The sequence below is a fragment of the Ylistrum balloti genome, unplaced genomic scaffold, assembly GCF_031769215.1.
Source record: "Ylistrum balloti isolate Yb309-2 unplaced genomic scaffold, AGI_CSIRO_Ybal_v1 Utg370988, whole genome shotgun sequence".
NCBI lineage: Eukaryota > Metazoa > Mollusca > Bivalvia > Pectinida > Pectinidae > Ylistrum > Ylistrum balloti.
The window spans coordinates 434,732-506,820 of record NW_026782553.1 but is presented as its reverse complement, the minus strand read 5'-3'; the positions used below and the strand labels follow the sequence as shown (position 1 = coordinate 506,820).

The window sequence follows — 72,089 nt, the reverse complement described above, 5'->3', positions numbered from 1 at the left end:
GAGATGGAGATCTTACTTCTGGTATAGAAGGCGTCAGTACTTGACATAAATATGATCTCAGCCACTTTTTTCTTCAATTAACCACTTATGTCACAATGTAATCATGTAATACTGCACAGTATGAAATATTAACATCAATCTAAAGTGTGGTTAGCTTGATTCAACATGTATAGAGTGACTACATTAAAAATTTCTCCTTTTGATTTAAAGGGTACCATTGTCAAGTTGTTCAAATTTCATAAGTTTCCTTTTCAAGACCAGAAGGAAGGAAATAAATTAAAGGTTAAAATTACCTTTCTGGTTGCCTTTTGGTACTTCCTGCCAAAAGAACTATAATAGCTTTCATGGCTTTTCTTTGAGAATTATATAATAAATGTACAAATACATGTATGAGCAGTAGGCTAACCAACCTTTTTCACAACACAGGAACTTTGTGTTGGAAACAGATCACTATCTGAGAATCTTGCAGCTATTAGGGAAACAAACAAAGTCATGCTCTTTTTAAATCAATATTTCTGTCTGGGATTTGTTTTTCTCTCACAAATATTAACAAACAGAATGATGTGAAAATGTTAAAGTTGTCAAATCATCGGTCAGAAAAGAGCACCGTGTAACGTGAACATCATGTCAAAACCGTCTAGGATAATGATAAATGTTCTCATATTTTGATATCAACATGGCAAAAAATTTCAGTCCCTAGATCAAACCAGTAGCCTTACTGGTGTATTTATGTCTTATCATTTCAAATACCTGCCAAGGGAGAAAAGGTTAACCATATATTACTTCAAATGTCATATGACCTGTCAGTGCATTTAGCCATGTATATTTCTCATCAGTTACAATAAAACTAAATGATAAATGTCTGATCAGATGTGTTACAGAGGTTTGGAACAAAAACAAATCTTAATTTGACCTTCAATATATGTCCTATATTTTAATGACCTTTCTCTATACATTCAGGAAGTAACAACAATTTATGTATAGTTACTGGTCAAATGTCATTCTGGTGTGTCATTTATTTGATTAAGCTACGGTTACAATATTCCAACTCTAGACATTTATATTCTTCAGAGGAATTTGTTTTTCCAAAGCAACTATTTTTTATCATTTAACAATACTTATAATATTTACAAGCCATTAGGGTAAGATATTGTTTATGTGTCCCTAGAGTTTAACCCCTATGGTTTAGAATTGGGGTTAAAGTATTTTGTTTGTTTGTTTTGGATTTTTCCCCAATACTTTATGTCAGTAAGCTACTACAATATAACTCATTGTCTTTGCAGATTCTTCAAAAGCTGCTCAAATGACTAAAAAATGTGTTCCATGCATTCCTTTGAAGGCAATTTTGTCTCAAATCTTAACTTTGTAGCATGCATTGCTAACCTTCAAAATTAAGTGAAAAGGGTTTTTGGGCTTCAACTGTGGAAGTCACTAGCAAGAGTCAGGAAAGGATGGGCATACATTGATAATTGGATAGGTAAAGTTTAGCTTTAAAAAAAGGTGTATTATACAGAGCATGGTCAGAGACCAGAGAATTTGTTGTTCAGATCTGTATGAGTGACTGAGACCATAATCTTGTCAAATGGGCCTGCTCTGTTTTAACTATTCAAATTGCAAGCATACATGAAAACAGTTCTAGTTATCAGTTTTTCTTGAGGAGTACAAAATGGATCTTTTTCATATACAGATTCTCCTTGGTCCTTACTTTTTTGCCCTGTTGATTTTAGGACATATCAGGTTAACAAAATGGCTTAGAGTTTGTTATGCTATTTTTTAGTAAGTACTGGATATCCTAATCCCTAGTTTTGCCATGTTGATTTTGAGACTGGTCAGATTTAAAAAAAAAAAACAAACAAATTGAATGGCAAAAGGCAGCCATCTACAAATTTGACAATGAAAATTTGTTTTTGCAATTTCTCAGGAAGTATTAAATGGATCTTTCTCAAATTTCATAAACAAGTTTCTCTTAATCCCTAGTTGTGACCTTTCTAATTTTGAGGTTAATTAGAAAAACAAACAAAAATTGCTGAGAGGCAGCCATCTTGCATAAATTTGACACTGACAGTTTGTTATAGCTACTTCTGCAACAATTGATGATGTGATCACATGATTTGTAAAGAAGTTTCAATGGTTAAACTTTCTTTAAATGCATATTTCAATTACACATATATATGTATAGGCCTTTTCAAGCTGGGAGAGGTTTTAAAATTTCATAGAGAAAAGAGGGGAAAACGAAATAAAACAAAAAACTAAACTCTGAACAACAAATAAACAATTGTGTGAGCCAAGGTTCCAATGGGACCGCTTGCTTAACAATTTGTCGGTATATCTAAACACTGCACAGTACTAGTAACATGATACATATCTGTTGATGGCACTGAAATTTATCACATTGTTTCAAAATACTTTTGGTTTTGTATATTGATACAAATGTTACCAGAACTGTGGTTTGGTATTCAAAATAATAAGGAATATTGATTAAAATAAAAAAGACGTTGAGAGTGAAACAAAATGAAGCAACAAATCGTCAGTAAAAAGCACGTGCACTGTCAAGTGTTCAAGAATATTAATGTTTGGCCTATCCTACAAAATGGTAATAAAAAAACTAGTTCTGTATGTATATCTCATTTGTGAATGTAAAACAAAATGTATTCAAAATGATCCAAATTTCTTTAGAAAGCCTAGATATACTATACTTACCTTAGCTCCTTATGCGCAGACGTCTGCACTTCAGATTGTACACAGCCACCTGTAAGAAGTCTGAAGCTGTCCGAACAGCGTTAAGAGAGATAACTCGAACTTCCGCGGTAATAAATCCGGAAAACAGACTCGTGTTATTGGTTTTGTTAGTAGACTTACCCAAAATGGCGACTGTGGTAGGGAAGGTAAACATTTTTTATGTTCATAATATTAGGTTATGTATGGTGTCTTATTTAGTATAGAATTGTTTCTTAAAAGTAATTTAGATTAAATTCAATTATCGATCCATCGACACACAATTTAATACTGTTACAGTATATATTTGTATGACTGTAACAGTTAAGCATGACAATTACATTACACATGTACAGGCAATGGATTGTAAACAAAACCAATTATGCATCTACAGTCGACAATACATCATTTAGCCACACACTAATGTATGGCGTATCACTTGTCCAGTGGACGTTAGATTTGTACTTTGGTTGTTTGTAGCCCTGTGACAAGTACGTGTGTACGGATGGGAGATCTCTCTGTAACTCTATAAATCACCAGGCATTTGTTTTGAATGGACACATTGTTTCAGCTGTTGTTTAGGCTTACAGAATATAGAAAACACACACACACACACACACACACACACACACACACACACACACACACACACACACACACACACACACACACACACACACACACACACACACACACATATAATATATATATATTTATATTTATCTATATCCGTTTAGTTTCTTGATTTCAATTTCATCATTATATCCACATTATGTTCTAATAAATCCCCATTGACCGAAGTCTGCTATAGGTGACTGTCATGATAAACAATATACATACATTGTAGATGGGTACATTCGATATACGGTAATATATACAAGTACAGGTAAACATTTACACCTTTTTGAACTAGCAGTGTACAAAGTCAAGATTACAAGAAAGTGTACAAGACTCAGTGCACTTAATGAGTAAATACCCTGGTGCAGTATTTGATCAAGTGGTCTAAGTCTTGTTCACTACAGTACAATTAGTGTAACAGTTCGTTAGCACTCAACTCATTCTTGAATTTTTAAGTGTTACCTCATAATTTACAATCTTGAAATAACTAATTAGAATGTTAATTGTAACCTTTGGATTCTGAAGATAATTTCACTATGGGGTTATTATTGGTAGTTAATGACAGTGCCAGCTTATACATGTACACATTGTGAAATCTCTTATGCATCCATACTTGAATTGTGCATGAATTAACTTAAAGTTTTTTTTTTAGTTTTTTTTTACAAAGAGTTTTTGACAGTGTCTCTCACCTAAGTTAAATCACAACTTAAATGTTATTCAGTAAAGGGAATCAACATTTTCAAACCTTGATTTGGTAACATTTGTTGTCAAACAAAATTGATATTGCATAGTTTGGTATTATTTGCTATTAAGATTTTAAATACATTGTACAGGTACATTTATTTCTTGACAAAATCTAATAGGTCTTCATCTCATTATCTTGTGAAGAGTCGCTTATATCAAATATATGGGTACATTCAATCTTATTGTCCATATAATATTGCCTGTGGAAAATGAGATTTCTCTACAACCACACTGCTTTGATTCTAGAGAAAATATTTTATTAAACTGACAGAACTTTTGAAATTTAAAATTGAATTTCATAATTTTTTCTGTCAAACTAAACAAGTATGGAAATTTGTTCTAATTAAATTAGATTTAGTTTTATCTTCTAGAAATGCCTTGTTTTTATGTTGATGGAATTCAATATAACATAATATGATTGGTAAGAATATTATATATAATCATACAAATCTGAATTTAACCTTTTTGGTTGTTGTCTTTTCAGATTGATTTGATATGACATATAATTAGGAAGACTTGTCAATAGACAGACCAAGATGGGGACACCAAAACGTGGTTTTGATACATCCAGGGACTTTGTCACCCAGTACACTTCAGATGAGAATGGTAGTATTATTTCTATCATCTGTGACCGGAGAAGAGATTTAAAATATTTCATTATTTTTTATAAGGAGTTTGATTTGAACTGAAAATAGATTGCATTATATATGGTACTGTGAAAATCTCATATCTTCATGGGGCTTAAATTTTGTGGTTTTCCACAAATATCCATTTTCATTGGCACTTGTTTCATGGATAAATCAGGCTACAATATTGATTATAAATGATGAAGTGATTGTACTATGAATAAACCACATACCTGTTCAAAATAAACTTCCTAAAAATAAAGTTTTTATTTTTCGATTTAAACAACTTCAACATGAGAGGATAAGAGTTATGTAGTAAATTTATTTTGCTTTCGAGCAAATAGATTATTATTGGTATTGTTTCTTTTTCCAGATCGTATTGTAATGAGAATCAACAATGGTGTGCGTAGCAACAAGTACAAGGATGTTGACTATGACAAACTCAGACTTCTGGCTGCAGAGAAAAAATTCTCGGCTCACAAGTCATTACTCAAAGTGAAAAAAATTGAACAAATGTCTAAACAAACCAAGGAAAATAATTTAATGAAACAACATAAACTTGTGTGGCAAAAGGAGTTTATCCGATTAAGCAGTCTTAGAAAGCGACTACAAGGGGAGATTGAGAGACATCGACGAGAGCATGTAACAGAGGCAGGACCATGTAACAGTATGTATCAGGACTTTGAGGACTATGAATCACACCTGGATCAGGAATTTGGAAAGTTTAAAACACAGACAGCAGAACCTGTATGGGAATTACGGTAAGATTTTCACAACAGGGAACATTGCTTTAAGCTTAAATAATCTGTTAGAATTACATCTCAGGATTCTGGGGACTAAATTGAAGCCAGAATCATTGAGAAATTACCAAGACAAAGAGTACTCATGTTCAATATTGTCAAAATTTTAAAAATTATGGTTGAAATATTTGTATACCATGTGGAATATATTTGATCATTTGGTGAAGATACTAAGTAAACAATTGCTGAAGTATCAACAATAGGTTAGAATGAAGATCAAGACAATGAAAGTGTCGATTTATTGTCTTGTGATATTAGTGTTTTAAAATTTAAGAACTGTATGATATTACTATTATACTTTAATCTATAACACAATAGGGAAGACCTGCAGTTTTGGCTGCACGAAAACATGTCGGACCTCAAAATGGGGTCTCCTGACATTGTACAGAAACACAAGGAAATAAAGGAGACCATCAGATCAGTCCAGGGACAGCAGAAACAAGTCATGGAAAAGCTTCAGTATGAACAACAAAGTCTGGAGCGTGAGTTAGGACTAGGTAGGTATTTGAGAAAGAATAGGTCGGTATCCAACTCAGATATGGAAAATCTCCAGTGTGTGACCAGTCTAAACAGTACAGATATATCTAGATGTAGGTGACCAGTCTAAACTGAACAGATATATCTAGCTGTGTGTGACTAGTCTAAACTGTACAGATATATCTAGCTGTGTGTGACCAGTCTAAACTGTACAGATATATCTAGCTGTGTGTGACCAGTCTAAACTGTACAGATATATCTAGCTGTGTGTGACCAGTCTAAACTGTACAGATATATCTAGCTGTGTGTGACCAGTCTAAACTGTACAGATATATATAGCTTTGTGTGACCAGTCTAAACTGTACAGATATATCTAGCTGTGTGTGACCAGTCTAAACTGTACAGATATATCGAGCTGCATGTGTCCAGTCTAAACTGTACAGATATATCTAGCTGCATGTGTCCAGTCTAAACTGTACAGATATATCTAGCTGCATGTGTCCAGTCTAAACTGTACAGATATATCTAGCTGCATGTGTCCAGTCTAAACTGTACAGATTTTTATATAAAAAAGTTGAGTATTTGATGGTGACTCTGTCGATTGATTTCTTTGTTTTACAGGTGAACTTGGTGAGATGATCCATGAGGAACAGGATACAAGCATTCATATAGAACAGGGAATACCAGAAGCAGCATTTGACCTTGAATGTAGAGATGATGATCTGAAGGTCAATGTTCTACAAGAGTTTATCCACATGGATGAGGTGTTTAGAGAGAAATTACACTACCTGGAGGATCAACATTCTCTGATACTTAGGTTTGTTATCAGAAATAAGTTGATATCATATATTCATGCTGTAAGCTTGTTAAGATTTTTCAATAGCAATATGTGAAGCAAGTTCATGAGGTGAATGTATAGAAATATCCTGCTTAACATGGTAAGTGTAAACAAATATCCCGCTTAACTTGGTAAGTGTTTAGAAATATCATGCTTGACATGGGTACAGTATTCAAATAAACTGCTTAACATGGTTAGTGCATACAACATCCCACTAAACATTGTTAGTGTTTAGAAATATCCAGGTTATCAAGGTTAATGTATCAAAATATCCTGAACGAGGTTAGTGTATATAGATGTCCTGAAGGAGGTTAGTGTATATAAATATCCTGAACGAGGTTAGTGTATATAAATATCCTGAACGAGGTTAGTGTATATAAATATCCTGAACGAGGTTAGTGTATAGAAATATCCTGAACGAGGTTAGTGTATAGAAATATCCTGAACGAGGTTAGTGTATATAAATATCCTAGTTAAAATGCTTTAGATCTTACATTAATCAAATACTGTTTACACCAATGCTTGCAAAATAATCTTTCTTCAGTGATTAAGAGAATTTTACAGTTATGTCCATTCTTTGTGAAATTGCTGTAACTCATTATAAAGACTTCATTTTACCTGTCCAGAGACTCAGCAGAATAGAAAATCCTTAGACTCATATTAGATATCATTTTAGATCCTCTAACAAGCAGGTGGTAGATTACTGTAAAATTATGTATTTCACTGGTAAACCTACCAATTTTAGCCTATTTTTTGACTGAAAAGTTTTTTGCTGCAATAATTTCTGCTAATTGTATTTTCTGTGTGATATGTATAGCAATTACTTTGTATAGACAAAATTCACATATTGATTGTGCTAACTTGTTAAAAACATGAAAATGTGCTTGTGTCAAATTAAGCACCTTTACAGTACAATGATCATTTTAATATTTCAGTTCCGGAAAACATGGTGGATGGTCGGAGGAGGATCATTTTTTGTTCTGTATTGTTTATGAACAGTACTCCCATGAAATGGCAAACAGACGTAAACTTATTATTGATCGGTTACGAAGGCATCTACCAAAAATGTCCCGTGCACAACTGGTACTGATTTTTCTCCTTACCAACACATGCCAGACCATTATACTTGTCTCGATATCGATAGTGTAACTAAATCAGTTTTTATTAATAATCAATAAAAAAATAAGTTTATTTCAGGGTTCAAAATTGTCCCCATCAATTGTAAGGCATGAAAAATATAGATATACTGGCATATATTGTAGATTTGGTAAGATATAATATTTTTTACATTTTTGAAATTAAGTTAACTTAATTGAAGCTATAAGACAAATGATTTATCTCAACCTGCATGTGTTGTGTTCAATTTCATGTGTTGCATAGGTTATGCATGAAGAGTGGTGTGAAAGCAACAAGTATTTCCGTAAACGGAAACAAGTGCTGTTGGCAGCCTGGCAGAAGGCCAGAGACGAACTTCTATACAAGGCAAAGTCTGTGTTTATGGAGGCCGATATTGCAGCTGAACTAGAGGAAGTCAAGATTGAGTACCTTCGTAAACAAAAACAAGTGAAGCAGGCACTGTTCGAAAAGGTCAGAGGTCATTCTATCTGATTTATATTCCTTATTGTGATGAAGAATTTTTTTTACCTCCAACTGGATATATAGAGAGATACTTGCTACTGTGTCAAAAGTTTAGAACTTTAGGAGATCCTTTTTCAGTTTAAAGTAATACAAATGTGGACAGGAAATTAGACCTTACATTGTTTGAAACACTGATATAAATAGACAAATATAATTTCAAAAGTTGTAGAATGATGCATGTTTGGCACTGTGGTTCAATGAATGATCAAAGAATTGCAAAGGAGAAATCACCAAATTCATTCAGTTTAGTGTCACACTCTAATCTTCTACTGGTTCTGCTATAAGAATTTCTTTTCTTTTTTGCTTGAAAAAGCAGATTTCTAGAGGTTTTTCCTTTTTCTTTTTCCAAGGCTTTTGGCTCTGTCTTGATTAATTTATTTGAGGAAGGGGAACTTGATAGCTTTGAGCATACAAACTTGGTTTTTCGTGGACTTCACTGTCAACTTGTCTACAAATTATTGTAAGTTGTGTTTACAACATATCAATGAATTTCAATAACTTGGAGATCATTTGTATGTACTGGTTTATAATTCACAGATACATCAGTGGCGCTGTCAGAAAATGGAGGCCCTGACGATCCAACAGAATATGCTGGAGCGGCAGCAAGAGGAACTGAAGATTTACAACAAGATGGAGGCAGAGCGGGAGAGAAAGCGTAGAGCTATAGAAAAGGAAAAAGTAAGGGTTTTAATCAAACAAAAGGAAAAAGTAGAGGTTTTAATCAAACAAAAGGAAAAAGTAGGGGTTTTAACCAAACAAAAGGAAAAAGTAGAGGCTTTAATTAAACAAAAGGAAAAAGTAAGGGTTTTAATCAAACAAATGGAAAAAGTAGGGGCTTTAATCAAACAAATGGAAAAAGGAATAATGTGTTTCTATGGTTAAATTCGGTGTCAAGGAAGATGTATTCTCTTAAATTTTTTTATTCAAAGATGTTCAAATTCTTGTTTTGTAAGTTAAACACTCGGCTGGAATTTTGTAGTGTTTTTGAATACTATGACTTGGGCACCTTATACAAAACTATGCAAGCTTTTAGATAAGTGTGTTCCACATCCATGTTTCTATCTCAACAATAATGCTAGATATTTTTTATTGAATTTAAAAATTAATACGACTGTTAAATTCCTCTTGATATTTTGCCAATATAATAAGGTGTCAAAAGTCATTCCTTTCTACGAACAGGTCACTTCTGACCTATGCCGCTGAAATATCCTGCGGTAACTTACCTGTTGTTGCCAAATTGGCACCCAGATTTTAGACTTCCAGGATGTTTAAATAAAGACTGTGCACTTTGAATTTTACAATGATGGCTCAGAATTCCTGAAAGTAATTCACTTTGAACTTGTAATATTTCTGTAATTGCAAATGTTAGTAGTCGAAAAAAAAGAAAAGTTGATTCACAGTATACAAAATGTACGAAACATAAGGAAGAAAAAGGACTCTTTGCTAAACACAAAATCATTTGGGTCTATATCAGTGAATAAGTTATGATTTTGGAATGTACTATTATGTAGCGACATTACAAAGAGGTCTCCTGAATCATGATGTTGGCTGAAAATGTTTGCTCTAATACATGTACACTAACTGTCATTTGTTAATTTGAAATAGGAATTTGAGAAAAAAACTGTTTCAAAAATTTATTAACTTTATTTATAAAAAGATGTATCTATTACTTCAGATAACGGCATATCATGATGAGCAGATGCAGTTTCGTAAAAAGCAAGAGGAGAGGGACAGAGAGAGGTTGGAAGAGATACAAAGAATCATGGCCGAACAAGCTAAATTTGATCTTGAAAGGTATAAGGTCCCTTTACTGGGATGAAATTCTGAAACAACTCGTTGTTTGAAAAAACAACAAGACTAAATACACTCTTTATTTTGTTCTCATTCCTTAATTTATACCCATTTCTTGATTTATACCCATTCCTGAATTTGTACTCATTAATTTATTTATACTTTTAATTTATTAATACTTATTCCTTAATTTGTACTCCTTCCTTAATTTTTACTCATTCCCTAATCTATACTCGTTCCTTAATTTTGTTATATTTTTGATATTGAAGGATCCATTTTAGAGAAGAACAAATTCAGAGAAAGATTGAGGATAGGAAGAGGATGGAAGAGGATAAAGAAGAGGAAGAAAAACAGAGAGAGGAGCGATTAGAAGCATTACGGCTACAGGTAATTTTAACCAGAGTATGAAAAAAAATAAAATGTTACATACAGGTGATTGACACAGCGCTGTATGTATGTACAGGTAACTCAATAGAATGTTATACAGGTGATTGAAACAGTGCTGTATGTATGTACAGGTAACTCAATAGAATGTTATGTACAGGTAACACAACAGAATGTTATGTACAGGTAACACAATAGAATGTTATGTACAGGTAACTCAACATAACATTATGTACAGGTAACACAACAGAATGTTATGTACAGGTAACTCAACAGAATGTTATGTACAGGTAACTCAACATAACGTTATGTACAGGTAACACAACAGAACGTTATATACAGATAACCTAAAAGAACGTTATATACAGATAACTCAACATAACGTTATGTACAGGTAACAGAACAGAATGTTATGTACAGGTAACTCAACAGAATGTTATGTACAGGTAACTCAACATAACATTATGTACAGGTAACACAACAGAACGTTATATACAGATAACCTAAAAGAACGTTATGTACAGATAACTCAACATAACGTTATGTACAGGTAACAGAACAGAATGTTATGTACAGGTAACTCAACAGAATGTTATGTACAGGTAACTCAACATAACATTATGTACAGGTAACACAACAGAACGTTATATACAGATAACCTAAAAGAACGTTATGTACAGGAAACTCAACAGAATGTTATGTACAGGTAACTCAACAGAACGTTATGTACAGGTAACTCAGCAGAATGTAGGTTTATAAGCACTTAAATGTATCATATTATCTCCAGTATATGCATAAAAACATACTATCCCCTATCCAATTTGAGCCCGAAAATGCTGTGATTATGAAAATCAACAAAACCCAAGATCTGTTATGTTCAAAACATTCCATCCCATGCTCTCAGCCAATCAAATGCTCCTTAGTTTTTAACCAATGATGACAGAAAAGCTCCGCCCACTTTCAAGTCAAGTTGTTGATAGGTTAAGTTTAGGATGTGGATTGATGTTTATGAAAAGGCTTAAGATGTGTGTCTGCATGGATTTTCTGTCTAAATTGTTGTTTATGTTGATTTCAAATGTACATATCCAAAATTTATCATACTTATCTTTGAATGGCAAAGTGATTTAAATAGATCAATAAACCAACAGACATTGTGTTTAAAACTACCCAGTAAATGTAGGAAACCAAACCATGTGATAAATGATTTGATCAAGTTTTGACATTTCAGTCAAAGTTGATCCCTGATTTTAGAATATCACCAATCGTTACTGTTATTGTACTAACTTTACTTGAGAAATGTGAATCGGAATATGTCACAAAGATCATCATCACTGTACTGTCCTCATCACATTTCAACGACATATTTTAACATGTCATTATTATAGATGTTGAGGCCAATCATCTGTCTCAACATGGAAGATGGCTTTGACAATCTGTAACAAAATCTTATTTGAGGCAAAGCAGCAGATATTGAGATGTTAGAGAATATCAGCCTGTGATTGAGATTGGTTGATATTTTATCATATATGGGTAATAGATTGTGTTTAGCCTACTTAATTGTGTCAAAATTGCATGAAAATTGTTTATCAACTATTATAATTTCTGAATTTTTCTATTCAAATAAATTATCTCCCTTGTTGGTTATACATCAGAATGATGATGTGGATACAATGTCATTTTAGTTAAATAATAGTAATTTTCACAATCTATTCCCTGATATACTAATGAACTGCCATGGCGTTATCATGGCAATCTTTCTGCCACTAGCCAAAATATGGCACCTCGACAGAGATCAATAGATCTTGAACACATACAGGGAACAAACTGTATGAGACATGAGACCTTTAATATGTTCCAGAGACATGATAAAAGTTAGGATATTGAATACTTGATTTTTTGCTGTTAACTCCTTTATTAATTACCCAGGTAAGAGTGGTAGCTGAGAGTGACCCAGAACGTTTAATGAAGAATACACAGGTGAGTTTCAATCTAAGATGTTGTAAATGTCTCAATCTGGAATGTATTAAAATATCAAGGCTTAGTCAAGTTCTACCATTCTGCCTGATTAATAATAAAATAACAATAACAGGCTGATCATAATTGTCTTATTTATCCTATGTACTATATTAGTCTGAATTCCACATAATATTTAGTCAGTGGTACAGATGGGTTATTCCCCTTTCATGGAATTCTTTATACCAATACATTGTGAAATCATGAATTTGTAGTGATATTTCCTATTTTGATGATTAAAATCAAATCAGTGTCAAAAGCATTGTGTGTAAAGGATTAAACAGAGTTGTGTATTATTGAAAATGAAATAGTAAGAGAATTATGTAATTTCAGAATGTTTATATTTGTGTGTTTAGGCATGGGATGCTCATGTTAATGAAGAAGTGGAGGATGATATTAACATCAACAGACCATTGTTTGAGGTCAACTCTTTTACTTCAAATCAGGTTAGTTCTCATTTTTCTCACCTGACTAAAGGGAAAGTGAGCTTATATGATGCATCTTTTAACATCATCAGAAATCTGTCGAGCTTTAACTTTAACTGTTAAATTACTTAACTAAATCACAAGAGAACATGCAAGGCCAAGATATTTGGCTGGTAGAACAGACTTTCAACTTTGTGTAAATAAATGATCTTAATCAAGTGTAAAAATATGTAACAACATGTTCTAAATGACCAAGTGGTCAGCAGGTCATGATATCTGACTTTTGATACTCTTAATCTATATATTTACACAGACTGTTAAATTAGTATAATTGTATTTATTTAGGTATCTATATTTATCCTTGAATTCAGGTATCCATGAATTATTTTGTTTGTTTGTTTGTTTGTTTTTTTTTTTAAAAAAAAACCACAAAATTTGAGCTTCATGAAAATGTGTAATTGATGAGGTTGTTTTCTTCCTGTTACCATACACTATAAGACATTTTTTATGGAAATGATTCTTGTTTGTTTATTGTTTAGTATAACTATTTGTTTCTGTCACCTTCATTACAAAAGCAAACTTACTTTTAACCTCTGCTGCACAGGTGACCTCTGATCCAAGGATAAAACTGGAAAACAGGCTCCGGGATGCTGGGTTACATAATTCTGACTATGCTCGACACATCATGTCAAATGTTAAACCTCTTAACCCACCACGGAGGGACATGGAGTCTACTGTCTTCAAAACCACTTAAGACACTTCATGAGTTAAGTGTCTTCAATCTTAAGTCAACAAGACACCTCAGGAGTCTACAGTCTTCAAAACCAGTTAATGCACCTCATGAGTTTAGTATCTTCAAACCAAAGCAAATAAAAAACACAAATTAAAACCAAATTTTTTGCGACCATCAATGGGTATGTTTATTTCACACTAAGTTGAAACACATCACATAATATTGTAAGACATACTATGTCTTTTTATGTTTAGTGTAAACTAGGTGGTTTTGTATTTTTTACTTTTGTTTGTTGCGATAACATTTTAATTTTTCTCCCGAGTACATTGCATTGAAAATTGATATTTTCAGAAGCGATAGATTGGGTCAGTTGGCTATTAAGTTTGAGAACCTTCTTGACTGTGTGAATTTATCACGTTGTAGATCTGCTAGACACTTATATGAGATCAAAAACATGAATTTGTTATGACACATGATTAATTGATTCTCCAAAACTGTCTCAAATTTAGAATAAACATTTTAGGTTTAAAAGTATGTCAAAAAGTGTTATAAAAATATTTTCATCTGGGGTTTGAACTAGCGACCTCTCACTCTCTAAACACTTTACTACTTGACCCAAATGAAGACTGTTAAGATAACATGTGATCTTGACTTCTACATGTATACCTCTCCATCAAAGTTCTGTTCCTGCAGTTGTTTGAACAAGCAACCTCTTGGTCTCTAGCCAAACAATTTACCACATGACTTAATGGAAGTTCCCTCTAGCTAAGACAAATCAAGTGACCTGTACTGTCACCTTTGAAGTCTGTATGGACTTGACAATTTGGTTTGTATCGAGTCATGTGGTTCCTTACGATACTGTGTTCAAATTGACCTACATATGTAGCTCACTTATGATACTGGTAATCTGATAATGCTTGATGGTCACTTTAGTATAATTTATCACTTAAGTTACAGGTGTTTGAAACAACAAGAACAAATAAACTGGCACTAATACTGTCATATGTAAATGTGTATTTAATGGAAGTAGTCTTTCTATCATCAGTTTTATATATATATGTAGCATTGTTTTATGTAACAATAACAGACTGTGATATATTGAAATGTCCCTGTGATGTCGGCCTCAGACTTGCAGAGTCTGGATTTGTCTTGCCCTAGTAAAAGTGACCAGTTCAATGGTCAGTTATTTATGTATATGACATGTAAACAATCCAGTTTTGATAATTATGATGTGTGAGCATACTTGTTTTATACAAAATGTAATTGTCCATTGAGTATTTGTATAGAAAACATGATGTATTATAAATCAGAAATATACTGAAAATTACTGGTGTTTGTGTATTTTGTTACAAATGGTGAAAAGCTTTACCAGTGTCCAGTGTAAGACAATAGGACAGTTATTGTAATACATAACATCCAGGTCCACATTAACCTAACATGTTAACAAAACAGTCAAGGAGCTGGTGTATCGATGATCATTTCACACCTTATTTGTTTTCACTGGAGAGTCTGTTAATGCAAGGTATACTCAATAGCTCTGTCATCTTACACTAGAAAGGCAGTCGTTTGATTTCCTGATTTTTACAAGAAATAAGTATGATGTATGGCTTACTAGTGTGACCATCCGGCAAAAGTGCTAACACTGCTTCAGAATTGTTAAAAAATACTGTTCATAAAACATTTTTACTTTAAATGAATATGATAGAAAGCATATCCTTTCAAATACTCAATAAAGAAACTGCTTTAACACAGATCACACAAGGATCTTGGTGCCCACTATGTTTGATTCTGATTTGTTCTTTAAAAGTTGGATTTTTTCTCCACTTTTCTGTTCTTTTCTCTGGTCTTGCTCTTAATTAGATGAAATTTGAAAATTCCTCTTAACAAAAAGCAATAACAATCTTTAATCGTCCATTCCCAGATGGTCGCCCATCGGCCATTTTGTCTTTCTGACCAGTCCCAAAATCAAAAGGACACATCTAGGGACCAAGGGGAATATGCATATGAAATTTGAGAAAGATCAATCCAGTGCTTCCCAAGAAATTGCGAAAATAAAATTTCACTTTCAAAATGCTAGACATCCACCTGTCAACCATTTTGTTTTTCTGATAATTCCCCAAATCAATAGAGAACTACTTGGGACCGAGGGGAATCTATACATAAAATTTAAGAATGATCAAGTACTTGTTAAGAACTAGCAATAACATGAATGGTATATGGATGGGCCTTGACTTAATAAGTAGATTCATTCCTTCACAACTGTCTCAATGCATGTACATTTTATTCACCAATTTTGCATGTCAATCATTGTCATAGGTTATGATTTAATAAAAATACTTTCGAAATGAAAATAATAACACAACTCATTACACTTGTGTACAATCAAACGTTTATTTTATACTGTGATTGGCACTAGGATCGACCAATGAGAAGTAACATATTCATAGGCCACACATACAATACTGGGACTGACCAATGAGGAGTAGTATTGTATTTAGGCCACACCTACAATATGAGGATAGACCAATGAGGATTAACATACCTAATTTGAATATATATTTTTATATGGATATCTGTAAGTAATTTCAACCTAACAAGTTCTACATTATACTTAATACTTCCAAGAAAGGATCATTACTAACCGTACTTAAAGTGTTTCTATGGATACAATAACAAAGACTATACAGGTCATATTTAATTCTACAACCAACCCTGGATGGTCCATCACATGTAAATTATCAGTCACATTCGGTAAAAATCATCCTAATTATTATCAACCATGGTTACAGTTAATGACTTTATCTAGGGTTATCCAATGGTTTTTAGGGGGTGGATCATTTATAAACACTCTAGTAAACATTGTAATAATAATGCTGAAGATATATGATCAAAGTCATTTCATTGTAGCCTTCCTATCATAGCAACTCAACAAAAGCAATGCATTCATTTTGCTGATATTTCGATTAACACTAAAATTCTAAACGCATCCTTAGTTTTTACAAACTATTTTGAGAAAAACATTCTTGATTAATTCTTTAGCATTTCGCCAAACAATCTTTTATAAGAGTTGTCTTTCCTTGTCTACTAACGAAGTAATGCTAATGTAATGGATAGTAACTAACCAAGTCTGTCAGTGTAGTGTATAAAAATGTCACTGGGTAGAGTGTCAAACCAGGACAAAGAAATTAACCAAGTCTGTCGCTGGGTAGAGTGTCAAAAAACTGAACAAAATAATTAACCAAGTCTGTCACTGGGTAGTGCATCAAAAAACTGAACAAAACAGTTAACCAAGTCTGTCGTTGGGTAGTGTATCAAAAAACTGAACAAAATAACTAACCAAGTCTGTCGCTGGGTTGAGTGTCAAAAACTGAACAAAATAACTAACCAAGTCTGTCGCTGGGTAGAGTGTCAAAAATCTGAACAAAATAATTATCCAAGTCTGTCGCCGGGTAAGTGTCAAACCTGGACAAAATAATTAACCAAGTCTGTCGTTGGGTAGTGTATCAAAAAACTGAACAAAACTGTTAACCAAGTCTGTCGTTGGGTAGTGCATCAAAAAACTGAACAAAATAACTAACCAAGTCTGTCGCTGGGTAGAGTGTCAAAAACTGAACAAAATAACTAACCAAGTCTGTCACTGGGTAGAGTGTCAAAAACTGAACAAAATAACTAACCAAGTCTGTCGCTGGGTAGAGTGTCAAAAATCTGAACAAAATAATTATCCAAGTCTGTCGCCGGGTAGAGTGTCAAACCTGGACAAAATAATTAACCAAGTCTGTCGCTGGGTAGTGTATCAAAAAACTGGACAAAGAAATTAACCAAGTCTGTCACTGGGTAGTGTATCAAAAAACTGAACAAAGAAATTAACCAAGTCTGTCACTTGGTAGTGTATCAAAAAACTGGACAAAATAATTATCCAAGTCTGTCGCTGGGTAGTGTATCAAAAAACTGGACAAAATAATTGGCCAAGTCTGTCACTGGGTAGTGTATCAAATCAGACATAACTAAACAACAGAGCTATGATAACTCATAAAGGACAAATATAACTTTGTAAACATCCTTTGTAAGAAAGTCAAAGGTAACATAATTAGGAAGGCAAGTAACTAACTTTATAGAACTGACTAGCTACATCTAGTTAACTATACTAACAGTGAGATTAAGTATTCATATCTAACACAGAAATATACCACAGGAATGTTGGCAAATCATGTTCAAGCATAAAGCATTAATATTTCCTGTACAGTGGATCTGATTTTATTTCTCCTGTTTTCACATTTCAAATGATATGAGCATTTTGGCAAATATGGCATTATAAAATTAATTTCTTAAACAAATATTATTTCCTCGCAGAATCAAATTTCAATAAAAGCATTTTCTATACACGCATAGCATTTCCTATATCAAACCTCCCATTAGGTTTTCATCTATTCTTTGCCCGACTCTGTAAGACGGGAGGTCTAAACAAAAGTCAATGAATTCTATATAGCTATATAGGCTATGACGCCTTGCTAATAAGGCTTTGTCTACCGGTCCTATAATTACTGGTACATTGATCAGTCAGCACTACCTGGAATCGGTTTAAGATATTTTACAGGAAATAAAATCAACATTAAAGAATAAATCATAACAATTATTGATTATTATACTTAAATCATTGTTATTTCCTTCTACAATAAAATGGACACACCCATGCACAAAGTTAAGTTGTATTTTGGTCGATATCTTGGTCTCTTGCAATAAAAAAACCTTGATCCACATTTTACCATGTAATGATTTGCATCAAAATGTCAAGAAAATCTCAATATAACTAAAATATACCCCAAAGGTCTACACATGTAACAGTCATATAGTCATATATGCAACAGAACAGTATACAATACAAAAGGTTTGCAAAATATAAATACAGTGGTTAAAAATGAATAAATAAATAAAAAGATCACTTTCTGACCTGATGAATGCCTAATCTAGTCCGTCTTCCCCCTTTTTTCTTCAACGGAAATTTGCATTTTGCAGATTTTTGATGGAAAAATAAAGTTGATTGTATGAAGCACAGTATCACAGTTGTTCCGACATCACAGACATGTGCATCATACCATTGACATGAGAGATGATCATGAAATGTCTTATGTGTTTTGAGGAAAAAAAATGAAAAAGAAAAGCTGAAACAGATAGCACCTTTGGAAACCAAACTTTTAGTTACGGCAGTTATGTATTAGTAGTACAATGTAGACAGCTGACTCAGTCTACTGATTTTAGCAATTTTGATTTTCAGAAAATCTTGTTCTTAATTCTGCACATTTTTGAGCTAGTTGTTCAATCAATTTTAGAATGTCAAGATTATTTTGAATCTTTAGAAACATGAAATTTACTGTAGCAGTGTGTTTGCTTAAATAGGATGCAGCATTTCTGTATTATTGACCGTTAGGCTCCACACCTCCGACACAGTCAAATAAAGCTAATCTATACATGTATATCTACACATAATAGTCCCCTGTCATATTGGATCCTACTAAAAAAGACACAATATTCAGCGATTTATATGAAATATCCAAATACTGAACTAGTTTCCATTTTACACAAAAAACCTTGCAACATTCCATTCTATGTCTTTATGTGATGGTTGCCTTAATATTTCTTTAAAAATTTGATAACTTTTCAATTTGTTAGTTCAGTAAAACCTAGACATCAATAGAGTTCTGAGACAACCTGGAAATACCCTGTTAAACTTCGTAATATTGATAGTCAGAATCTACTGTGAAAAATTTACTGCCTCGTATAGAATAAAATATTGTTTAAAATACCCTGTCAATCATTGATCTAAAGGACATCTTTACCTCGTGAGATTCTAATTTGTGTGCATTCACTAAAAGCAACTTAATATCTAATACTGAAAAATTTGAGATTACTAACCTTGTATGTAAGAAATTATGAGCAAATGCTATCTATTTGTCACTAAAAACAGGATGTACATGTGTTTGTGAAAACCCTGCACATTTCAGAGTATAGCTCCATACACTTGTGTTTAAAATACATAGTATATTCAGCTATCACAGAATTCTTTAAAAAAAAAAATCTTTTAGATATTTTCAAAATGCTTTACGACATTCCACACATCTGATGGTAGGAATTTCAAACAGAATAAGTGTCTACACAACATCAAAAATATTCTTTCATAAAATAAAAATGTATCTTTATCATTCACAAAAAAAAGGGATTTTCAAAAACGACATTATGAAGAAATTCGTCTTTTGTATATCTGCCAAAATTTTTCAAAATTTGCTAGTATAATTTTTCACTTCACTGTAACTTATATAAACAGGTACTACAACAAGTCGCAAGTCATTTGATATAAAAGTTTTTCACAATTACCAATATCAATAAAATACAACAGAAAAGAAAAAGAAAAGAACCCAACACCAATTCTAAAACCGTGTTTTGTTACCGAGTACTGGAACATTTTAAAAGTTGAATCAAACATTTGATTGCACTCAGTAACATGGATTACACTGTTAAATACTGCCTGAGCCAATGTTACGCTGAGGTACGTAATGCACAAGTCAGAGTAGATATAATATAAACTTTGAAGTTAAAAAAACATAACAAAAAAAAAATAATGGGATGATGCAGGTCACACAATGCAGTATTTCAGCACCAGTTTTAACAATGCAAGTCCCTGGAACTGACATAAACCTGTTCCCTCACACCAATGGTCTAATACATACCATCTCCACTACAGATCTACACAATACCTACAGTAATGCAACAGAAAATGTTTTATCGATTTTACCATTGGATGCACAATTTATAGGAAAAAATTGGTAAAATTTCCATCTTTTGAATGTGGGCAATAAATTACAGAAGTGTTTACTTGCACATCTCTGGGACAGGATATAGAGGAAGCTTTTGAGAAAAAAAAATTACGAAGATTATCAGAAATTATCAATTACATTCTTAATGCATCAAAATTGCTTGCCAATAATTGTAAAAGTTTATCAAGACAACAAGTGTCTCTGATATACCATCAGCTGTAAGCTTATCAACATAATTAGGAACTAAATACCATATCACATCATCCAAAATACTAAAGGGACATAACTTTATCCCTATCTGTGGAATGTCATAGTTGATCCCTCTGGTAAGATTGGTCCCAGCACCCATGTTATACCTCACACATTTTGTGTCTTACAATCTGATCCAAAGCAATTGTTCTTTTCCTTATAATGTTCAGACTGATTGTGAAATAATTTTTTCATTTGTTTTTTTTCTTGTACTTATATCATCAAAATAAAAAAAGAACATTAAAACAAATATCTATTGGTAAGATTCATGCATTGTCATGCAAAATTAGAAGACATTGCTACTGACAGACATGCCTGTATGGGAACAAAGCATCAACAGAGTGTTACTGTTATACAATGATCAGTGACGTTGAGGTTTGTTAACTGATTAGCCATCTTTATTTCATTGGAATCTGTAACCAAATGGGCTGGCTATAGAATTCAGTTATACCAGTAATTGATTTGATGAGTAAAATATTTATAAAAAAAAATTCAAGTCATAGCAAAGTGTTACTCAACTGAGAAATCAGGAGCCAGACAAGTTTGATATTATGCTGGCCTGCAGGGCATAAACTGCTTTAGTGTATCTGTAGGATTGGAGTTTACTTATTAGGCAAGAAACAATTGTCATGTTAGCCTCAGGGAATCACAAAAATAAACAACATACATGTACATCATGAGGTATGGTTTGTATAAAATTCTGAGAAATTCTATGTAACTTTTTTAAAAGAAAAACTAAATTTTTTTAGAATGTCAAGTTAAGCTTCCTACAATAAATCAAATTTATGTAAAGAAAAAAAAAAATCAAGATTTCAAAAAAGATAAAATAATGAAAGTAATAAGTACAGCAGAGGAAGAAAATATCGCGTCAAAACATATTCCTCTTCACTTATTATTTTATCATTATTATTTTTTGTTAAAAAAATATTAATTTTCACCTTTCTTATTCAAAGTATTGCATTTCACTATTAGATTCTCATGCATAAATTTTACAGGATGATTACCACAATGGCAAATGTTCCATTCTTCCTACGTTATATGTGAGTCACCTGTTGAACTCACTGTGCAAATCTTAATTAATCACAATCAAATTATAAAAACCTGGACAAAGTATAGATAACATAAAAGAAAAATTTACACAATTCACAGTGAATTTCTCAGAGTTTTTTTAAAATTTAAGTACATTACCTATGCATTATGGAATAAATAAATGATATGCTTGAATGAAAATGATGACAATGAGCACCCAGGCGATGAGCCTTTCATATTGTGATGTCTCCTATATGCTTGTTTATTACTCCAACACAAAGTACCAAGATTCAAAAACCACTAAAAAATTAAAGCTGTCATGCAAACTTTCAAATGTGTGCAAGTTACAGAAGAGATCACAATCAACTTTGTCAGTTAAATTTGGCACTAAAGAACAGGTTTTCCCAATCAGGAGAAGAACTGTTCCATTTGCACAGATTTGCTGCTCTTCTTTTTAACAACTTTCTTTGGAGGTGGTTGTTTGCGGGTGGACTCACAGCTTCGGCTTGTGAGTCCTGATTTTGTGTTATGGTGGCGTTGATAGCGTTTGGAGTTGAACATGGGCACATTACCGTTGAAGAGGTCCTTGAGAGGGGGCAGACGGACCGCCAGTCATCTAGACTTAGTGGCTGATAATGATGCAACATTTGCGTAATTTGTAATAGGCGTTGTTTCCCCAGGTGAAGTCATTGATGATGCACTACTAGACTGGGATGCCGTTCTATGGCTGTGGATTGCTACGGCAGGGGCTCGAGGTGGCTTTTTAGACACTTTCGGCAATTGTGAAGTTGATACACTACATGGAAAGTGAGAGAAAAAACAAAACGAAACCATAAACAATCATTCGTCATGCATTTCAAATCATAGCAAAAGTACAATAATAAATAAAATAGGATCTGTGTGGTGGCTCAGTGTACGACTCGCAAAAGTCTCAGTTTCAACAAAACTTGATAAATCAGTGGGAAACAAGTTATCAGTGTTTTCAGCCAATGCAAGCAAGGTGTGGAAAATCTGCCTAACTCTGCAGGACCAGAGATTGAGTTTGTTGATAGCCCTTCTATCACAACAAATGAATTTGTTCACTTTTTCCCCAGAAAATACTCAATTTAATTTCCCAGGATTATATTAACAACATTTTCTACAAGATTGATTGATTTCCATTACAAACAAATCTGAGAAGAAATCAAAACATTGAGCATTGACTTAAGTTTTATTTATAGGGACTTCTGCAAGCATCAAAGCCAAAGGACTTCTGCAAGCATCAAAGCCAAAGTAAGAAATTGACTGAACTAAAAGTTTTTTAAATAACCACTGCATGCAGATTAGAAAATTAAATCAGTGCATTGTAGATAATTAGCCACTCTTTTGATTTTGTTCCTACCACCTTGTCAGGTAACCGGTAAAGATGAATTTTGTCTGAAAACATTATGTTAAAGGCCCTAACCCCCTACTCATTCCCACACCCCCAGCAATAAACATCCTCCGGACGAAATCTGTAAACATGAAACTTATATGTGGACGGTGGGTACATGGATATCATTGTGTGTAATACACATAAAGGTTACACTGTACATCACATGACAACACTTAGGAGCCAATCAACAATCACTAAGTTATATTGTCACAAAGAATGACTTCAGAATGTCTGTATTATATACTACTATACATTACCTTCAAACAATAAACCTGTTGACTAGGAGGCAGTCTCTTTTTTTCAGAAACTACAAAATCTATATAAGTATTTACAATTTGTAAATGCAATTTCTGGCTTAATACATCTTTATTGCATCGTTATCATGACAAAATGACATTCTGAAACATTGCAATGATATTTCTCTGTACACAAACTTGTTCAAATACAACAGCTACAAATGACAACACTGAGCGAACATACAACACAATACAACACAACACTGAGTGAATATATAAGTACATGTATTTATAGAATGGACCAGTATTAGAAGACAATTTGTTTTGATAGAAGAGTGATAATTTTCCTTATATCCTATAGGTGTAAGAAAGTCTGAAAACTTGTTGACACCTACATCAGTTTTTCAGTGTGGTTTAAAATCATACAGGACCAATATTACAAATACACCAATCACATTTATACTACAGGGAAAGTGCTGATAGAGTGTGGATGTACACGTTTCAGTTCATATTCCAATAAAAACCATTTATCACAGACAGTTACAATACAAGTTATAAATCACCAACGCAAGTCTACTTTTCACAGCTGTAACCTTGAAAATGTGCAGAGTAAGACATGTCTTAAATTAACATTTCCATTTCCAGCAAACATTAACTACAGTATCAACTGCTTTCATCATGTATCCTAAAAAAAATCATTTCATCAAAATATAAATCCTTTGAAATATGACAAGGACTGGAGTAGGTATAATGCTTTTTTTCTCAATTGTGGTAGCACCTAGCTGTATCTCCATTAACTCCAAACTTTAAAACTTCAGCCACACTCTTGTGAAACATACAAACAAGAAGTTGTATAGTGTAACAGAGAGATATGCTGAATACACTATGCTAGACATATTGTACCAAGGAGCTAAGCTTGGCATTCAAAACTAAGGTATGTAACCACTAAACTATGCTGGAAAATGGAACAAAAATGCTTTGTTGGGCATACAGAATCACAGAGCTATGAAAAACATAAAAGAACCAAATAGTAAGGAGTTTTGTTGGACATACAGAACCACAGAGCCATATGCTGAACATTTTGCACCAAGAGATATATATGCTGGAAACACTAGGGAGCTACAATGTAATACATTTGTTATACACTAGGTACATCTTTATAATAGAAACCAAGGTTTACAACAAACACACAAATACATATCCATATACCAGGTACCTACAATATCACTACCCGTCACAAATACATGTACATGTACCAGGTACCCACAATACCACTATCTCTGCCACAAATACATGTACCTGGTACTTACAATACCACTATCTCTGCCACAAACAAATGTACATGTACCAGGTACGCAGAATACCACTATCTCTTCCACAAATACATGTACCTGGTACCTACAATATCACTACCTCAGTCACAAATACATGTTCATTATCAGGTACCCACAATACCACTATCTCTGCCATAAACAAATATATGTACATGAACTAGCTACCTATGATATCACTACCTCAGTCATAAACAGCCACATGTATGTATATACACAATATCAAAAGCCAAGAATACGAGAGGTCAGAATCCTCACATTTTCACCAAAAACCAACATGCTCAAATTCTGCGAATGCTAAAATCAAACCGAAACAAAATGAACATGACATTTGGTTTATTTGGTGAGTTTATAATGCATTGTTTGACTGATGTCTGGACAATCTATTCCTAGCAAGGTTCAACACACTTTTGGTAAACTTAAAAATTATATACAATCTAGAAACATTTTTTTTAAAAAATTACATTGATACTGTACAAATTTTCACCCCAGAGAGACCACTCTTCATTTCATACACAAACTTTGATTTGGAAACTGATTTTGGCAATGACTGTACGATAAAGATAACAAAATAACCATGGAAACAGGGAGGTATTTCTTATTTTGGCAACTTTTTCATCCAGAAAAAATACACAGCCGATATGAAGTTTGAGCTTCAAATCTATGCTAACCTATAAACAAGTAAAGCCACTTTCGGAAGAAATCAAAAGTAAAAGGTAACCATAACAACAGCCGAGTTAGACAGTGTATATAAATATAGGTACAATCAACCATAGGCAGTCTTCATGAAGACATTTTAACAAAATACATTTACAAAACCAACATTGTATCTCAAAAATGTTCTCTGATATATAGGCATTTGTTTTGTGATGAAGGTGTATAAAGGTTTGCTATAGAAGTAAATATCAGTGGAGGCACAGATATAGAAAGCTATACAAACATACACATATCTCAGTAACTCCTCCGATAACCTCCTCCACTAAACACAGATAAACAATATTTGGAATCACAGAAATTTGACTATATGCAGGCTGATGAGGTGCTACATAAACCAAGCTTACTTCACTTGGAGTAAAGATGTCATATCATTCACCTTATTGTCTAATGATCCATTGACTATGTGTCATTTGTTATGGTACTTGTTATCTAAATGATGTCTGCCATTTTTTCTGTGACTTATGTAGTGTTTGCTATGGAATCTGAAACTTAAGTGATATCTCCTTTAGACCATGTGACCTAAGCTTTGTTTGCTTTAATCCATGTGACTTGAGTGTTGCTTGCTATGGAATCAGTGACCTAAGTGTCATCCGCTATGGACCCTGTGACCTAAATTCAATCTGCTATAGACCCTGTGACCTAAATTCAATCTGCTATAGACCCTGTGACCTAAATTCAATCTGCTATAGACCCTGTGACCTAAATTCAATCTGCTATAGACCCTGTGACCTAAATTCAATCTGCTATAGACCCTGTGACCTAAATTCCATCTGCTATGGACCCTGTGACCTAAATTCCATCTGCTATTGACCCTGTGACTTAAATTCCATCTGCTATGGACCCTGTGACCTAAGTATCATCTGCTATGGACCCTGTGACCTAAGTGTCATCTGCTATGGACCCTGTGACCTAAGTATCATCTGCTATGGACCCTGTAACACCCTGGCGAGGGAACGAAAATGGCATGAGTATCTGTGACAGATACATGAAGTTCATGACAAACAGCTCGAGGAATACTGGCTCCGCCTTCACATACCTCGACCTCACATGCATGGCAGCACGAATGTCATGTTTTGGCTGTGGTGCACTTTGCATCCGCGGCTCACCGCGGAAACTGTTCAAACCTGAAGTTGGTGGGGCCCACTGAAAGGACAAAGGTTGTAGTGATCTTACAATTTTTTAAAAAGATTTGTTTATATTATCGCTGGTAATATGTCATCAAAAACATAAAACATCTGAAGTTAATCTGCTGTAACTATTACAAATCAAGGAACAGTATTAGCAACTTTAATTACCACTAGTACAATACTGTGTGTAACACACTGTTTAATTGTCACTGTTAAGCACTTACCTGGTGATATGGATTGTCTGTTGGATTTTGGAGATGTACACCTTCATCACAATAAAGTTCTAGCAGAGCGATACCTATAAAACATGGAATATTCAGATATTGTGTCATTAACAAGCTACCAGAATGTACTTTATGTTAGTGATAGGCCATATCAACTGATGTTACCTGTGTGTGGTGTTCTTAATGTTAGTAATCGTTATCAGTTCAAAATCTCATTACATATAACAGACCCTTTAAACTGATGTTACCTCTGTGTGTAGTTTGAGTAATTTATAAATAACTCAACATGTTTCTCTACAAAAGAGCTATATATGATACAAATTACCAGGCTTATATAGTAAAAATTCCTTGGTGAGAATTGTTAAAAGGAAATAGGTCGTTTTCACAAAATTTGATATCTATTATCATATACTGTCCCCATATATCTGACCAGTATGTTGTGATCTTCATCCATACCTTTTTGTTCCATCCTGTTGAAGCGTTGTACATACTGGTCCAACAGTAAGTTGTAGTAGCGTTGTGTCTCAAAGAAATGCATGTATTTGTGTGTGCTTGGAGTGGGGAACACACGCTGGAAACAGCCCTTGCGACTGTCCTCGTCAATACTTTCTGTCAATATTCTTATGTCGTCGGGTGTCAATACGTCCAAGATTGTCTGCAATACTTGCTGAAATTCACCAACAATACCAATTATCTGAACAGCTAAAATTAATTTTTTTGTAACAATTAGCATGAGGGTGCAGAACTACAGAAGTAAACCTGATACTATTAATTAAAACAAACATTCATAAGAAAATCTTCAGTCATAACTGAAAAAAAAGAACTGCCGCAATTGTTTGGGTTTTTACTTTCATTGTTATAAGCAAAGGTGAGGCATGATCCAGCCTGATGTATGAAATCCTTGTGATAGAAGTTTTAATAGTTTGTAATTTCTGCTGGTAGGTGATGTCTTAAAATCTTTGTCCATTCCTTATTATGTAAGTAATAAAGGTTAGAGAAAGCAGTCCAAGAATCATAAAAAATTTCATATCCAGAGCCAAATTCTAGAATCTTGTCACTTCAACAACTGCACCTTTTTTTTTTTTTTTTTTTTGTCCTTGCACAGTATCTAGATTTTTTTCTCTATCATAAAATAATAACTACAGAAGTCTACACAGATGAAATGTTTTAAAGGGTAGCACAACATGAATGTACCAAATTACCTCGTCTTGGTGTCGCTGGCTGTAGTATGCATGCTTGCTCCGCTCATCCGGTGAGTGGTTCTGGGCAAACAAGCGTTTGTCCATACAGTAGTCATTGGAAGGGACATGGTTACTGAAGTCTGAAGTGGTTGGCTGGTTGGTATGGACAACCACATCATTTTTCTCAGGGATACGGAAACCAGCGATGTTAAAAAGGTCTCTAATCATCTGTCCCTTAATATTGATATCCAGCTGGGAGTTGGAATGTAAACTGACAAAAAAGTAACATCCTATTTCAAATGTATATAAATATAAATTGAAAAGTCAGTTATTACAGATGTCATTATTTCTATGATTAAGGGTGGTCAGTTATCTGACCTTCACTCTGTTATCTGGACCTTCAAAGTAATGTATAACACATGCTGATAAAGGTTAATGATTTGCTTTACTAATATATAAATTGTAACAAAGCACACATGTCTCATATGAATTATCCCTTCATAGAAATTTCTATCGTTTATTTCTTAAGGTAAAGTCTTCCCCATGTTACCCTTTTGCAAACAGGGTGAAAAAAGGGGCTAAAGTTTATACATATTCAAGTTTGAAAATGAAGGTTTTAACTAATACACCCACTGCGTTTACATATCAATCACTTTAGTTTTAGTCCAAATAACCTGAACATTTGTCATGTTACATAAGCTTTGCTAGGAATACTTTTTAATTTCATACTAGTATGAAAGATAACCTTTTTGCAAACTGAATGAATGTGTACAGCACGTTAATGATGAGTAAACAGCTCATGAACAAACTTTTTCTTTGATGTAGCCCAAAGATTAAAATAAAGGGCAGAGTGACCAACGCTTGGTACATGACACACCAATCTAGAGCTATACCCCAAGTATGAAGTGCCAGTGACAAGAACTGTAGGAGATATAGCCTGACCGAGATACCCCCCCTCCCCCCCCAACCACCAAAACTAATAAAACACAATGTAGATGATTATAAATCCAGAATTACTGAACAGATAATACTGACCTTGGAGAGATGTTGACCTCCAGGATCCATGGCTTCAGGTTCTCGTCCAGTAAGATGTCAAACCCAAACAGTTCATGTATACAGTAGCGGCTACGCACATTAGCCTTAATCATACTGTTGATTGGTGAGTCCGCACTGTAAACATACATATCTTGCAGCTGTGATAAAGGAATCTCACAGCAGATTTATATAATAAGACAATCAATTTTTATCCAGCCTCTGTTAAGCTTATAGTATTGATCCTGCAATAGGGCTTGGGAGCTTAAGTATTCCCTGGAACTAAAAGTAGGGAGGTGGGCTTATTACATGACAATGGTAGAGCAATAGCCATGTATTTGGTTTGGATACCAAATGGGTGAAATTTGTTTGTGGCAAAGTGAACCTGTTATACAGTCCATCACTGGAAGCAACTTTCTCGCAAATCCCATGATGGAAGACTTGCAAAAAAAAGCAGCCAGCAATTATATAGACTATCACTGTATTCAGAAAAAATCTAGGTAATTTATATCTACATGGCCGAAAACATTTTGAGAAATATCAAGTACATGGTTATGTTTGGAAAGAAAAAAAAAACTGAAATTGATTTAATTAGAACTAAGACCTGGTCCTGACAGGCATTGGCAATCGTGTGGTGATAAATCAAGTTATAGAAATAAATAAATATTTCCATGAAACATTTCAGTATTTACAGTGATACAGTCAGTGATAGTTGGTTCAGTAACGTACCACACGATTGTCTTGATGACTAGATCCTTTATATTTTCCCAAATGGCGGCTGTGTTGACACCCTGTCTCTTCATGTAGTTCCACAGTGCCTTTAGTCCCCTGTGAAAACAATCATTAATACAGGTTTACAAGTTACAAATCCCTTAAGGTCCATCTCAATATACAATGATAACACACATTTACTGTAGATTTTTTTACCAATTAAAAATCCATATACCCTGGCAATGTCTTTTGGAAATACCTGCCTACAAATCCTTATCTGAAAGATGGTGACATACACTTCAAAAGTCAGCTACAGCAGCAATATGCAAGGATCAGTTGCTTACATAATGAATATAATGTGATAGTAAAGCAACAATTGTCATTAAATATAATTCATTCTAAAAGGGATACTTTGTTCTATACTCTATCAGGGATACTTTGTTCTATACTCTATTGTAGTGAAACGCTAGTTTTATATTGTCCGTCTGCTCTGGTAGTCAGGTCAGGGTTGCATTCTTTGTACATCGTGGAATGAATATAATGAAAGTGGAAACAGACTTACGGATTTAGCAAGGCTTAGGTGACCCATGAGGTAACTTTAATACGGTTTAAACGTTTGAAATTTGATTAATTTTGTTGAAATATGTTTGTTTTGTGGCTCTAAAGGCAAAATATGTGCTAAGGACAGGTTAATTTCTGTATTTTTCAGTTTTTTACCGCAGGTTGGGGCGCAAGCTAGGTGCAACCAAGAACCCCTACACTGTGTTTGTGATGATTGTGAACTATGGCTATAGGAACTAGGAACTTTGTATATGTAATAAAGGAAAGCATTAAAGGCGTTTAGTTTGTGTTTCTTTGGACTCACTCGACATCACATCTATCAGGGATACTTTGTTCTATACTCTATCAGGGATACTTTGTTCTATACTCTATCAGGGATACTTTGTTCTATACTCTATCAGGGATACTTTGTTCTATACTCTGTCAGGGATACTTTGTTCTATACTCTATCAGGGATACTTTGTTCTATACTCTATCAGGGATACTTTGTTCTATACTCTGTCAGGGATACTTTGTTCTATACTCTGTCAGGGATACTTTGTTCTATACTCTGTCAGGGATACTTTGTTCTATACTCTATCAGGGAGACTTTGTTCTATACTCTATCAGGGATACTTTGTTCTGTAGTCAGTTATGGATTCCTTGTCCACAGTCCAAGGTTATGAATCTATCAGCAACAAGCTACCATTCCAAATGGTAGAAAGTAAAATCAGGAGTTTTATTTTCTATATAAGTTTGTTAACTTTACACTGGAGAACTTTAACATTAACCAAGACAGCAGTACCTGTTTAGTAAACAGTATACACAGGCAGATCAACGCCTATTACATAATAATGAACCTTATACTGTTCTTATTGATCAACTGCTTTTGATGTTTTGAGTGAAATGTTTTGATCTTTACACTTGATCCATTTCAGGTGTTTACGAGATGAAAAAGAATGCTTAATCTGTATCCCATTATACTTTCTGTAGTTTTTCTGCCCTTTTGAACCTTTTTTCGTTCTGTTGTTTTATTTATTTGTGCTGCCGATAAAAGTCGGGCTGGGAGACTTCCCTATCATTGCCTGATGTAATTGGATTTTATTTATTCAACTGCTAACAAAAAACCAGTCTAGACTTTATACTGCATCAAAAAAAAAAAGAAAAGAATATTTAACCAGAACTTATTACATCAGTTTGTAATTCAGTATTAATCAGACACATAAGGTAGATGCATTTGCCCTTGGTACAAACTTACCATGTAGACGGAGTTGAAAGAGCTTTAGACTTTCAGTCTAACAATTTGTCATGGATCTATTACAACTCTCTATCCTTCCATTACTTCTATATTTATGGTATTCATGGTCTTAAAAGTCACCTTTTGATAATTTATTGCATTTAGTTAAGTTTTTCCCTCTATGACCTTTGAAGCTTACCACTTGTGACCTTGACACAGTTTCTCATCACCGTTGGCCTGGTAATCATCATTTTTCTTGTTAATGCTGTAGTTGGTGAGATGCATGAATTTGTTGTTGAGATTCTTCATGGATGAAGAGTACCTGAGAAAAGATAACTTCATTTACCAAAGCTGATAACAGATTACGGTAGAAGTGGCATAGCTACATCATACACATAGTGTAACCCTGGTATATACTGGCTAGAGAGACCTACTCATAGGCTTGATCAATTGAGTGTAAGACAACAGCTCACCAGAGGTCCAAGGTTCAAATTCTAGCAGAGGCATTGGAAAAATTACCACTGTTACACTAGTATATAATACAGATAGACATTTAATGGGCTATAATTTATCTCACCAGGATTCCTACAAATACATATCACCTTCTCATAAGTGTAGCTTCATAAAACCACATACAAACAACAGCAGGTACCTCTTCAGGTCTATAAATTCTAAGAAGTAAACATAATGCCTAAAAACAGTTCCCATGTGCGAGTGACAGAATGCTGACATTTTCGAATCAAGACAGCTTATCTCACTCATTACTAATAAAACAAGGAATTAGTACTTACTTGCATGAGGCAAATCTTGCGAGTCCATCCTCAAACACGTACACCCGCAGTGGGTCATAGCTGCTGACATACACGTAAATCCTCATGTCAAATTTGCTGTCGTTGATTAGGTATGGTCGCCCAAGATACCTGTAGCACAGATTCATTAAATTTAGTGTTGGTGATAGAACTATGACAGCCAACAATTCTTTCGCCTTTGTTTGGGACACACCATCATACCTCATGACATACAGGATCTTTTCTACCTCTTTCTCACAAACACACTGACATCCTCCTAACATGCTGGATCCATTCTAACTTTCTCACAAACACACTGACATCCTCCTTACATGCTGTATCCTTTCTAACTTTCTCACAAACACACTGACATCCTCCTAACATGCTGGATCCATTCTAACTTTCTCACAAACACACTGACATCCTCCTAACATGCTGGATCCTTTCTAACTTTCTCACAAATACACTGACATCCTCCTTACATGCTGGATCCTTTCTAACTTTCTCCCACAAACACACTGACATCCTCCTTACATGCTGGATCCTTTCTAACTTTCTCCCACAAAAACACTGACATCCTCCTAACATGCTGGATCCATTCTAACTTTCTCACAAATACACTGACATCCTCCTTACATGCTGGATCCTTTCTAACTTTCTCCCACAAATACACTGACATCCTCCTTACATGCTGGATCCTTTCTAACTTTCTCCCACAAACACACTGACATCCTCCTTACATGCTGTATCCTTTCTAACTTTCTCCCACAAACACACTGACATCCTCCTTACATTCTGGATCCTTTCTAACTTTCTCCCTCAAACACACTGACATCCTCCTAACATACTGGATCCTTTCTAACTTTCTCCCTCAAATACACTGACATCCTCCTAACATGCTTGATCCATTCTAACTTTCTCACAAATACACTGACATCCTTCTAACATGCTGGATCCTTTCTAACTTTCTCACAAATACACTGACATCCTCCTTACATGCTGGATCCTTTCTAACTTTCTCCCACAAATACACTGACATCCTCCTTACATGCTGGATCCGTTCTAACTTTCTCCCACAAATACACTGACATCCTCCTAACATGTTGGATCCGTTCTAACTTTCTCCCTCAAATACACTGACATCCTCCTAACATGCTTGATCCATTCTAACTTTCTCACAAATACACTGACATCCTTCTAACATGCTGGATCCTTTCTAACTTTCTCACAAATACACTGACATCCTCCTTACATGCTGGATCCTTTCTATCTTTCTCCCACAAACACACTGACATCCTCCTAACATGTTGGATCCGTTCTAACTTTCTCTCACAAATACACTGACATCCTTCTAACATGCTGGATCCTTTCTAACTTTCTCACAAATACACTGACATCCTCCTTACATGCTGGATCCTTTCTAACTTTCTCCCACAAATACACTGACATCCTCCTTACATGCTGGATCCGTTCTAACTTTCTCCCACAAATACATTGACATCCTCCTAACATGTTGGATCCGTTCTAACTTTCTCCCTCAAATACACTGACATCCTCCTAACATGCTTGATCCATTCTAACTTTCTCACAAATACACTGACATCCTTCTAACATGCTGGATCCTTTCTAACTTTCTCACAAATACACTGACATCCTCCTTACATGCTGGATCCTTTCTATCTTTCTCCCACAAACACACTGACATCCTCCTAACATGTTGGATCCGTTCTAACTTTCTCTCACAAATACACTGACATCCTCCTTACATGCTGGATCCTTTCTAACTTTCTCTCACAAATACACTGACATCCTCCTTACATGCTGGATCCTTTCTAACTTTCTCTCACAAATACACTGACATCCTCCTTACATGCTGGATCCTTTCTAACTTTCTCCCACAAACACACTGACATCCTCCTTACATGCTGGATCCATTCTAACTTTCTCCCACAAACACACTGACATCCTCCTTACATGCTGGATCCTTTCTAACTTTCTCACAAATACACTGACATCCTCCTTACATGCTGGATCCTTTCTAACTTTCTCCCACAAATACACTGACATCCTCCTTACATGCTTGATCCTTTCTAACTTTCTCCCTCAAACACACTGACATCCTCCTAACATACTGGATCCTTTCTAACTTTCTCCCTCAAATACACTGACATCCTCCTAACATGCTTGATCCATTCTAACTTTCTCACAAATACACTGACATCCTTCTAACATGCTGGATCCTTTCTAACTTTCTCACAAATACACTGACATCCTCCTTACATGCTGGATCCTTTCTAACTTTCTCCCACAAATACACTGACATCCTCCTTACATGCTGGATCCTTTCTAACTTTCTCCCTCAAACACACTGACATCCTCCTAACATGCTTGATCCATTCTAACTTTCTCACAAATACACTGACATCCTTCTAACATGCTGGATCCTTTCTAACTTTCTCACAAACACACTGACATCCTCCTAACATGCTTGATCCATTCTTACCTTTCTCACAAATGCACTGACATCCTTCTAACATGCTGGATCCTTTCTAACTTTCTCACAAACACACTGACATCCTCCTTACATGCTGGATCCTTTCTAACTTTACATGCTGGATCCTTTCTGACTTTCTCCCACAAACACACTGACATCCTCCTTACATGCTGGATCCTTTCTAACTTTCTCCCTCATACACACTGACATCCTCCTAACATGCTTGATCCATTCTAACTTTCTCACAAACACACTGACATCCTCCTAACATACTGGATCCATTCTACCTCTTTCTCACAAATACACTGACATCCTCCTAACATGCTGGATCCATTCTAACTTTCTCCCAGAAATACACTGACATCCTCCTAACATACTGGATCCATTCTAACTTTCTCCCACAAATACACTGACATCCTCCTAACATACTGGATCCATTCTACCACTTTCTCACAAATACACTGACATCCTCCTAACATGCTGGATCCATTCTAACTTTCTCCCAGAAATACACTGACATCCTCCTAACATACTGGATCCATTCTAACTTTCTCCCACAAATACACTGACATCCTCCTAACATACTGGATCCATTCTACCTCTTTCTCACAAATACACTGACATCCTCCTAACATGTTGGATCCTTTCCATCTTTTTCCCACAAAAAAACTATCTCCACCTTTCTCACATGTCCACACTGACACCTTACTAATGTGCTGGATCCCTTCCACCTTTCTCACACTTAAACGTTGACACCTTCGAATGTTGTGTCTCCTTCTCCTACATCCCATCATCCTGATACCCCACCAGAGGTGTTCTTAAGTATGATATATAAAATGGTTGAGTCTCCCGTCATCCTGATACCCCACCAGAGGTGTTCTTAAGTATGATATATAAAATGGTTGAGTCTCCTGTCATCCTGATACCCCACCAGAGGTGTTCTATAGTATGATATATAAAATGGTTGACTGTCCCATCATCCTGATACCCCACCAGAGGTGTTCTATAGTATGACAATATAAAATGGTTGACTGTCCCATCATCCTGATACCCCACCAGAGGTGTTCTTAAGTATGATATATAAAATGGTTGACTCTCCTGTCATCCTGATACCCCACCAGAGGTGTTCTATAGTATGACAATATAAAATGGTTGACTCTCCCATCATCCTGATATCCCACCAGAGGTGTTCTTAAGTATGATATATAAAATGGTTGAGTCTCCCGTCATCCTGATACCCCACCAGAGGTGTTCTATAGTATGATATATAGAATGGTTGACTCTCCCGTCATCCTGATACCCCACCAGAGGTGTTCTATAGTATGATATATAGAATGGTTGACTCTCCTGTCATCCTGATACCCCACCAGAAGTGTTCTATAGTATGATATATAAAATGGTTGACTCTCCTGTCATCCTGATACCCCACCAGAGGTGTTCTATAGTATGACAATATAAAATGGTTGACTCTCCCATCATCCTGATATCCCACCAGAGGTGTTCTTAAGTATGATATATAAAATGGTTGAGTCTCCCGTCATCCTGATACCCCACCAGAGGTGTTCTATAGTATGATATATAGAATGGTTGACTCTCCTGTCATCCTGATACCCCACCAGAAGTGTTCTATAGTATGATATATAAAATGGTTGACTCTCCTGTCATCCTGATACCCCACCAGAGGTGTTCTATAGTATGACATATAAAATGGTTGACTCTCCCATCATCCTGATATCCCACCAGAGGTGTTCTATAGTATGATATATAAAATGGTCGACTCTCCCATCATCCTGATACCCCACCAGAGGTGTTCTATAGTATGACAATATAAAATGGCTGATTCTCCTATCATCCTGATATCCCACCAGAGGTGTTCTATAGTATGATATATAAAATGGTTGACTCTCCCATCATCCTGATACCCCACCAGAGGTGTTCTATAGTATGATATATAAAATGGTTGACTCTCCCATCATCCTGATACCCCACCAGAGGTGTTCTATAGTAGCAATATAAAACGGTTGATTCTCCTATCATCCTGTTGAGTAATGATTACAATACTATGTAACCTACCTCTGTACAATCACTGCTCGTTTACGAGGTATCTGGTTCCACTTGCTGATAACCTTAATCCCGATGCCACGTGCGGATGCTGGAGGTTTAATTATCCACTTCTGTTTGTTGCCACCATCTTCCCATGCACGTTTCAATAACTTATTGTCATATGGCAGAACAAAAGTCTGAGGGAAAAAGCCATATTCTTTTTTCCCACAATGCAACTGCATTTTGGACAAGTTCCTCCAAAGACGATCTTTTCTTCCGATTTGAAACGAACCTGGGAAATGGTTCAACTGTGAAAAGAAAGCATGTACTTGTTAGTACAACTATGATTGCTTTAGGTGGTCTAAATCAAGCGTGACAATGATGATAATGTTCAATCAAAAACAAAACTGTTATCTCTTTTAACCTAAAACTCTGAGCATAAGTCACAAGTGCATGTTAAAATGTTGTAGAAAATAAACCAATGACAACATGGATAATATCAAATTGCATCCTTGACCTCAAAACACAGAATGTGTAGCCTTGACCTTGTCACCTAACTTCACCTTGACCTTACCTTCTGATATTCTCGTATTGCCTTGAAGCCCTGAGATTTCATGTGTTTACCCCAACAGCCCAGCCAATCATGATTCCCTGCAAATGAAACAACAGCTATTACTACACAGAGCAGGTAAGACATACAGAAAATAAACCCTTAACATAAAAGACAGTTGTAGTCAGTGCACATCAGAACACTTTGCTAAATCTAAGAAACAAAATTGTTAAACTGACATAGGGTTGGAAACATGTTTGATTTTGGTAAATAACATAAGTACTTTGGAGTACATTGTCCCTCCCTTTAAAGCCAACTTTACAGGATTGAATGAGAATCTTATAACGAGGGTAAGTCTATCCAGAGAGGTTTGATATCAATAAAGACAATAATTAAAAATCTTAGATATACATAAGATGTCCATATTGGTCACAATCTCTTTAAGAGTCTATATCTGTAAATTTTGATATGAGTTTCGTGTTTTGAGAATATTTGTTTTTGAAAAGTTCTTTTATGGAATAATTGATAAGTAAATTGCTTTATCATCAATGATAACAGGCATGACCACAAACCATGGGTAGATATTCCTACTCTCATCAAATGAGTCATTTTATATATTAAACGATAGTTAAGCAGGAAAAGTTCCTAAAATAGCAGGGATATTATACAGAAAAAACTTTGAAGTAGGTTTTAATGACAGAAGGAGTGACGTCAACGATTGTGTGTAAACAGGAACCTAATCAGTAATGTTGGTGTGGTGTGACTACATCCACACCTCTACACAACTGTTTCAATTTAAAGTGACTTCTTTATTCCTTGTAAACAACATTTCCATGTCTTAGTCACAGCTATTATCCACAGCTAGAGTCATTCTGTCCTGACGGCTGTAATAGAAGACTGCAGAAGCTTTCCTTCGAGTAGTAAATTAGTATTGACTGGTGATTCGTGAGTTTGGCACTGTTTAGAGTAATACAATAGGGTTCCAACGATTGTGTTGTAGGTTTGTTTAGCAATGCTTGGGAGTATGTCTAAAGAGACCCAGAGACTTCCTTACTAACTACCAGAATGTTTGGGTATAAGTAACAAAGATAACAAATAATCCACATGTTTGTCATTTTCAAAGAAAAATTAAAATCCCTTTAACTTTATAAACTTCTCTACTCTACAGTCAACTTAAACAACCACTCTGATGACTAAATCCAACTTCATCTTCTATGCCTTAATAGACTTACGTTTGGTGATTCGAAACCCTACACGAGCTAGGGTGTGTTTGACAATGTTTGGTGTTATAGGACTCATTCTCCACTTGAGAAGCTTTCTATATTCCCATGGCAACTGTTCCACTGTCAAAAAGAAGCATAATAGGTAAAAAGTGGCCTGTAACAAAGAAATTGCTTGTATCATAAAACATTTATGATAAAGATTTTCTTTACCCTGGCTTATATTTGATAATCTTTGAAAGCCATATTTTCTACTGCTCATCAGGCGTAAAACTTTCTCATTAACTGTGGGAGTATGTCGTCATGACTTCAAGTACCACAATTAGCAAATGTTGATATTTGGAATCAGTAACTAGTTTCTCGTGTCAGTCATTACTGTATATTATATATATTATATGTATTATTTATACTGTACCATTAAATATCCTCCATATAATAACAAGAGTAAAATAGTAAGTGAATGACCTACCTTTCTCACCCTCGACAACAAAGTTGACAGTGGGAGGAATATTTGGGAAAAGACTTGGTCGAAGAGGAGAGTGAAGTGTTTTTTCCTGTTCAGTTGTGGTGGTTGCCGATGCTGACAACTTGGCAGTGCGAGGTCGTGAATCGTCACCACTTGTGGAGCTGGCAGATCGTGCTGCAGAGCGGCGTGCAGATCTTGCCCGCGATCGAGCTGCAGATGATTGTCTGGAAATACTGCTGGTGATGGAATAGCCATCTGATTCACCTGGAATAGGAAGAATAAGTATACTGCCCTACCACTGGAACATTACACAAAACATCTATAAAATACACACAAAATTACAAATTACTGAAACAGTTACTGTACTTGGTTACAACAGTTTAAATCTGAAAAATCTTAATCTGAATTTGATTTTTTTTTCTGTCTATATTTTAATGCTGTCTCACCATCAGAACCGCCAACATAATCATCTTCTAGACAGTCGATCCCATCATCATCGTCATCACCAAACTCTTCCAGACTTGCTTCACCATCTCCTGGAAGGCGCTCTCTGTAATAACAGAAAACAAATATTCATAGAAAAACGTATCTTTATACACCAGGAAGATACCAGCTGTAGCTTTTCAAACATTGTACACAATAATTCAAAAGTATGTAAATTTATTTATCATCTAATATTATCGAAATGATTGTTCTCGTTGACCTTTTTAAACATCATCAAAAAATAGATGATGGAGTAAATTTGTTATGTTGTATAACAAATTCATTCTGTCTTTAAGTTTACTTTATAAAATCAAGGTCTGTGTGTCACTTTAGTAACATAGATTTGTTACCTACACTATTGAAACAATAAAAAAATACCAACATGTCAACATAATCATAGTCCATAACTCACATTAAACATAACTCACACAACATATCAGCTGAAGAATAATTTACACCCAGACTCCAGAAACAGTACAATCTGACTGAATTCTCTGAACAACAACAACAACAAAATAAATATCCATCAAAGAACCTCAAATGCTGAAACTGTAATACCACAACATTGGTGTATTCTTAAATCACTATATTTTTATATGGCTTTGTTTTAAGTACAAGACATTATCTTAACTGTCATGTAATTATATACATCTGTATTCCAAGCAATTATTTCTGACCAATATAGTCAAAATTGTTTACATTTATCTACAAATAAGGACTATAGAATATGATGTATACCTCTGGGTTCATCACAACTCCCAAAGGGCCAGTTCACGGAGCTAATAAGGAGTGTTATTGTATGATTACAATAAACTCAAACAACAGGGAGCCAACAGCCATTAATTAAGTATGGAGTGGGAATATTAATCACAGAATTCTAGGTCTCCTGTGTTTCTAGATGTGGATCAGAATTCAATCCCATGTGCAGCTCAGATAATTATCTACATCTATAGGCTTGTTTTAAACTATACTTGGTAATTGTATACAGCAAATAGGCCGGCTCTAATATTGATTTGTCTTTGAAAATCACTGCTCAGTATCAGGACCTATGTGACTAAACTCCATCTGCTATATCCTGGAGACTACAATAATGTTGATCAGATACATGTCCATAGGGAAGTGGTGCTAATGGCTTCCTACAGCTTCTTGTCTTTACCTTCCTTAAGAGGTTTTTATTTACACTTTGATTTGCGTCAGCGAACCAAACATTGTCTAACAATGTAACAATAAGGCCAAGTTAATAATGGTTTCAAGTTTACAGTTACAAGTGTTTAAAAATAAGGCCAAGATAAATGGTTTCTAGGTTTCAATTAGAAGTGTGTAACAATAAGGCCAAGTTAATAATGGTTTACAGTTACAAGTGTTTAAAAATAAGGCCAAGATAAATGGTTTCTAGGTTACAATTAGAAGTGTGTAACAATAAGGACAAGTTAATAATGGTTTACAGTTACAAGTGTTTAAAAATAAGGCCAAGATAAATGGTTTCTAGGTTACAATTAGAAGTGTGTAACAATAAGGACAAGTTGATAATGGTTTCCAGTTAAAAGTGTTTAACAATAAAGCGATGTTAATAATTGGCCTTATTGTTACACACTAGCATACAGTTTACTGTTGGAAGTGTTTAAAATAAGTTTACACTTCCACTGTTTACAGTTATACTTTACTGATAGGTTTAGAGTGTAGAATCAATCTTGCACATCAATTCTTACTGATTGTTGACCTAGTTAAGGTTTCAAAAATGTTATGAATTTCTGCATAGCTGATGCCAGCTAATCAACCCAGTGCAATAACCTGATGCCTGCTGATAAGGCCAGCCCTATCAATGGGTGTTCAGCGCTAACAAAGGCTATATTGTTGTCCTGTAATAGTGCCCTGACTTTGATTCTCAGATAATATGTTTGCACTGTAGGCTACAAGAGTTGGTGTGATAACTGTACGTCAGACTTTACAACTGTAGTTAAATTGAGATCCAAAGTCTGTGAGTGACTTGATGGCTACTTTTGTGTTTCTCAGGAAAATTAAATCATGGACGATTCTGTGCTGTCAAAGTTTTGTCTTTAGGCGAAACATTTCTACCCTATTTACTTCGGATATCATGCAGCAGGACTTCTGCACAATGTTCAGTGAGGTTTCACAGACCTGTTTAAAGGAGATCTCACCCTAAAATGACTGGCTCTTAATGGCGCAAGCATGACGAGGAAAAAGGATCTACTTGTTCGTTTATTCCAAGCATTTTATTTATACACACAGTTTCACAGGTTGAAACATGACACAAGAAGCTGAGGGTCAATCTATTCATGACCATTTACCACAGGGCTTTCAAAGCAGAAAACAAAGGTCACTTCCCAACATAAATGGATCAGATATGTGCTAAACAGAGCCAACAATAATGAAGGAAATACCAGTAACATAATAACTGTTCAGAGATCAAGTGATTTCAGTTAGAAGAAATCTTGACTACATACAGCTACAAGGAGAAGTCTGCTACATCAGTCCCTTGCCATTTCTGTTGCAAAGATGTGGCCCACGTACTGGAGCAGTGTGCCATGCCTCTGTGGCCCGTATCTCAAGGTGTAGGGGGCCTAATTGTATTACAGGACTACATGTATGTTCTACAGCCATTTTCTCTGCTGTGATAAATCCATGGGATTTTTTTCTTTATAAAATGGTGAAACTCATCTATTTATTTTGAAGTCTTTTCCTACACAATGCAGATGAGTCAGCCTTCAGAAATTTTAAAGTTCAATATTCACATGTTACAACCTTTTTTAATTGCAATTGAAAAAAAAACGACCAAAAGCACTTGGGAAATGCTATGTTACTGAAAATGTGGGCTCACAATACTAGACATCCAGAAAAACCCATATCATTCAAACTGTACCTCACAGTATTATCTTGTTCATTGGTTTACATTGCATGGAGGTATACAGAATCATGTTTGCTACCCATTTAAACAAAAAATGGAAAACAATATTAAAATGATACCCATTTGTACATATTATCAATTCATATACTTCTGTCAATCCGAGCATAAGGACAAATTGGCCTAAATATCAACAATAAATAATTCCATATTGGGCTCCAAAAGCAAGATCTGCTGGCTCAGTATTGATTTTAAATTTCACAGGATATACATTTCTTGTTAAATAATAGTTGTCTGAGATATAGGCAGTATTTCTGTAGCCAGGAATCGCTGAAGCCACATCAATAAGTGGATTAAAATATCTCTTTAAAGTGACGTGTTCCGCTTTCTTAGATAAACTTGAATGGATTCAAAACATGCAAGTGAAGAATGTCACAGGGATTTGTCTGGCTAATATAGAATATAACAGATGATACTGAAATAAAGGGACAGACATTATAATAATTTAGAGAACAGATAAAAGTCTGCTTAACATCTGCTAGTGTTTAAGTAATGAACATGAAGATGTTTGTTTCTCACACAAACCCTTTTCAGGACCGTATCATCCACCAACTTAATTTACAGAAATTATCAAATACAGGGACAATAGATAACTGATTGTAACATCAACATCCTTGGAATACACTGAACATTTAATACTGAAAAAAACAATAAAGACACTATCCAAACATTAAACTATGCAGTTAATCTTTATGTTAGAATCAACAACACCACAATGATATATGTTGTTGTTGATATTCCTGATATCAATGGAAAAATCCTATCCACTCCAAAATTCATTTCGACATTCATCAGATGCGAAAAGTGTTTCTTTAATAGTTTGTCAAATTACACAAGTATCTCTCTAACATCCATCAAAATTTACAATGGCCTTTAATATTCATCACCCTTAACTATACAGACTCTATAGGCAGTCCCTGTAAGAGATGTGTATGTCTGGTATCACCCAGAGCTCTATTGATCCAATTAAGTGGAATTACTGGCTCCTAGGTGTGTGCTAGAAGAGGACTTACGGGCACCAAACATCTGTTTCATTATTGAATTAAAAGATTTCTGTTAAAACTGCAAAGATATCTTCAGTACAAATTAATTATAACTGCAACCAAAACATACTGTTTGAAGCAAAACTGGTGTGACACAAAACTGCCACCAAATTTACAATGTGACACAAAAGCTATCAAAAGTCTGCCAAATCAGACGTCTGCAATGGTTTTATTTTCCAATCCACTAAACATAGGACGGACTACCGACAAATAAAAATAAACTTTTCCAAATTGAGCATTTCTTCACCATTGAAGATCAAATCCATAAGGAAAGTGTTTGGAATGAACTACTTGAATCAAGTTATTCAAAGCAAAACACTATGACAGTTTTTGAAATTCCTTATGGAATTTCAACCTGTTTTTTCACCACTTGTTTCCATTAGTATCTCCTTCTAATTAACCGACGTCCTACATATTATCTGTCATATGTGGAAATTCCAAGTGAAATTTAGTCTACATGTCCCCAGTTCTACAGCTGTAATGATCTTTCCATTCATACATCAGTTTTTGTTTTTCTTGAAAGTGCTGTTTGACATACGAGTGCCTTCAAATGTATTGATTGACACACAGTCACTGCCATCCAATGCACTATTTGACATACATGTGCAATCTAATGTTCTGAATGACATGCATTTAGTGCTGTCAAATGCACTGTTTGACATACAAGTGCAATGAAATGTACTGTTTGACATAAGAATGCCAACAAATGTAACCAGTATATAACTGTTTTATCACGCAACACAATGACATGTAATACACCTGTACTGTTTTCACCTGTAAAACCTTGACAACAAACTCTCTACACACACAGAACACACTAAAGCCTCTTAGTACCAGCTTATATTTGCCCAAACTATGGCATATGTTCAACACTATCAATTCTGTCTTGAGCCATTACTTTGCATTACAGCGTTCTGCTACTACAGGATTTGTGGCGCGACTTTCTAAGCACTTCAATGTTTCATGAAACATGGGTCATTCCTCCATTGTCCAGACCAATTACAAGTGAGAGCCTTTACCAAGTAGTGGAGCCCACAGTCCTCTAAGTAAGATGTATAACATTAGTGACAGCCTTTACCAATTAGTGGAGCCCACAGTCCTCTAAGTAAGACGTATAACACTAGTGACAGCCTTCACCAAGCAGTGGAGCCCACAGTCCTCTAAGTAAGAGGTGTAACACCAGTGAGAGCCTTGACCAAGCACTGGAGCCCACAGTCCTCTAAGTAAGACGTATAACACTAGTGAGAGCCTTCACCAAGTTGTGGAGCCCACAGTCCTCTAAGTAAGATGTATAACATTGGTGACAGCCTTTACCAAGTAGTGGAGCCCACAGTCCTCTAAGTAAGAGGTGTATGTATAACACTAGTGACAGCCTTTACCAAGTAGTGGAGCCCACAGTCCTCAAAGTAAGATGTATAACACTAGTGAGAGCCTTTACCAAGTAGTGGAGCCCACAGTCCTCTAAGTAAGATGTATAACACTAGTGAGAGCCTTTACCAAGTAGTGGAGCCCACAGTCCTCTAAGTAAGATGTATAACACTAGTGAGAGCCTTTACCAAGTAGTGGAGCCCACAGTCCTCAAAGTAAGATGTATAACACTAGTGAGAGCCTTTACCAAGTAGTGGGGCCCACAGTCCTCTAAGTAAGAGGTGTAACACCAGTGAGAGCCTTGACCAAGCACTGGAGCCCACAGTCCTCTAAGTAAGACGTATAACACTAGTGACAGCCTTCACCAAGCAGTGGAGCCCACAGTCCTCTAAGTAAGATGTATAACATTGGTGACAGCCTTTACCAAGTAGTGGAGCCCACAGTCCTCTAAGTAAGATGTATAACATTGGTGACAGCCTTTACCAAGTAGTGGAGCCCACAGTCCTCTAAGTAAGATGTATAACACTAGTGACAGCCTTTACCAAGTAGTGGAGCCCACAGTCCTCTAAGTAAGATGTATAACACTAGTGAGAGCCTTTACCAAGTAGTGGAGCCCACAGTCCTCTAAGTAAGATGTATAACACTAGTGAGAGCCTTTACCAAGTAGTGGAGCCCACAGTCCTCTAAGTAAGATGTATAACACTAGTGAGAGCCTTTACCAAGTAGTGGAGCCCACAGTCCTCTAAGAAAGATGTATAACAATAGTGAGAGCCTTTACCAAGTAGTGGGGCCCACAGTCCTCTAAGTAAGATGAATAACACTAGTGAGAGCCTTCACCAAGTTGTGTAGCCCACAGTCCTCTAAGTAAAATGTATAACATTAGTGACAGCCTTTACCAAGTAGTGCAGCCCACAGTCCTCTAAGTAAGATGAATAACACTAGTGAGAGCCTTTACCAAGTTGTGGGGCCCACAGTCCTCTAAGTAAGATGTATAACATTGGTGACAGCCTTTACCAAGTAGTGCAGCTCACAGTCCTCTAAGTAAGATGTATAACACTAGTGAGAGCCTTTACCAAGTAGTGGAGCCCACAGTCCTCTAAGTAAGATGTATAACACTAGTGAGAGCCTTTACCAAGTAGTGGAGCCCACAGTCCTCTAAGTAAGATGTATAACACTAGTGAGAGCCTTTACCAAGTAGTGGAGCCCACAGTCCTCTAAGTAAGATGAATAACACTAGTGAGAGCCTTTACCAAGTAGTGGAGCCCACAGTCCTCTAAGAAAGATGTATAACAATAGTGACAGCCTTTACCAAGTAGTGGAGCCCAGTCCTCTAAGTAAGATGTATAACACTAGTGAGAGCCTTTACCAAGTAGTGGAGCCCACAGTCCTCTAAGTAAGATGTATAACACTAGTGAGAGCCTTTACCAAGTAGTGGAACCCACAGTCCTCAAGTAAGATGTATAACAATAGTGAGAGCCTTTACCAAGTACAAGTGCCCACATTCCTCTAAGATGTATCATACTATATAAAAAGTGAGAGCTTTTCCCAAGAAGTTGAGATGTATGATACTCGTGAGAGTCAAGCCTTGAGTCTTTTTAGCAAGATCTATAATATAATAGTGAGATCCTTTTACCTAGGCTTAAAACTCCATCCTCTACAAAAGACAGGATACAATAGTGAGATCCTATATCCAGGAGTTGAGCCCCTAGTCCTCTAAGAAAGATGTATGATACAACAGTGAGCCCCCAATGTCCTCTAAGTAAGACGTATCCTTTACCCAGGAGACTCAGTTCTCTTAGCAAGACAGTGAGGTCCTTTCCGCAGTAACCAAGCCACCTGTATGCTAAGCAAGACATATAATACAATAATAAGATCCTTTACCCTGAGATGAGTCCCAAGTGCTCTCAGTCCCTAGACCCCCCTCTCAGCAAGATAGGATACTTTAGTGCCTTTACCCAGTAGTCAGGGCTTTAATGTCCTCTAAATATAAATGTATATGATACAAGAAAGAGCCTTCACTTTCGGTCCTCCTAGTCAGAGATCATTACAAGAGTCGAGCCCCCAGTTCTCTCAGCAAGACATATGATAAAATAGTGAGAGTCTTCAATACCCATCATTCCAGCCCCCAATGTCCTTTAAGTAAGATGTATATAATGGTGAGAGCCTTCACTCCCAGTCCTCGAAGTAATATTTCATTACAAGAGTTGAGCCTCAAGTCTATAAGTATAAGAGTAAAAGTCTCCAGCAATCCAGTTGTAAAAGTTACTAACAAACCAATGCCCAAGATAACCATTTCTCTTTCTATTTTTGTTTTCTTTATCATTATTGACAACATGACAGACAACAACAAGCCTCTACACAAACAACTATTAGGTTATCACCTTATCGCAAAATCAATTATACGCCAAAAGAATTTATGATAGCACTATATCGAAAATCTACAGAATTCCATACAGACCCTGTCAGACCTATGTTGGATCTCAGGACAGCTATGAATTTATGGCTGAAATCTATTGGCATATTTGCTTCAACGCCTCAGAGAACTGGGTATTGCTGCTGAAGCAGTAAGTCAGAAACCAATTACAGAAAATCTATTCAATTACCAGCCAAATTTTTGTTAAAATGTAAAATTTTTGAAAGGTTCCTGGTAAAAAGGGAATGATAACATGCACAATTTCATGTTGGTATTGTTTTAAACCATATATGATTATAACCTTGACCCTGAAATCGTAATTCACACTGATCCCATTCAACATATTCTCATTCCTGATAATCATATCATATTTATCAAAATCTCTAAAATAAAATCATTAGATCTCAAGAGTGATAATGACACCTAAAATTAAGACTTGTTGGTGATTTCATCAGAAGTAGTAATTGTAACATTGACCTTGAGTGAAACATTGTGCAAGCCATAAAATGGTAGAGAAGGAAATTTGTTCCCAGTCATTTGGTTATGACACAGGAATATTGAAAGCTGATCTATAATGTAAACTATTATTTATAGTAACAGTCAAAATAGCATTTATCTGAAGTTTTATTCCTGCATGAATTTTAAATAAGAAACAGATTTAATTCACAAATACACCTATCTTTACTCAAGGAAAACCTACTGTTATATGTAGCAGTCAACCCTGATATAAGGCCATTCCTTCAGCTACTGATTGCAATTGCTAGGAAATCTTTCCAAAATCAATAGAAATGACCCCACATTTATAAATGGTCATCACTAGGCATTCTCATTTCCGCACTTTGATGAAAATAGCCTCATAATACCTACTCGTAAACAATCAGAGAATTGCTGATGTAACCTTCCTCGTCTATATTCAAGGACATTGTTGCCAGTATTTCTGATTTAAACTTATTGATCAGAAGTAAACAGTGACAAACACTACAGAACAATGTATATTTCTTCCCCACAAGTTTCACCCCTCCTATCAAATGACATACATGTGACACTATTACAATCTTTCACAATCCTGACAGAGTGAGAGTGAGATGTCTCTAACAGCTTTACCATGTCAGTGATATATGAAATAGGTGTACATTTTTGCAGTTCATTACTCATCACAGCAATACATATTTCTTCATTCACGATTTGTTCTGCCACATACACTTGTATTGTAGAAGAAAACCAAACACATCTTGTTTAAAGGTCAATTACATGTTTAAAAAAGAAATTATAACTTTGAAAAGAAGAAAAGTGTAACCATGACAATGCTTAATTGGAAATTATTACTGTTGGTTTTATAGTAGAGATCATTATCCACTGTTTCTCAACATGTGTAATTAGTTTACATCATCATAGATAAAGCTAAAGTCGGAGACGAAGGTGTGCCAGGATGAAACTAGAGATCAATACTCATCCCCTCCAAAGTCCTTGAATGTCTACCTACGGTATCACTTCAGTTTACATGTATCTGTTCAACTACACTCTTGAGCACAATAAGTTGGCAAATGCCTTTTTTCTAATCTTCAATCCTTAGTTCGATCACTGTCCCAGTGAGTCCCATCATGGAGGTTGATATGTGATGACTGGGGTGCGGAGTCAGGCAATCAGAGATCCTGCTTCACCAATATTGCAAGGATAGCAAGCTTTTGCTTCCATGAAACTGAAATTGTATTTCTTTCTTCTTCTTTTTTGTTTGTTTTTGTTTTAATTTGTATCCGGTAATTATTTATTTTTTACAATGAAAAAAAGTTCAATAAAACAGCCACTAACAGTATAGGATTCAGGTTCCTGTCTGAAGTTTGTAATGTCCTTAACATGTTATCATCATAAGTTCTATCAACAGATTCAAGTCTGATTTTCCTGACAGGCTACTGATTTCTGAAAGAGCTATTCAAATCTGGCTTTTCACTTTTAGTATGATTTTAATGAAATATTTCCATCAAAATACAAGAGTGTTATATCACTGGGCACAACAACATACACTGTCCATGGCTAAATATACATCAGACCAATATAGAAATGGCACCAGTCAATGCTATGTCCCTTTATTTACATTATCTGGCACCAGTCAGTGCCACATCCCTTTGGGTACATACTGTGGCACCAGTCTGTGCCACTTCCCTTTGTTTACATGCTATGGCACCAGTCAGTGCTACTTTCCTTTGTTTACATACTGTGGCACCAGTCAGTGCCACTTCCCTTTGGTTACATGCTATGGCACCAGTCAGTGCCACTTCCCTTTGTTTACATACTATGGCACCAGTCAGTGCCACTTCCCTTTTGGTACATACTATGGCACCAGTCAGTGCCACTTCCCTTTGGGTAGGCACTGGGGCACCAGTCAGTGCCAGTTCCCTTTGGTAACATACTATGGCACCAGTCAATGCCACTTCCCTTTGGGTTCATACTATGGCACCAGTCAGTGCCACTTCCCTTTGAGTACATACTATGGCACCAGTCTGTGCCACTTCCCTTTGGTTACATACTATGGCACCAGTCAGTGCCACTTCCCTTTGGGTTCATACTATGGCACCAGTCAGTGCCACTTCCCGTTGGTTACATACTCTGGCAACAGCACATGATTCATCATATCACATGCAAAGAATATCTAAATATCAACATGATCAAATAAATTAGTCTCACTCGCTCACATCAAAGATTTTCTTTCTTTGCTTTTTGCTTTTGAAAAGACTAATTTTTTATTGGAAAGGCCCCCTCTAAATGAACATTTAATATCTGACAGTTGCACCTTTGCCTACCAAACTATTGCTCCAATTGCCAATGACAAGTAAATACTTTTGGATCTCAAACTATTATTGACAGTCTCCAAACCAGGGTACACTCATATTGTTTTAACATAAAGGTAACCACACTGCCCTGTAATTTATCACGGAGACCACCTCACATATTTAGGGTGGCATAAACTGAAGTGGACCACAGGATAATCCACACAGGGAAGGATTATCACATATTCAAACACTTGGCTTTATAAACATTGTATAAACCTGAAGTGCTTTCTGTTTTTTTAAGTACATGTGTTATCAGTTGATGCACTTACATTGTGCCAAACAATTGATGAATTATACTTTAAATATTAATGCTAAGTTTACAATTGAACTTTGTTCCTCCCTTTTCCAACACTTTAAAGTTCTTAAATTCTCAACAGATAAAAGCTAATTCAAAACCTGACTGTGAAATTTAAACACTTCAATAATGTCTGAGAGAGATGTTTGTACTAACACAAAAGACACGAGTCCATGTTGTATCCATAGCTAATCAAACTAAACAGAAAAGTCAATTCAATAAACTTTACGATGAGGCATTGCATAAAAAAAAGTCTTTTGAACATACTGGCATTCAGAATCAAGTAAAATTTTATAAACTCTTTTGAACATACTGGCATTCAGAATCAAGTAAAATTTTTGTTTCAGTCATTTCTTTGTAAGCTTTAGAATATTTTTTATTTACTGAACCCACAGGGCTTTCAGTGTGGTGTTGTTAGTCAAAAAGTACATTTAACTCAATCAGAACGGACCTGAAGAACTACTATGTAAGCTACCCCAAAGACTGCTTTGTGATGTAGACAGATCATGCAGTTACAGCCGTGAGCCATATAACTCACCACATTGTCAGTAGTACTATGGTTCTGACAATAAATTGTCCTTAACCACTACAATTGGCCGTTTCTTGACAGACCAGAATTCTTTATTGGACAAAAACTAATCCAAATATGCTGTATGATGGAAGCAAAGCATACATACATGTATACCTAAGGGATGGCACGCAATAAAAATCGCTGCCATACCAACATTGGCTGTCTCCTCTATCATACTGAGTAATGGGTAACAGCCAGAAGAACCTGTCAAACATTGGCAGCAGCTCAGAAGAGGTCACGGGTCAAACAGCACTGTCAATGCACCCCCCAAGAGGTCAGGGGCCACCACTGCACTTGCAATATATTCAGTAAAGGTCAGGGGTCAAACATCACAGTCAAATCACTCTATAATGACAAGGAGATAATTACATTGACAATATTGTCAGTAAAGGTTGGGGGGATCAAATGACACTAGAGACACACTCAGCAGATAAGGGGTCAAACAGTACTGGCAAAATATGCAGTAGAGGTCAGGAGTCAAACTGAAAGAAATATAATCAGTAGAGGATAGGGGTCAAACAGCAACAGTTATAGCCTTTAAAAGTTATAATGATCAAAGGTTCAGAAGAAGTGGCAATAAGATAAATCATAGAGGTAATAGTTCAATAATTGTTGGCAATTAAATCTTAGTAATAGAGGTCAGGGTTCAAACAGAACTTGTAATAATCTTAGTAATAGAGATCAGAATTCAAGAGCACTGGCAATTCCTCCGTAATAGCTGAGGAAGTATTATCAATACCCTTGGTTAGAGAGGTCAGGAGTCAAACAGCAATGTCAGTAACTTGAGGTCAGAGGTAAACACAGTGGTCAACTATGAACAACACTGGCAGGCATTACAGTCAAAGGACAAATAATATCTGTAAGTAAACAAGTGATGAGGTCAAAAGCATTTAGAAACATAAGTAAGAAAAATTGTGACACAGGATCAAGTTTAAACTTGTAATCTAGACATCAGCAGGCATGCAATTGTTTGATAATACCCTACAGCTGTAATTACTTATCAGTAAAATTAAGTGAACTTTCCAGAAGCAGTGTAAGACATGAAACATTTCCATCAAGTAACACTATCAAAATGAACCATTCATTACCACATTGCTCTAGTAATCTCAGCTGTTAATTCAAGCTAAAATGCCCTAGAACATTCATTTACCGTAAAAGATTAAGCCACTTTTGTATAAAACCAATTTTTAAAAAAGTTTTATATTCTTAAAGGGGGAAGGGAGAGGGAGGGATAGAAGAGGGAGAAGGGATAGAGGAAGGAGCACAATCAGGCTGAGAAGATTGTTTGTTGATTATACATCTATTTCACCAGACCTGATTATAACAAATGAAATGTATGTGGTGCTTTTGTTCCAGTTACAGAATTCATATGGTATGGATCAACCTAAGTGCATGAAGAAGCAATCTGTCATTTCACCAGTAAGCCTGATGTCACTCTAACCTAGCCTTGTCTTTAGTGGTCCATCAGTTTCAGGCCCATGTATGTGCAAGCACATGGATTATAATGTACACATATAAATCTCCTAATTTTACAGGAATAATCTTGGATCATTAACGTATGGAGGAATTTCTGATTTTTGGAGAAAATGGATGTGATTTTCCAATATGATATAGTAGATCCTGAAAATTTCAATGAGATTTTCAGCAAAAACATGGGTAATTATCCCTACATCTCATCCCAGATTGATCCCTGTCTGACAAAAACATCCAAATAAACATCATCATGACTTATCTATTCTAGTCTGTGTTTGAAAACTAACAAGTAAACATCAGATGTAAAGCAGAAGCTGATACTGTTAAAATAGAATTCCCATCTTTTTGTTCATGGAAGATTATACAAAAGACATACAAGTGAATAGCACCCTTTAATGATTTAGAGTTAGATGCAGTCAAGCCAAACAATGAATTAAACTGCATCATACAGCTATTTCATCCTTCTAGGACTTATCAGTGATGCTAAGGGCCTAAATTTTGAAGCCTAGGGGGTGACTGAGGAAAACCTAAAGCAATATAAGAAAAGTCAAACTTTTGTCAGGGAGATGCAGCAGCCCCATAATTAGATAAATTTCCTAATTTTCATTCATCACACAATTTGAGAACAGCATCAAGTACATGTGCATATTCTGAACCATGCCACTTTTCAAATGAATTAAAACTTGGCATGCAGGCTTTGACAAACCTCTGGAACTTAAAGTTCACCAGCAGTGTCTACCACCTGCTATCTTACAGATTGTACAAAAGACACACAAGTGAATAACACCATTTAAAACAGTTAATAGAGGCTAATTTTCAATTGAAGGAATTCCAAAGTTACACAACTTGCTTTTTCATGGCTGTTTCTTAAACAATCTATATAGTTTTACTCAAAATAAAATAAAAAGCTTTCAGAAACAGAAAAATTTGCATTTTATAACTTTAGTCAAGGCATGATAAATTATTTCCATTATTGAAATATTGAAATCTTTTTGTGTAACCAAACTCCTTACAAATGACTTTCAAGAATACCTTTTATTTTCCTTGGCCCGTAAAATGTTTCCAACCTTCTTGGTGACAGTACGAGGACTAGAAACAAATGAGTCAAGTTTTAGTAGACATAGTTCTGGTTTCTTGCTATAGTCTGTACCAGGGTTCTGGAATCGAACTCTACCTGGCGCAGCACGTTTGTTCTTTCCACTCTGTCCTTTATCATCTAACTTAAGTCTCTGTATGCTCTCCTTCACATATGACCTTGAAGTACCATCTCCTTTCCATTCATCACTATCTCCACCACCAAGTTTGACCTTCAAATATGCAGCTGACTCACCTGGTTCTAGAAAATTATCATTTCTTATTTTATTATCTATTTCTTGAAGATGCTTATCATCAATTTTAAGTTCAAGTGCACCAAGTGTTGGAGAGGGTCCAATGACAGAAGATTTGTTGACACTACCTGTACCTGGAGATGCTCCCTTAATAACAGACGGAAGAGTTCCTGTCAGAGAATTTCCATTGGCTACAGATCCAGGACTTCTTGATGGAGAATAGCTGTTTTTTAATGATCGAGGACTTTTAGCTGAAATATCTCCATTGGATCCTACACAGGGACTTTGTATTGGAGAGAATCCATTTTTATACAGTTTGGTAAGACTTTCTGGTCTAGGTGAAGTTTCATTGACAATGGCAGGCTTGATACAAGTTATGTAAATTTTGTCATTCCTTATTGAAAAATTCTTCATGTTTTTCTCCACTACCATCACTTCGTCACACGGCTGTAAATACATGAATGTTTCCAAGTCATCTGATGGTATTTTATTACTATCTGGAGACTTGGCTGAAACTACACTGTTGTTTTTACTAGCAGGTGGTGACTTGGACTCTTTCCCAGACTTTACCTGCAGTTTTTCCACTGGGGATTTTGATGGTCTACCTGTGGTTTCAAGACCATATTGATTTTCTTCTTTTGTATCATCACTCGATTCATCCGTACTTTCATCTGAAGATTCCCTTTCTCCATCACTTTCACTGTCATCATTTTCTTCCTCTTCAATCTCACCTAGTGAACTATCAGTAGAAACATTTTCCTCCTCAGAATTACAGTCACTTTCTTCCTCATCTGAAACTTTCTCCAACAACTTTTCCTCTATGACTTCATTGAAGTGGACATGTTTCTTCTCAGTTTCTTTACAGCTCACCTCTGTATGGGTTTTGATGAAAGGCACCCACTGGACTCCATTATCATTGGCATCGTCTTCCTCTAATGTAAATCTCCTTTTCACTACACCAGTAAAGTTAGATTCTTCATCTTCACAATCAGCTTCTTTCCATTGTGAATCTTTTTTGGCATCATCAGTATTTGGTTGTGTTTCGCCAACACTACCCTCGTTTTTGACTATGTTATTCCCAGGATTAATTGGTCCACTTTCTGTGTGCCACTTACCCTCAACTTGAACTTTTGGCTCAGTGGATTTGACCTCTTCTCCAAATGACCTTTCAACATCATTTGCTAAACTTACAGCCTCTATAACTGTTTCTGTGTCCAATTCTTCTATTTCTACATTAAACGTAGAGGTCTGTGTTTTATTTACGTCTTTGGCTGGACTATCAACACAAAACAAACTGCTTCGATCAACACAACTTTTGTCTGCTTCTATATTCTTCTCTCCATCCAATTCAATAATGGTGTCCTCAATGACAACTCTGTCTGTGCTGTGAAGAAACGAGGGCTCTCTCTTTTTTGTAAAGAGAGCACCTCCAGATTTCTTGTTACGAACTTTGGATGATCGCTGCCCCATCTGGGAGACATATTTGTCAACAAGTTAAGTGAGATCCTGCTAAACATTTATTTGTATACAAATCAGGTGAGGTCCGTAACCATTGACAAACTGTTAGGCTGATCAGATTTACTGGTTTTTGCTCCTTCAACTCACTTGTTCATTAACGGTTGGAATAGCTTAAACTGTTCAATACAATTTACAATACCAGTTAATCCAGGCTCATTAGCTGGCAGGGTATTGGGGTAGAAATCTTTTCTATACAGGTAAACCTGATATGTTCTCAAACCTTAACCACGAGGTGATCCTTTGGTGTTGCTAATATTTTAAACACAAAGAACAGATTATCTCAATGCAGTTACTGCAAAGGCCGGCAAGACCCTCAACAGCCATTTCTTCAAGTGCTAACAACCTTGCTGAAATGAGCGATTAAAAGTTTTATAAATCTCTTTAAAGACGTCATTGTTCCAAATGGGTTGGAAGGTGTTCTCACAAGGCAAGTTTTGTTTAAAACCAGGTAATTTTAATCTCCATGACCTGAGATTAATGACAATTACACCGATAAAGGGCAGCAGGGTAGACTTGCAGTTTGACATTATCACAATGAAATATCCCATTTGGATCTTAAAGTATATTTAAGATAATCCTGATATCTAACTATTAGATAAAGCAAAGATTATACCATGTCTGTGTAAGATCTGATCTATCAAACTGATGTAGGAAAATTATTAAATTTTGTAAGTAATCAAAGTCCTTGAAATTTGTATCATAATAAGAAATTCCTTAGGTACAAGTAGTAATCTTACAATTATCGGCATCAATGAGATACAGAAAACATTATTCATTGTAAAGGAAGGTGATCTTGACCGATAGGTCAGTAGCTTAACATGATCTGTAAATGGTCGAGGACACAATCTGACATGTGGGCCTATCTAGATCTCTGTTAGGCATATCTAGGTCATAAAGTTGTACAATTACAGGTCATGTGTAAATAATTTGTCCTAAAAATGAAAGCAGGCAGTATAATCTTAACAACAATGAGATTACATCTTTTAAAATACAAAGTATTAACTAAGAGATTTTGGAAGAAATTGTTTGAAGTAAATATGAATTGCATGAATATGAATCTTGAATTTCTATACATTTGCTGGTACTATACCAGTGTACAAGGTTATTGGCTCATTTACATACATATACCAGTATACATTTAGTTTGCTAAATCTTTCATATATGCACAAGTATACAAGGTTACAAACTCGTCTATATATATACCAGTATACAAGGTTACAAACTCATCTATATATACTATTTTATAAGGTTACTGATTCATTTATATATAAATATACCAGTGTACAAGGTTATTTGTCTCAACGATGCCGGACTTTACCTGTCTTGATAAAACTCTGATTTGATCAAACTTCAAGAAATGTGTTGCAATGTTTATCGACTCATTCTTTTTACTGAAAAGTCACAATATTTGACTCTTAAATGATACTGTTGAAAAGGATAAATTAGCTATGGATTATCTATTTATGAATTAACTCCTTACAGACAGTGGTGATAACGCGTAGTCTTGGCAGATTGACTGTCAAAACCTGAGATAATTACCTGGATATATTCATTACCTTTAATTAACCCTGATTAATACTTAACAAAGGTATCAGAAGTTGTGCCCATGTATTTGTCAGATTTCAGTGCCCAGTCATGGATTACTTAGTTGAAATGTACATATATACAGCACACAAGTTTTAATTCCTGTCTAGGTCAGCTCAACATGTTCCAGTACTGGGTTTTTGTAGTTCAATCCTGATAACCTTTGAGCAGGAAAATTACTTGTCACAAATATATTAGAAACATGAAGAATAGATACAATCTCATTTTGTATATAAGATCAAGACTTCCCAAACCTGTTTCAAATGTCATATCAATGTTACTGGAAAGCTTAAGAAATAACCAGGCAGTTATATTCAATGTGTCAAAAACACAAGGCTTTACATGGTATGGAAATGAACATATATATCCATCAAAAAGTGACTATGGCTTTGATGTGTAATACAAGCTAGGTGATCAGATAGCAATGAATACTGAATACAATTTAAACGGTTTCAAAACCCGAATGAAACCTGATCGAACTTCCGTAAACCAGATAATTTGTGTGTATATCATCAAGTTCACAGACTGTTCTGATACAATTAACACTCGGGCACCAAAACGTTGGCCGTTTAGATAGATGATTTTAATCTTTGATTTTTATGTAGTGATCTTGTGCATACTAAATATCTATTCTTTTCCTTAGATACACATTTGTCTGTTGTTACCTTTGTGCTGTGAATGGTTTGTCTCTTTTCCTTGGATGTATACAACAATGTACCTGAGGGTTTGACTCTTTCCCTGGATACACACAACAATGTACCTGAGGGTTTGACTCTTTCCTTGGATACACATAACAATGTGCCCAAGGGATCGATTCTTTTCCTTAGATAAACGTAATGATTTGACTCACTGACTAGCCATGATATAGCATGAGGTAACCCACCTAAGATCAACCCGATTTTCTCTGGGTACCAAAGTTTCCCCCCAAAAAAACCCTTTAAACTCCTGCTTCTAGGCAATCAAGAATGATAAATATAAGCTTCAAGACTTATTTCTAAATTTTGCAAATAATCTTTCCATGAAATAATTTGCTGAGTGTGACCAGCATAACCAAGGTGACAAAATAGTAGAATAATGATCCTCAAGCACACCACTGATGTCAAAACTCAGTTGATGGACTCATAGATGTGGTATTAAGCCAGTTTCAACACTTTGTGAAAGTTTGATATGAAAATAACATTTACACATACAGGTAGTGTAGGAAAATGAGGTAGATATGTAAACTCTTCAGAGTCTAAGTAAACATAGACATTATACCAGAATAAATGGAGTAACGGAATTCAAAATAATAAGAGTGATTTTAAATTACTTTTGTAGGATGACAACAATAAATCAAAATTCAAGATTAATGAATGGGAAGTTAAAAGTTGAATATCTTAACATAATAGAGTACATTGTGTGATATCTTAGGGCCCGACAATATGTGTGCCACTTTTTGTAAAGCGATGATAAACAAAGGTTTTAGTAAAAACCTGTCAAATAAATGAAAACCAATCATACAGGTATTAAAGGTAGGTGTTATGTCCTCGACACAGGTAGGTGTTATACTTCTGACACAGGTAGGTGTTATACTTCTGACACAGGTAGGTGTTACGTCCTCGACACAGGTAGGTGTTATACTTCTGACACAGGTAGGTGTTATACTTCTGACACAGGTAGGTGTTATGTCCTCGACACAGGTAGGTGTTTTGTCCCCAACACAGGTAGGTATGTCTTCCACACAGGTAGGTGTTATGTCTTCCACACAGGTAGGTATTATGTCCTCGACACAGGTAGGTGTTTTGTCCTCGACACAGGTAGGTGTTTTGTCCTCGACACAGGTAGGTGTTATGTCTTCCACACAGGTAGGTATTATGTCCTCGACACAGGTAGGTGTTTTGTCCTCGACACAGGTAGGTATGTCCTCGACACAGGTAGGTGCTATGTCCTCGACACAGGTAGGTGTTATGTCCTCGACACAGGTAGGTGTTATGCCCCAAAGTGGGCAGACACATTCTGGTACTTTAATAGGACACCCTCCAAACTTCAGGCTATAGATTTTCTCATGCCCCTGATTTCCATCATATCATTTTCGATATATTCATCTACATTTTGTGACAATATAAGAACATGTCTAGCTATTACATGCAAACAACACACATTTACCCTCTCATGATATGTTGCTATAACAAGCAAACAACAAACAACCCTGTCGTCATGTATCACTGTAACAAGCTACCAACAAACAACCCTGTCATGATGTATCACTGTAACAAGCTACCAACAAACAACTCTGTCGTCATGTATCACTGTAACATGCTACCAACAAACAACTCTGTCGTCATGTATCACTGTAACATGCTACCAACAAACAACCCTGTCGTGATGTATCACTGTAACATGCTACCAACAAACAACTCTGTCGTGATGTATCACTGTAACAAGCTACCAACAAACAACTCTGTCATGATGTATTACTGTAACAAGCTACCAACAAACAACTCTGTCATGATGTTTCACTGTAACAAGCTACCAACAAACAACTCTGTCGTCATGTATCACTGTAACATGCTACCAACAAACAACTCTGTGGTGATGTATCACTGTAACAAGCTACCAACAAACAACTCTGTCGTGATGTATCACTGTAACAAGCTACCAACAAACAACTCTGTCATGATGTATTAATGTAACAAGCAAACAACAAACAACCCTGTCATGATGTATTACTGTAACAAGCAAACAACAAACAACCCTGTCGTGATGTATCACTGTAACAAGCTATCAACACACAACCCTGTCATAGCACATCACTGTCCCTGTATGTTTAGCTGTTGATAGGGACAACACTTTCAACAATAGAATTGAACTCTTGATTTTATGACCTACTGCTACAATACAATCAGATCACAATGCCCATTCGGTCAAACACAATACACCATTCTTCACTTCTTTCAATACGTTTCGCTCAGAACGTAATAAGTTATTTTAAAAAATAACTCTGATTCAAAGTGCTTGAATATTATTTAACATAACTAAAACCCAAGAGTTTTGAAGACAATGTGGATGAGGTTTACAGTCTACCAGTTTTAGTAGTATCAATAAGTTGCATTTCCTAATAGGCTGGAAACAGATGTACACTCCATATATAGCCAGCCATTTAGTGAACAAGACAAAAACATCTGAACTCTGCTTAGCAAAGTTGAGAACATGCTGTACGTAAACACCCATGTTTTTTTTTTAGTGATGCCTGATATTAAGACTGTCTACATCTATTTAACTTTCCGAACACAAATTGATGTTACATCCTTTTCCAGTATTAAACCTATCCCAAACTTTGTGTCACAGACTTTTTGTTGGCCTCCTGGGTTTATTGTTGAGATAGACATGGTATACCACAGGTGTGTGAGGTAGCTATGTGAAAACAACTCCTCACTAAAATCAGTATACAGTTCACAGAGATGTTACAAAAGCAGTACCTGTAATTGCCATAAACATTCTTAACTCTTCAGTGAACACACAGGTGCATACACTTCTGATGTAAGACTTATTTATAATGTATTATAAATAAAACCTCTGCAATTGCCATTAATTCGTTCAAGGTAAGAGAGCCCTGGAAATGACATAATATTATTTGAACGGAATATGTCCCATTACATCAACCATTTACTGTTAGTATATACAGTTATCATGTAAAAGACATTCTGTTGTAAATCTAAATAAACCATAAGTTCCTTACAACAGGTGACCTAGCTATAAATATTTCCCTCTATACAGCTATAATGAGCTGAAAGTAAGCTTATTTTCCATATCTTGTGCACAAACACAATTTTTTATGACATTGTTAAAAATATAACCACAATAATTATAGAAGAGAAGTAAACTGAAATAGAGAACAACCTTACTATACCATTTACAGATCCAACCATTGGAGGACAAAGTCCATTATTTCAAAAGACAATGAGGTTAATAGTACTGGCTTATTTCTTTTCTTTCCCTTTACAGGATAGAAATAACACCTGTTTATATTCATATCCTCATTATAAAGGTTATATGGTAAGTTTTATGCCCCTTGCAACAAGCAACCTTTTTATACATCATTGAAGAATATTTATAAGTAAACATGATTAAGCACTGAAACAGCTGAAAGCAAACTAATGTTGAAGTTTGGAGCCTTTGTAGCATGGAAAATACAGTTCTGAAACAAAAGAAGCTTTTTCTGATCGATGCTATCTTCATGCTTATAAACGAGTAACTGCTTAAGCATTAAGATGTCCACTACTTTGTCCATTTTTCTATTAAACAAGCCTTACAAAATCACATCATGGTCCCTGATTGACAGGTTGACCAGCACTCTGCTCATGTTTTATGAAATGTTGACATCTGACTTTCAAATAATGATTCAATTCAGATTCAAAACTTAAGTCTATATATATATATAGATATTCTAAAGGCTTTTCATTTCTTTCTAAAGAAACAGAACTTTACTCAAGACTTGAATTCCAAGCTAGTTACTAATGCAGTTTCAAATAAGACCATACCCAAGCATCACCAGTGAGTAAGTTTATTATTAAGGCCGACTAGTTTTGCCCCGACAGGTTATTGATATAAAGTTGTAACCAGTAGTCCTTAGCTGATGATAAATTATGGCCAGTAATATGTCCAGTATTGTGTATTCCAACCACTGACGCCTGTCAATCCATATCAACTTACCACTATGTGTGTAGGGAATGCAAGCTCTACATTGGTCTTATCACATAAAAGCAACAACTAAGTGAATTTTCAATAGCAAATATTAAATAAGACTTAAAGTAAACTTGGTTACAAAGTCTATTGACAAAAAGGCAAAGAGAATTCAACTAAGGAGAGATATTGACTTAGTCCCTCTCTGTTTATTGGTGAACAACGTCTCATTGTACACAGGAGGCGGGGGTGTTGATTCTAAAATGATTTAATTAAAAACCTGAAGCTGTTGAGTGCAGCCTGATTAAACTATGGTCACAGAAATTGCTCCTTTGAAACTTAAAATTTATACCATGGTACCAGTATGTAATGGTGCTCAATTTGGGAATTCTACCTGATAGCTTCATTGTATGAACAAATGTTTCTTTTATAATAACATTTAAGAACATTTAGTGTCGTATAACAGCTTGAGGACTTTCTTGAAACTGATATGGAAATAATACACAATGAAAAATCACAGATGTTTTCAAAACTGCGCTCTGGTTAAAAGTAATCTCGGACCAATTGTTGTTGTAAATTGTACACTGGGTACATCTACTATCTACAATAACACATAATCAAGTTTACATCAGTTATGATAGACTAACAACGTCTCTATGTTGTACATTATACCTTGGTACCATATTGAACTGATGAAGTAAAGTTTACTTCTATAAATAGTTTTTTGGAATCAATTATTTATCTTTATTTTTCTTAACTGTATATCATTTTCAATTATCAGCTCATGAAGTTAATAAGGTAACCCATTTCTCTCTTTACCAAACAAGATGAATTTCGAAACTAACACCAAGATCAATACACCAACAAGGTCAGATGTGTCAAATAACTCATCAACAAAGGTAAAAAAATCTACAGTAACTAAAGCCAAGGTCAACAAATTATCAAGGTCAGAAAGGTCAATATTTAAACAAGATCAAAAGATTTATTTACTAACACTGAGGTCAATAGACTATCAAGGCCTGAAAGGTCAAACCTAAAAGGATCTATTAATAAACACCAAGGTCAATAGACAAGCAAGGTCAGAAATGTCAACATTTCACCAAGGTCAAAAGATTTATTTACTATCACCAAGGTCAATTGATTATCAAGACCTGAAAGGTCAACATTTAAACAAGGTCAAAACGTATAAAAATTAACAAATAAATAAAGTAAATACATCATGGCCAAGAGCAAGAGTTTACAATATTGTATACAGTATACATAACACATGTTTTGAAGTATTCTGTTGCCCAAGTGAAGCATATTTGATGATTTCTTGCTGTACAAATGCCCTTGAAGGCTTGCATGATTTTGGGGTATTTCTATACTGCCAAACCTTCACATACAAACACAACAACATGAAAGCCTTTGCATGACAAAGTCCACAAAAGCTGGAGAATTAAACTGAGGGTCAGAAACAAGGCATCACGAGGTTAGTTTTAAAACCAGGTCATTGCAAATTGATGAGGATATCTACTTTAAATTCAACACTCATGCAACATTTTTCATAATAGATTGCACACCTGAAAAGCAAACAAACACGATCTATATTCTACTTATGTAGAGAAAAAGCAGAATAGATGCAAACATGATAGATCTAAAACTAACAAAGCTTTAGACAGACTTTGAATGTTACTGAAACCATCAGCTCAGATTTATACCAGAAATAAAGTACAGAGGTCGAAGTTATATAACACAACACAAGAGAGAGCTGCTGGTACCACGAACATGCCAGACCCCAATCAATTGTAACATTGTTAGTGTAAAACCCTCACATCATGTATAAGGTCACTTTCAGACCAAGCAGATTTAGATGGGACAAAAACTTTTGAGGTATATGTAGAATGACAGGTGATTAACATTGTTTCACAAACTCACATGCTCTCGAATGTACATCAGTATTTAAGTTAAGATCTCATACTGTCAGCTGTTACATCAATAAATGTTTTGTATTTTGCAATAGGTATTGCCTGATGTCCATTATTTTTGACATGTACCAATACTTCATACACGTTTGTGACTTTTAATTAACCTTATTTGCACCTTCACAACTTTAAAGTACAAATATAAGAAAGAAATATGAAATATAAGAGCAGCACTACCAGCCATGTTGCAATTACACTGTCCAAAACAACAAGTGAATAACAGAAAGATGTACCAAATGGATATTGATGCTCGTGATCTCAGAGAGGGGTGAACAGGAACACCACATCACAAAAGTACATTGTATGATTCTGATGATACTATTCCTTTTCTGGACAGTACTTCAAACTTTTTATTTCACTATTGTGCCATAGTACCATTATAAAGAATTAAAATGCTTGTGACAATAGATTGACATTTCTTGAGATATAAAAGTTTTTAGACTTACCCTGGAGATCCAAAATCTGATTCTTCAGTTCCCTCCTCGTCATCCACCACTGAACCCCCAGACCCAGACTTCTCTGACATGACACGTTTTGACGGCGCCCCGACAACTGCTGGGCGTTGTTCGTGCAAGATGACCTCTGACTTTGACCCTTTGCTGTAGTAGACAGTGCTTGTTGCACTTTGAGTGAGTTGGGCCATTTTCGATGAAATTGTTTTTGCGTCTCTCTTTTGTGTTTCTTCTGGCAATGAAGTCACTGTGACATTGGTCTGTACAGGTCTTGTAGGCCTCGTGGCCGTTGTTGTGGTTGCTGATTTTTCTGTTTTTGTACCAATAGGTGGAGTCTGTACAGGAGAGTCAGTGGTGGGATCCATGACCTCGTTATAAGGCTTTGTTGGAGTATAATTCAGATTACGAACTTTGGCCATTGCTTGTAGATCAGGAGTACTGGACTTTGATCCACACTGACTGTTATTTCCAGTGGTGCTGACTTCTGAAGGGCTACTGCTTTGTGACATAACACCACTGCCAGGTCTAGGGATAGAGGACACAGATTTTGTCACGGCCTTGTTGGAGTTCTGTTGTGAACTTGAAGAAGGCTTCGATTCTGTGACCTTTGATATAATAGAACTGATTTGTGTCCCAAAGTTGACAGGAGCTGAGACTTTTTGTACAACAGTAGCTCCTGACCGAGTGGTTGTTATGGTGGTAGTAGATGTTTGTCCATTTTGCGAGTTATTTGTCGACATTGTGGTCGTTGTCATCACTGGCTTTGGAGTATTTTGCACAGGGTTATTGGACGGTTTTTCCTTTGGTACAGAGTCAGATGACCCTGTACTGCCATTTTCTGTTTTGGCTGTAACAGTCTTTGGTGTAGCAGATGCTGAATGCTCACGAGCATTTCCTGAGTCCTTGTTACGAACAGATGAAGCTGAGTCTTTCCTCACCGCACTCTGTGGACGCATAAAGGAGTTGATGGGAATGAATGATACTGGGGTTTCATTCCTAGTGAGTCCAGTTATTCCTGGCGTCATTTGGGAGGAACTAGAGCTTTTCTTGACAACCCTGTTTTGACCCTGCAGATCACTTACAATGTCTTTGGCACTGACAGGCCTTGCATATGGGTTGGAGTGCCCTTTACTAGTATTAGGAGTAGAAGGCTTCCCTACATTATTAGGGGCAATGTAGGTCTGTCCTCCCAAGTATGACCCCAGAGGTGTTGTTGATCCATCTGTTCCTGAAGGATTTGGGTTTCTGCTGAGACGATATGGGGCAGATGGTGCCATTGTACTGTTGACAGATGCCTGGCTAAGGCTACTATAACTGTTTCGGCCATCTTGTCGGATTGAAATGTATTCTGACTGATGGTTGGCAAGCTGTACAGGCTTAGCAATTGGCTGATTATATTTCAGTATGGGTTTCTGGGCTGTCTGACGAAGAGGCAACTGTTTGCGTAGAGATAATTCTTCTAGACTGGCTGTCAGCTTGGTGAGATTAGAATCGCCCATCTTGTGTTAGTTTGATGATGGGGTTAAGGTCATCTGAGTGGTCAAATCTGACCACCAAGACATACTTACAATCCCCTCATCATGACTGAGGTAACCAACTTAAACCTGGGTGGACACTCTGATTGTGCACATGTTGTCCTGAAAGAAATAAAGAATAAAATAATTAAAAACTTGCAAACTAAATGAACTGAAATGAAAACCAGAAAAGGTTCTAATACTGTTCAATATGATGATTTTACCCTGCATAATCACATCTTGTTCTAGAGTACAAATAAAAGTTACTACAAGCATTCCTTAATGTACTGACCATTTAACAACTTCATTTTCTTTTTTTATCAGGAAGTCTTTTTCCATTCTAATTTGCATGATGTAAAATTACAGTACAGAATACAATCAAACGATTCTTCCAGATGCTCAAATCAGTAAAGATTGTGATTCTAAATAAAATAAACACATTTCTATTATAACAGTATCCAAACAAACGCCGTTGATACTTGAACTCCCCTAACTGTGAAGGTCCTGCAAATGACTTGCTGTGAGTGTATTGGATTGTATAGTTTGCTGTGATACCAAGGTATTACATCGTGTGCAGGTAAGAAGCTTTATTAACGTTTTTTTCCCCATCATTATCATAAAGTAAATAAAAATGCTGAATATGTTTACATTGATAATGCATGATAACATTTCTCAAAGCATTCAATAATATATGCTGAAATATACCAACAAACAAGTCAATACTCCCTTATAATCTACCAAGTAATCCTACGTTCTTTGGTCATGTACATGAAATGCATAAACATCAAACTAAACTTAAAACTCTGGGTCAATAAGACCTAGACAAACATACCTTTTATCAACATCAGTCAGCAGAAAAAGCTAATTACTTAATATATATAATAACATATACTTAATTACACATGTAATCATGTGATCAGCGGTACATTGGTCGATCTCCAATGTTACATTTTTCCATTCAGGAAGTAAAGAAGGGCAAATCCTCAAATCGATTAAACATTTTTTTTTATTTTTTGTCTCACCACATTAAAAGATTAATCCACTGCATGGGGCCAAAATTATATCTATATACCTATATATTTATATATATGATCTTCTACATTGAAACTGGATATTGAAGACTTTATCTAAAACGGAATTTAATGTATTTACATTTGTTGTAAATTGAATTTAAGTTGAAATAAAAATATTGTTTGTGTATATATATATATATGATATAAAAAGTTTTCATTTTTCTAATGCTACATTTGTATGTATATACCTAATGACTGCAGACCTCTAGGACAAGACTTAACACAGTATAGGCTAATCATTACACAGCACACCTGGAGAACATCTTCAGAAACCCAATTATCATACACTCATACACATAGGAAATAGAAAAATAACTTTATGAAGTCAGTGACTCTTGTGATTTGTATATATTCTGATTCTTAAAAGTTCAGTTAGAATATTCTTTGCATAGGTATGCTTATACTGATGTCTCACCAAGCTTAACTTATATTTACAGCAACCTTCAATATCTTCCTCTCCCAACCCCCATCCTGCAAAAATCAACTTAATCAAATCTCATATCCCCAACTCCAATAATCCTATCAAACCCAACTTAATCACAACACCAGATCATATACCCCCATTCCAATTATACCGTCAAACTAAACTGAATTACAACATTTGATCATATCCCCTACCCCCAATTATCCCATCAAACTCCTCTCCCTTGCCTCACTCATGACATTTAGTTGAGCGCTTGCTCCTGTGAAGAAGGCTTTGGGTTCTCTTCCCAGACCGTGACTTTAGAAATGGTAGTTACTATTCCTTACTTAACATTCAGCATTGTGGCAGAGTAAACAACAGGTTTGCTCCATTGTCAGTATACTATATGACTGGTCATAGTGTCCTACTGGAGGCCTTGGGCAGTATCCTTTATAATAATAGTGCAATAATGGCAGCTTCAGTTCTGCACTATCAAAAGACAACAACCTCCCAAAAACACAAACAATCCAACACATGCACTCTACTCACTTACACTTAGAGGCCGTCCTTAAATGACCCTAGCTGTTATAAGGACGTTGAGCAATATAAACCAAACCAAACTTAATCTAAACATTTGATCTTATCCCTTCAACCCAATGAACACATCAAACCCAACCTACTGGCACCTCATAATCACATGTATGTGTGAGGTTGCATGAGGCTGTACCTGAAGCCTGTAGCTATAGTGCTACCAAGGTGTGATCAATAAGTCTATTAGACGATTGCCCTCTCTGCTTTTAATTGCTCAAGCCTGTCTGTGATGCGTTATGCCATCCTTATTACACCATCTCCAAGCACAAAATAATTAACTTATTATATCTTTGTGCATGCCACATGTGATTTAGAAAGTCTCTTTTTGTTTTAGCAATTTTTCAGTGAATTTTTCCAAAACATAAAGGAGAAACAAAGATTATTAAGATATATATTTCACCAGAGAATATCACCGCACCAGGAATTCAGTTTTACAATCAAAGCTATTGTGTACATGAAAGAGGCATAAACACACCAACTTGTCAAAATTTATTAATGTTCCTTATATTGAATATCTACATTAATGGAAAAAGCCATAGGTTTTTACAATTTACTAAATTGTAAAATCAAGTGTATTTTTATGGGAATCAAATTTTAAAATTTTTCTGTGAAAACTGTTTTTTCATTACCAATTGATTTTGTGGATTAAAAAATATCAAGGAAATTAACTAGTATTATAATTCAATTTTGGTGCCAAAAAATGTCTTTGTATTAAAATGGTAAATCTTGGAATCGATTTTAAAGGACCTCTGTCCATACATGAAATTTTGGTCCTGAACATACTTTGATTACCTGGAGGTTACACAACATGCTCTTAATATTGGTCTCTACCTTTTTTTTCATACACAAAAAGATATGCATTGTACAAAGTAGAAAAAAACTTTTTAAAAAAAGAATATATACATGTATTTTAACACAAAAAGTTAATCAATACACAATGCAACGACTGAATTTCTATATCTACCTTACATACATTCTGGCACAAGCTATTTTTGGTATTTGTACCCAAAAACAGAAAAGAACAATTTCTGGTTGGAATCACTGAATTAAAACTTACATTATCGTATAACAAGCTCCCTAAGGTCAAAGCATATATTTCGATACACATCCTCTTTTAGTCCTAAAAATGTTGATATTTAAATAGATAAGAGACACAAGGGGACTGCATGGCTCATATGGTTAATTTAACTATCAGTCATTAAATGAAAATTTTTGAATTTGACAAACAATTTCTGATATAATTTCCCAATTGGGTTCCACACTTGTGGTTAGAGATCACATTCACCATTCATGAAAATTGCTTCAAACCAAACTTGGGACAATATTCTTGTATGAAAGGACTTTTAAAAACTTACATTTCCCAATTATGGACAGGGATGCACTATTTATACACTAAATTTGGGCAATGTCCATTTATTCTTATAGAAGGAGCAAGATTTTAAATGACTTGCAAAATTTCCTCTTTTGGACCATGTCCCTTAGGTTCCTTAGAACTAAGAAGCAATATCCTTACACAATCTTTGTTCCCCTCAATCAAAATACTTCTGACCAAATTTGTGCAATAACATCCCAATAGGAGAAGTAGGATTTTTAGGAATTTGCTCTGTTTTCCCAATTGGCTCTCACCCCTCCAACCCAAGGGGTTCAGAATCCACTGTTATAAACAACTACTTCTGCTTCACCCAAGAATACTCCAGACTAAATGTGGGAAATACCCATTCATTCATACAGGAGGAGTAGGATTTTTAAAAATTTGCTCTGTAACCTCTACTGGGCACAAAATTGATTCCCCTTCATCCAATAATGCTTCAGACTAAATTTAGGCAAAATCCAATTATTCCTTCAGGAGTAGGATTTTGCCCCTTGGGGCAGAAACCCCCAACTTATACTAAATTTGGTCCGCTTTCCCAATTGACGCTTCTTACCAAATTTAATCAAAATCCTGCAATTCGTTTATGACTTGTAGCGATCTGTATGAAAAGCTGACAGACAGACAGACAACAGGTAAGCTGAAGATTCCAGTTCCCTAAAGAAAAGACTGACAAAACAACCGATACAAAAAGACTGACAATATACTGACTAGCAAACCAAACATTATGATTTATGATATTTGTCTGTCATGAAGTTTTAATCCACATAAACATTGGCAAGATCATAGCTGATTTTTCATAATATTACAGTACTGGCTCAGTAGAACACAGGTAAATCAAATCAAATGACATCACACAAAAATCTAATTGATATGGTTGTCATCTTATATTGTAATGTTACATAACAGGGAGTGTCCAAATAGCCCTCAACATTCTAATTAATAGGACTATCATTTTGTATTATAATGTCACATCAGAAGGAGTGCCCACACAGCTCTCAACAATCTAATGAAAATGATTGTCATTTTGTAATGTAATGTCCTGTTACAGATTTTCCCAAAGAAATCCTTTCATATGGGATTAACTCATTCTTTTATTTTTTTCCAGCATACAAGTACTAGGGTTGTGTTGTATGTATGTTAACACAAAATATTGCATGGCTGAAGTTAGCAAGCAATCTTCTCCCTGAAAACTTGGTCAATATCATATGGTATGGTGTTTTAATATTAAAGCAGAACGACAAAAGTTGATAAAAGTTAGAGTCGAAGAGATTTGATTTATCATACTATGGTAAAGCAAGAACATGTGCATATAAATACCAAACAATACCAAGTAGCATACCTGGCATTATTAGGAGATATCATAAGAGTACACAAGGCCGCTGGCTAGAGAGGCTGTCCATATCTTGCTATAGCCAACACCCTTGTCTGGTCAGTGATGGTTAACTTTGTCTACTTTCTGGGAAAAACGTTTTTTTCTAATTAGCTGGTGTAATCAATCCATAGATGTCTGCCTCTTCAATTAGTATACATCACACATAGACACCAGGCTCTGTGCAACTGTAGTTTCATCAAATGTAGACATCAGGGTCTGTACAACTGTAGTTACATCATACAGACACCAGACGGTGTACAACTGTAGTTACATCATACAGACACCAGGCAGTGTACAACTGTAGTTACATCATACAGACACCAGGCTCTGTACAACTGTAGTTACATCATACAGACACCAGGCTCTGTATAACTGTAGTTACATCATACAGACACCAGGCTCTGTACAACTGTAGTTACATCATACAGACACCAGGCTCTGTACAACTGTAGTTACATCATACAGACACCAGACGGTGTACAACTGTAGTTACATCATACAGACACCAGGCAGTGTACAACGGTAGTTGCATCATACAGACACCAGGCTCTGTACAACTGTAGTTTCATCACATGTAGACACCAGGTTCTGTACAACTAGTACATATATTTACACTAGATTATGTACAACTAGAAGATTCAACATAAAAGTCTTTCGAATTATCTAGAACAGGTCAGGAAGTACATACATTGCAGAAATATTATTTAATATTGCCTGATCATACAGAAATATCAAAATACTTAGTCATAAAAAGTAGGCATATCAGAACATTAATAAGATTTCAATATTTCTGTAACTATGACAACCATGATAATCAATTGTTTTTTGTATGTACTGATATATACTAAAGCTTTAATGAAAATGATTCTTCTTTCTTTAATCAAGCCTTAACTGTGTATAAGGGTAGGAAGCTGTCCTTATCGAATAAATTATGGTAGACAGCTAGGGACACATCGCCACACCTGTGCTACCTGATTGATTCTTACCTGGGCAAGTAATCAGGGCTAAATACAGAACATACGTCTGTAGTTAGATCAAAATAAATCTGGCAAGGGAGAAGAGTATCAATTAATTATTCATCTGAAGAACTCAACCATTTGGATACGCACAACGATCACCCACCGTATCACACGCGAAACATTGACACGAAGATGGCCATGGCTGGTAGATGAATACTGGGCCTAGTTTACGTTTTGCATAGACTGCAGCAAATATTGCAGCTTTGGCATATTCCTCCATCAAACATGGAAATACATTCTATCTTTTCAATTTCCCATGAGAGTTCACTTAATTGAAATTCATCACATCTTTTAAAGCAATAAAATACTTGATGGAAAAATATACATCAGGTTTATCTTTTGCATGTAAATTGAGTGTTTCCTTTCTCTTACTTTAAGAGACGTAAGTTCTCATTTTCAGTCATTAACCTAACTGCAACATTGAATAAATTACACATGTTTATATTTGCTTTTCACTCTAACGCTAAAGTACGAAGCAGTGACATAAGACACTTTGTTGAAATTGGACCATCACCAGTTTAGGAGTTGTTTGAACTAGAATTTTGCACACATGTACAAGAGTCAGTAACGACAGATTTAAAAACAGGGAGTCAATATGGCCTTTCCCCTAACTTCTTGCAGGGAGCTGAGTATAATCACA

The 72,089-nt window shown here is 35.5% G+C and overlaps 2 protein-coding genes across 2 annotated transcripts; one reads left to right on the top strand and one right to left on the bottom strand.

Moving 5' to 3' along the window:
* The first annotated feature begins 4,613 nt into the window (after window positions 1–4,613).
* LOC132559878 (coiled-coil domain-containing protein 148-like) lies at window positions 4,614–13,823 on the top strand. Its single transcript, XM_060224509.1, has 12 exons — window positions 4,614–4,683; window positions 5,077–5,464; window positions 5,822–6,000; window positions 6,602–6,797; window positions 7,754–7,901; window positions 8,199–8,405; window positions 8,994–9,134; window positions 10,132–10,250; window positions 10,517–10,634; window positions 12,558–12,608; window positions 13,001–13,090; window positions 13,674–13,823. Exons 1-12 carry the CDS (start codon window positions 4,614–4,616, stop codon window positions 13,821–13,823), a joined length of 1,857 nt encoding a protein of 618 aa, XP_060080492.1.
* An 8,584-nt stretch (window positions 13,824–22,407) lies between these two features.
* LOC132559877 (tubulin monoglutamylase TTLL4-like) lies at window positions 22,408–55,395 on the bottom strand. Its single transcript, XM_060224508.1, has 15 exons — window positions 53,630–55,395; window positions 39,647–39,750; window positions 39,204–39,464; window positions 38,747–38,857; window positions 37,539–37,615; window positions 36,995–37,272; window positions 32,431–32,559; window positions 31,839–31,961; window positions 29,881–29,979; window positions 29,155–29,289; window positions 28,141–28,390; window positions 27,395–27,605; window positions 26,939–27,012; window positions 26,624–26,730; window positions 22,408–22,685 (listed from the first exon to the last, which is right to left on the bottom strand). Exons 1-15 carry the CDS (start codon window positions 55,393–55,395, stop codon window positions 22,502–22,504), a joined length of 3,909 nt encoding a protein of 1,302 aa, XP_060080491.1. The 3' UTR covers window positions 22,408–22,501.
* Between the last annotated feature and the right edge of the window lie 16,694 nt (window positions 55,396–72,089).

Excerpts from the sequence above, each read along its gene's own strand:
- LOC132559878 (XM_060224509.1), top strand. The coding sequence starts at position 4,614 with ATGGGGACACCAAAACGTGGTTTTGATACATCCAGGGACTTTGTCACC. Across the intron at positions 6,798-7,753 it reads CAACATTCTCTGATACTTAG|TTCCGGAAAACATGGTGGAT; the intron begins GTTTGTTATCAG and ends TTAATATTTCAG. Across the intron at positions 13,091-13,673 it reads ACTCTTTTACTTCAAATCAG|GTGACCTCTGATCCAAGGAT; the intron begins GTTAGTTCTCAT and ends TCTGCTGCACAG.
- LOC132559877 (XM_060224508.1), bottom strand. The coding sequence starts at position 55,395 with ATGGGGCAGCGATCATCCAAAGTTCGTAACAAGAAATCTGGAGGTGCT. Across the intron at positions 32,560-36,994 it reads CGAGCAGTGATTGTACAGAG|GTATCTTGGGCGACCATACC; the intron begins GTAGGTTACATA and ends TCTGTGCTACAG. Across the intron at positions 29,980-31,838 it reads CTGTGTCAAGGTCACAAGTG|GGGACTAAAGGCACTGTGGA; the intron begins GTAAGCTTCAAA and ends TTGTTTTCACAG.